Source organism: Bubalus kerabau, chromosome 17, assembly GCF_029407905.1.
Source record: "Bubalus kerabau isolate K-KA32 ecotype Philippines breed swamp buffalo chromosome 17, PCC_UOA_SB_1v2, whole genome shotgun sequence".
Classification (NCBI taxonomy): Eukaryota; Metazoa; Chordata; class Mammalia; order Artiodactyla; family Bovidae; genus Bubalus; species Bubalus kerabau.
The window spans coordinates 48268876-48340964 of NC_073640.1; the positions used below are offsets into that span (position 1 = coordinate 48268876).

The window sequence follows — 72089 nt, forward strand, 5'->3', positions numbered from 1 at the left end:
AAATGCTGGAAAGGATGTGGAGAAAAGGGAATGCTCTTGCACTGTTGGGAATATAAATTGATACAGCCACAATGGAAGACAGTATGGAGATTCTTTAAAAAACTAGGAATAAAAGCACCATATGACCCAGCAATCCCACTCCCAGGCATATACCCTGAGGAAACCAAAATTGAAAAAGACACATGTATCCCATTGTTCACTGCAGCTCTATTTACAAGAGCTAGAACATGGAAGCAACCTAGATGTCCATTGACAGATGAATGGATAAAGAAGTTGTGGTACATATACATGATGGAATATTACTCAGCCATAAAAAGGAATGTATTTGAGTCAGTTCTAATGAGGTGGATGAACCTAGAACCTATTATACAGACTGAAGTAAGTCAGAAAGAGATAGATAAATATCTAACATATATATATGGAATCTAAAAAAATGGTACTGAAGAATTTATTTACAGAGCAGCAGTGGAGAAACAGACATAGAAAATAGACTTATAGACATGGGGAGAGGGGAGAATAGGGTGAGATGTATGGAAAGAGTAACACGGAAACTTACATTACCATATGTAAAATAGATGGCCAACGGGAATTTGCTGTGTGGCTCAGGAAACTCAAACAGGGGCTCTGTATCAACCTAGAGGGGTGGGATGGGGAGGGAGATGGAAAGGAGGTTCAAAAACTGGGTGGGGGAGGGATATATGTGTGCCTATGGCTGATTCATGTTGAGGTTTGACAGAAAACAACACAATTCTGTAAAGCAATTATCCTTCAATAAAAAATAAATTAACTAAAAAAAAAAAAAAAAAAAAAGAACTCCAGGGCTGGACTGAGTTTTCCTGCAGGATCCTTTCCCACACTGTGGGTGTCGGCCACATCCTCTCTACCTCCTCATTCATGAGTATCTTTTTGCTCCCAGGTTCCCGGGGAAGGGCCAGGGTGGAGAGGAAATAATTCCCCCCACTTCCCAATGCCCTGAGCAGACCCCTGACACCCTTGCCCACATACAGGCCCCACAGGCACATCCACACACAGCCTGACCCACCAGCGCACTGAGAGCATCCTGCTTATCCTGTGGTGTCAACTTTTCATCAGTACAGCTCTTTAGTGTATTGGCAGTTTCCACTACCTCAGAGTTTTGGTTATACTTTTCAACTTGTTCAACATAGGCCTCATGGCTTCCCGATATGTACAGGTCAACAGTGTCCCTCAAGGCTGGGCAGAGGTCATCACACTCTGAAACAGAAAGATATGGGGACACTCCCTGTAAGGCACTCATCAGAACACCCTATCCCCTTCCCACTCCCGACATGCTCAATCCTGCCCTGGGAAGGTGTCAGAACCCTTGGGGAGCCCAGGTCGCAGCCATTCACTTCCGCCCGCGATGAGGAGCAAGGCAGCGCAGAGCAGCAGGAGAGCTCCAGCCCGCATCATGGTGCCCGTGGCAGGTGCTCCCTACGCTCCTGGAGCCCTTTTATGCCTGTGCTTGTCCTCACCCCAGGGGTCCTGTGTTGCATGCTTCCTTTTTTCAGGAGATTCTGCCAGGCCACAGCCTGAAGTTGCCCGGGGCTGCATAGGAGGAGCTGTGTGTGTTGGCAAGATGCTAGTCCTTGAGTCCACAGAGGGCACTGGCTCAGCCTCCTGCCCCCTGGAGGGCTCTGTGGGAGGGGCAGCTGACTCAGGAATATTAACAACCGAAAATCCCCTGGTTGACCAAAAAGGGCAAAAATGCTCCCCAACCAGGCCTCCCGAGTAATGGCCAATGACAGCTTCCTAGAACAACGCATGACCTTGAAGACAGGCTGGTGTGGACTTTATGGGTTTTCAGGAAGCTCCATGCTTAGGAATGGTCTCACAGGGAGAAAGTGCCAGGCAGGCAAGAGCTCAAGCCTTGAGCCCCCGGTGAGGCTCTCTGGTGGCTCTTGCCCTGCCCTGCTGTTACCACTGTGTCCTTGATCTTGTCAGTAGCTTATGTTAGGCCACTTACCGGAATCCATTTCTGGAGCCCTGAAGTCTCTTATATGCGCTGGCCCAGAAGTTTCTAGTTTTCCACTCTCTGACATACATCACAGCAGGATCCTCTATGACCCACCTCCCAGAATATTGGAAATAAAAGCAAAAATAAACAAATGGGACCTAATTAAACTTAAAAGCTTCTGCACAACAAAGGAAACTATTACCAAGGTGAAAAGGCAGCCTTCAGAATGGGAGAAAATAATAGCAAATGAAGCAACTGACAAACAACTAATCTCGAGAATATACAAGCAACTCCTACAGCTCAACTCCAGAAAAATAAATGACCCAATCAAAAAATGGGCCAAAGAACTAAATAGACATTTCTCCAAAGAAGACATACAGATGGCTAACAAACACATGAAAAGAGGCTCAACATCACTCATTATCAGAGAAATGCAAATCAAAACCACAATGAGGTACCATTTCACGTCAGTCAGAATGGCTGCGATCCAAAAGTCTACAAGCAATAAATGCTGGAGAGGGTGTGGAGAAAAGGGAACCCTCTTACACTGTTGGAGGGAATGCAAACTAGTACAGCCACTATGGAGAACAGTGTGGAGATTCCTTAAAAAACTGGAAATAGAACTGCCTTATGATCCAGCAATCCCACTGCTGGGCATACACACCAACGAAACCAGAAAGGAAAGAGATATGTGTACCCCAGTGTTCATCGCAGCACTGTTTATAATAGCCAGGACATGGAAGCAACCTAGATGTCCATCAGCAGATGAATGGATAAGCAAGCTGTGGTACATATACACAATGGAGTATTACTCAGCCATTAAAAAGAATACATTTGAATCAGTTCTAATGAGGTGGATGAAACTGGAGCCTATTATACAGAGTGAAGTAAGCCAGAAAGAAAAACACCAGTACAGTATACTAATGCATATATATGGAATTTAGAAAGATGGTAACAATAACCCTATGTATGAGACAGCAAAAGAGACACTGATGTATAGAACAGTCTTATGGACTCTGTTGGAGAGGGAGAGGGTGGGAAGATTTGAGAGAATGGCATTGAAACATGTATAATATCATGTATGAAACGAGTTGCCAGTCCAGGTTCGATGCACGATACTGGATGCTTGGGGCTGGTGCACTGGGACGACCCAGAGGGATGGTATGGGGAGGGAGGAGGGAGGAGGGTTCAGGATGGGGAACACATGTATACCTGTGGCAGATTCATTTCTATATTTGGCAAAACTAATACAATATTGTAAAGTTTAAAAATAAAAAATAAAAAAAAAGTTTCTAGTTTTCTCTTGACCTATGCCTGCCACCTGGTAACTTTGATAGGACCTCATTCTACACAGAAATATTTTCTGCAGCTTCTTCTTCTTCTTCTTCTTCTTTTTTTCTTTCACTTTTCCTTTTCTATAGAGTCTAGCCCATTAACAATTTTATGGTAGTTTCTGGTGGACAACAAAGGGCCTCAGCTATATATACACATGTATCCATTCTTTCACAAACTCCCCTCTCATCTAGGCGCTTACAAAACATTTAGCAGATTTCCCTGTGCTGTACAGTTGTTCCTTGTTGGTTGTCCATTGTAAATACAGCAGTGTGGACCTGTTCATCCTGAACTTTCTATCTCTTCTCCCCATCCTTGCCCTGGTCAACCATAGGTCATTCTCTAAATCTGTGACTCAGTTCCTGTTTTCTAAATTAGTTCATTTATATTGTGTCTTTTTAGATTCCACATATAAAAAGATGTCATAGGATGTTTCTGCTTCACTGTCTGACTTACTTCACTTACTTATGGCAGTCTCTAGGTCAATCAATTTTAGAAGCCTCTTTGTACTCTTGAGTGTGCTGTTCCCACTATCTCCTCTCCAGAGCTCCCACATGAGGAAAAGTGAGGCCCCTTCTAGGCCCAATCTCTGGGCCAGTTGCACAACCAGCCCTGCACTGTTGCTGCCTCTGTGAACTTATCCCTGCCTTTCTCTCCTCCCTCAGTGCTTCCTGTCTGCTTCTTGACCTAAGTGTGCTCCTGCAGCAGGGACTCTGAACATGGAGCCCTCCTGGCCTGGAAGGCTCTTCCTCTAGTGGCTGCAAGATTCATTTCCTCATCTTCAGGTGTCTTCAAGTATCATAGGGCACAAATTTCCCCACACTATTGAGCCCGCCTATCAAAGTGTCCTGCATCCATCTTCCCCTGACAGCCCTCTGTCTTCTTCCCCTGCTTCATCTTCACCCACAGTGCCTTTTCCCCTGGAGTCACTGTCTTTCACTCCCTCTTAGGTGATGAAGAGCTGCAGGAGAGCGAGAGCTGTGCTGTGTGCTGCAGTATCCCCAGGACTAGGAGAGGGCCCAGCATTCGGTGGATGTTGCACAGTGTTTGTTAGAATAATGGCAGGAATATTCCATTTCTCTGGAGTCAATAAACAATAATATTTTTAGTTCTATTTACTATAGATGTGCTTATGAACATTGCCTGGGATTAAATAAATAAGGTAAAGGTTTAAAATACTTGGTAAATCAGAATCAGGTATTTTCTTGCTTGAGGCACCTGGCTGACATTTCTCTGAGCCACCTGTGGTGGAATCTGGTTTGCTGAAAACCTGATCTGAAGTTGGGTTGCAAGGTGTGTGACCGCAGTCAGAACCCTATGGCATATAGGATTCACATCCGGTAACTGCTCTTGGCAAAGAGGCACTAAGTACTGAGCTGCAGTGACAGTTGGCCTAGTGGAGCCCGTCCTTGCCATGGCTCCTTTGCCTGGGCGCCACCCCTCTGAAGGTTACCCCGCAAGGGGCTCAGGGGGCTGCAGATGTGTCTCAGAGTTTCCTGGGCAAGAAGGTGAATACCCCAAGGCCCAGGCTGCACATGCTGGCTCTTTGTCTTTGGCGATAGGACTTCCATGTGGTAGAACCCCTGCCCATGCATCCCATGCCTCCTGTCCTTCTGAAGACACTGCCCCCAATGCCCTCTGCAGCTCTGTGAGGAGAGGAGTCAGGGCCTGGGGTGCTGAGTAACAGAGGTGGCTGCAATGGATCAAGCCCAGTGCCCTTCTGAAGGTGCTACAGGTTCCTCTGAGACATCTCTGGATCATGGGGACTTTTGGTGACATCATGGTGAAGAGCTGGGCAAGGTCAATGGAGGAATGCAGCACATGTAGTTCTTTTCTAATGCATGTTGTTTTTAAAATAAAATTTTAACTTGGCATTATTGTAGATTTATAGAAAAGTTGCAAATATTTCTCACAGTGAGAAACAACATTGGAGCATTACTACTAACTAAACCTCACACGCTATTTGTATTTTACCAGGTTGTCCATTAATGTCTCTTTGGGTCCCAGCATCCAGTCCATAATCTACACATGCTGCATTCATTGTCATGTGTCTCCAGTGTCTTCTGCTCTGTGGATTACTCATTCTCTCCTGGTCTGTCGTGGCCTTCACAGTCTTGAGGAGGATTGATCAGGGATGCTTAAGGACTGCCAAAAGCTTAGTTTGGCTGCTGTACTCATAATGTCGAGTGTGGTTCAGATTTTGGGTTTTGAGGAAGACACCACACAGGTGAATTGCCCTTCCTGTTTCCTCACTCGGGGTACACATGACAGCTGTGTGTCTTACCACTGGGGATATCAGCCTTGAGTAGTTGATTATGTTGCGTTTGCCAGGTTTCTGCACTGTTTTCCCCTTCCCTACCTCTTCTCTTTGAAAATAAGCTACTCTGTCTAGCCCACACTTGGGCGGGGAAGGGCTGTCAGTTAACCCTCCTGGAGCGGATGATTTCTGTCTGTTATTTGGGATGTTTCTGTAAGGAATGGTTGTCTCCTCTCCCACATCACTTCAGGTTAGTTTAGGGGTGCTGGGTCTTTGTCTTGCTGTGTTGGCTCTACGTTTTGGCACAAGGACCTTCTGTTTACTGAGCATGTTCTCTCTAGTTGGTGTGTGAGGGTTTTAGTTGTCCCAGGGCATGTGGATTCTTAGTTCCCTGACCAGGGCTTGAACCAGTGTCCACTGCATTGAATGGTGGGTTCTTAACCACTGGACCACCAGGAGAGTCTCTGTTTATTTGATCATTCATATGTCAGTATGGACTCAGAGGTATTAATTTATGCTTTGGGTTATCATCTAATACTCTGTTATTTATTTTGTTTCTCAAACTGTTTCCAGTTTGGCTGTTGGGAGCTTTCTCAGACTTCCTTCAAGAGTTTTTAAGGACCATCTCATCTCATTTGAGCCAACAAACTGCTTTCCTAGCCTGAAAGGTTGAGTTTGACTTTTGAGAGAGGTTTCACACACAGAGTGCCACCTCTGGTGGACTCAGCTCTCTAGGCCTTAGAACTCCCGTCCCCAGTGTCCTTTAGGGCTGTAGACCTCAGAGTCTGTGCCCCAGGAGCAGAGCCCCAAACCCCACAGCTTCTCCCTGATGTTCCTGGATAGACTGCGCAGTGCAAGCACATCCCGAGACCAGGCTCACTGTGGAGGAGGAAGGAAAGCCAGGAGAAGGGGCAAGGCTGCTCAGGAGCTTGTTCCCTTAAGGGCCTGAGGAAAGCTGGTGGTGTGATCCGAAACTACAGAACTACCAGTGCCTGATAAAACCCACATGGCCTCAAGTCCTGCGAGTTCCCAGGTTGGAATGATTTGGAGCCCAAGGCTGCTGTCCACCAGTCCTCAGCCGTTTAGATATTTGGGGGCTTCAGTAAGGCCCAGCTCCACACTCTTATCTCCAGAACTTAAACTTGGGGGGAAAAGGAAGGATTCTCAATGACCTTTTTTCTTCCTGAGAGTAGTGTAGATCTGTCCTTGGCCCTCCTGTGATTCTATCTGCTCAGTTTGGGAGAGTGCTGACCTCAGAGCCAGGATAGGTTGGGGGAAGGTTGCTAGGAAAACAAGTGATGGTTGGGGCTGGGACAACAGAGCACTTGGTTCCAAATGGAATCACTTGGAAATGTCAACTCCACTTGATCTTTGGCAAAGGTACTTCCACATTTTCTCCAGGAGCTCTGCTCTCATAGCAGGAAATGCTTCCCACTGTAAACACCCCGAGGCCCCAGGGAGCCACCTGTGCCAGGTGCCTGGCCACAGGCCTGTGGTCCTCCTGGGAGGGATGTGGGCTGGGCTTGGGGAGCTAGTGGTGTATAAAACAATAGATACCCTGTCCTGAGCAGCGCACTCCAGCCACCGCCATGATGAAGGGAGCACTGCTTGTGCTGGCCTTGATGGTGACCAGAGAGCTGATCTTCCAGACGAGTGAGGGTAGGAAGGAGGGACCGAGGGGCTCTTCTAATCCTTGCCCCATGCCGTCTCACTGCATCTTCCCCAGTCCTGTCCGAGCTGCTTCTAGGGTCAGATTCAGAGGGCAGCTGTTTGATCAGTGCCCAGGAGTCCTGCATAGACTGCCTTAGGCTTTCATTCTTTGTAGAGGGGATGGTGTGGAGCAGGGTCATTAGCTGTGCACACCCTTGGGGATAGTTCCTTCAGGTTAATGTTGCTTAATGGAAAAAGAGAAGCAGGCTGATGATCTTGAGGGCAGTGGTCAAGGGTAGAGGGGTCTCCAGGCCCAGCCCCTCTTGCTGCTCCCTATGCTGGGAGTGCCTCATAGAGAAGGTTTTCTGTCTGGGATGTAAGCAGTCCAGGGAGAGGGCAGGTCTCTGGGGGAAGTGAGTTTGGAAGTTTTGGATGTATGAGTTCCTATCAAGTGGTGGGAAAACAGGAACCTACTGACATGGTGATCCTGTTGATGAAGTGTTTTCTGTTGTGCCTTCAGCGGAAGCCTGCCCTGTTTTTTATGGAGTGTTTAGCACACTGATCCTTGGAAGCAAAACGTTGTTGAATACAACACTTGATTTTGTTGCTGCTACCGATGAGGAAAAAGCAGCTCTAGGAAAAATCCAGGATTGCTACAATGAGGCAGGAATTGATGACAAGGTTTTGGATCTGCTACTCATGGTAATTTACCCGTCCTTAACCCCCACCCTGAGAATTCACATGCGGCATAGTGTAATGTGCCACACGGTAATAGATCATGCTGTCATGGGATATGTGACAGAGAAGACCTATGAACAAAGAAGCACAATAAAACCTTTGCTCCAGTGTGCATCACCTATAATATGCAAGCACAATCCACCTGCACATCCAGCATCCCGTTACCAAACCTGTTCATATCATGCCAATTAACTCACACGGAGTAGGGGACTGATATCAATGTAATATGCTAAGTGTGTTGACTTGTGTGATTTTTTTTTTTTCTAGTGTGAGAGATGCTAGCATTGGAGGACTAGAATTTTAATCTTTGGCAGGAAACCAACCATTTAATATACACATGTGTAGGAGTCATGCCAGCTCTATATAAGGAATATTGAAAAGGAGCCCCTGCCTTAAGAGTCTCTTTCCAGGATGAGATTCTCTGGGTTTGTAAGGTTTATGACTTATCGCCAATTCACTTCATCTTGTGCCCACTCTATTGGCCATTGCTCTGGCTCAGACCCCTATTTCCACTGACATGGTCTCTGTGTCTACAAGCCGGATTTTCCACTGTGGTGTTTTGGTGCCTGAGACTCCTGAGGAGGCTTCTAGGTGCCTGTGGCTGCTCACTTGGGCTAGCAATGTATCTCTTAATGGCCTAGCTCTTCTTTCTTGTTCTTGTCATACAGTATTGGAGATTGTGAATAGTCTCTCAGCTTATTTTTCTCAAATTGTTAATTGTTCAAAATGAGAGGTTTTCAAGAACCAAAGTTTCATGCACTAATAGGAGGTCACAGGGCACATGGGGTTGTTTACAATACCTGCATGTATATTTCATCCACCCAGCACATCTGACAGAAGAGGATCAGGTGCAGAATATGTGACCCAAACCTAGATACCAGCACTTTGCTCCTCCATCAGGACCAACCCTGGCTGTGCCCTGCTAACCCTTGTCATCTCCTCCTCTCCCTGGTGTGGCTGGTGACTCTGTCTCCATCCTGACACCTGTGCCTGGGCTCTTAGGGAGCCATCTTCCCCCTGGTGCCTGATGGCAGCCCCCCTCCAATGGTGGGTCTGTGGGCAGAGGTTCTTACTGGGGATGGGGCTGAATCCCTGAGGGTGAGGGGTGACATGATCCTGGGGAGACAGGATAGCCTGGCTGTGGGCTCAGATCCTGTCCCTCTCCTCCTACTCCCTTCCAGGCTTCCATCAACTTGAGTACAGGTTGCATCAAACATGCAGTGTCCTGGGTGGTGAATTCCATTTTCTGAGCCATACTCAGTGTGCTCTCTTTGTTGACATAGTCTTTGCCAGTGATGCCTCATCTGCACTTGATCTTCCTGCCCTTTTTCCTTCTCAACTGAAGTTGGAATCTAGACACCTGTCCCCGCTGATGTGGTCTTTATCAGATTGACTCTAATAAAATAACTGCAGCTTTGCTCAGTGTGACCAGTGTCTGTGTGCTGAGGGGAGGATGTGAGGCAGGAGGTCTTGGATGATGGTGGGGAGAAGTGGCCCATGTTGTCATTGAGAGCATGGGGACTGTGGTCAAATAGCAAAAGAGTAAACCTAGGCCCTGTCACTGGCAAGCTGTAGGAGCATGGGCAAGTTTGTTGTAAATTTCTCAAGTCATTTTGTTATCTGCTAAACAGGGATTATGTGTGAAGATTAAGCAAAATAGCAGATATGTAACCCCGACTTCATTATCTTGAAAGGATGAAATTGTTTTTTGTGGCCACAGATAGCTTATCTCCCAGTCTGTCCTTTAGCACAGTGGCAGAGCCTCCAGTCCTTTAAATGTCCCTCTGGTTATTGACAGGAGACTCAGGAGATGACCTGAGCAGGCTTATCAGAGGTCCCCTCTTTGTCCCAGCGGCATTCACCATTTTCTGCTTCTTAGGTGGGTGGCTTGAGGAGCCAGACCTTTTCTTAGGGACACTAAGTACCTCTGCTGTCTTTGGGTTCTTCCACAGGGACCAGTACCCCCATTAAGTCTTAGACCAGAAGGAAGGGAGTGGATAGAAAAAGCTACCCCAGTGGGAATGTTGTTTCTATGGAAACACCTCATGCTGTGAAGTGTAAATTGCAGAATTGCCACACGGGCACGTGTCCTGACCCTCCAGCCTACTTCTGAAATTATGAAATGTGTATTTCACATTACCATAGAAGACTTGGAAGGATAGGACTAGGTTTTATCCCTGTTTCCCAGGGTCTAGGGTATTGTCAGACTACTGTCAGAATGGCCCACAAAAAGAGTGGCAAAACTGGTAAAATGTCTCAACCTTCTGGCCAGGCAGGCATAAAGTCACATCAGTTCAGTTCAGTTCAGTCGCTCGGTCATGACCGACTCTTTGTGACCCCATGAACCGCAGCACATCAGGTCTCCCAGTCCATCACCAACTCCCGGAGTCCACCCAAACCCATATTCATTGAGTTGGTGATGCCATCCAACCATCTCATCCTCTGTCGTCCCCTTCTCCTCCTGCCCTCAATCTTTCCCAGCGTCAGGGTCTTTTCAAATAAGTCAGTTCTTCACATCAGGTGGCCAGAGTATTGGAGTTTCAGCTTCAACATCAGTCTTTCCAATGAACACCCAAGACTGATCTCCTTTAAGATGGACTGGTTGGATCTCCTTGCAGTCCAAGGGATTCTCAAGAGTCTTCTCCAACACCACAGTTCAAGAGCATCAATTCTTCTGCGCTCAGCTTTCTTTATAGTCCAACTCTCACATCCATCCATGACCACTGGAAAAACCATAGCCTTGACTAGATGGACCTTTGTTGGCAAAGTCTGCTTTTGAATATGCTATCTAGATTGGTCATAACTTTCCTTCCGAGGAGTAAGTGTCTTTTAGTTTCATGGCTGCAATCACCATCTGCAGTGATTTTGGAGCCCCCCCAAAATAAAGTCAGCCACTGTTTCCACTGTTTCCCCCACGTACTTGCTATGAAGTGTTGGGACCAGATGCCATGATCTTAGTTTTCTAAATGTTGAGCTTTAAGCTAACTTTTTCACTCTCCTCTTTCAATTTCATCAAGAGGTGCTTTAGTTCTTCTTCACTTTCTGCCATAAGCGTGATGTCATCTGCATATCTGAGGTTACTGGTATTTCTCCCGACAATCTTGATTCCAGCTTGTGCTTCTACCAGCCCAGAGTTTTTCATGATGTACTCTGCAGATAAGTTAAATAAGCAGGGTGACAATATACAGCCTTGATGTACTCCTTTTCCTATTTGGAGCCAGTCTGTTGTTCCATGTCCAGTTCTAACTGTTGCTTGCTGACCTGCATACAGGTTTCTCAAGAGGCAGGTCAGGTGGTCTGGTATTCCCATCTCTTTCAGAATTTTCCACAGTTTGTTGTGATCCACACAGTCAAACGCTTTGTCATAGTCAATAAAGCAGAAATAGATGTTTTCCTGGAACTCTCTTGCTTTTTCGATGATCCAGTGGATGTTGGCAATTTGATCTCTGCTTCCTCTGCCTTTTCTAAATCCAGCTTGAACATCTGGAAGTTCACGGTTCATGTAATGCTGAAGCCTGGCTTGGAGAATTTTGAGCATTACTTTACTAGCATGTGAGATGAGTGCAACTGTGCGATAGTTTGAGCATTCTTTGGCATTGCCTTTCTTTGGGATTGGAATGAAAACTGACCTTTTCCAGTCCTGCGGCCACTGCTGAGTTTTCCAAATTTGCTGGCATATTGAGTGCAGCACTTTTACAACATCATCTTTCAGGATTTGAAATAGCTCAAATGGAATTCCATCACCTCCACTAGCTTTGTTCATAGTGATGCTTTCTGAGGCCCACTTGACTTCACATTCCAAGATGTCTGGCTCTAGGTGAGTGATCACACCATCATAATTATCTTGGTCACGAAGCTCTTTTTTGTACAGTTCTTCTGTGTATTCTTGCCACCTCTTCTTAATATCTTCTGCTTCTGTTAGGTCCTTACCATTTCTGTCATTTATTGAGCCCATCTTTGCATGAAATGGTCCCTTGGTATCTCTAATTTTTTTGAAGATATCTCTAGTCTTTCCCGTTCTATTGTTTTCTTCTATTTCTTTGCACTGATTGCTGAGGAAGTCTTTCATATCTCTCCTTGCTATTCTTTGGAACTCTGCATTCAAATGGGTATATCTTTCCTTTTCTCCTTTGCTTTTCACTTCCCTTCTTTACACAGCTATTTGTAAGACCTCCTCAGACAGCCAATTTGCCTTTTTGCATTTCTTTTTCTTATGGATGATCTTGATTCCTGTCTCCTGTACAATGTCATGAACCTCCATCCATAGTTAGTTCATCAGACACTCTGTCTATCAGATCTAGTCACTTAAATCTATTTGTCACTTCTACTGTATAGTCATAAGGGATTTGATTTAGGTCATACCTGAATGGTCTATTGGTTTTCCCCACTTTCTTCAATTTAAGTCTGAATTTGGCAATAAGAAGGCCGGGTCATGGTGGAGAGGTCTGACAGAATGTGGTCCACTGGGGAAGGGAATGGCAAACCACTTCAGTTTTCTTGCCTTGAGAATTCCATGAACAGTATGAAAGGGAAAAAAGATAGGACACTGAACGATGAACTCCCCAGGTCGGTAGGTGCCCAGTATGCTACTGGAGATCAGTGGAGAAATAACTCCAGAAAGAATGAAGGGATGGAGCCAAAGCAAAAACAACACCCAGTTGTGGATGGTACTGGTGATAGAAGCAAGGTTCGATGCTGTAAAGAGCAATATTGCATGGGAACCTGGAATGTTAGGTCCATGAATCAAGGCAAATTGGAAGTGGTCAAACAGGAGATGGCAAGAGTGAGCATCAACATTCTAGGAATCAGCAAACTAAGATGGACTGGAATGGGTGAATTTAATTCATATGACCATTATATCTACTACTGTGGGCAAGAATCCCTCAGAAGAAATGGAGTAGCCATCATGGTCAACAAAAGAGTCTGAAATGCAGTACTTGGATGCAATCTCAAAAACGACAGAATGATCTCTGTTCGTTTCCAAGGCAAACCATTCAACATCACGGTAATCCAAGTCTATGACCCTACCAATAACACTGAAGAAACTGAAGTTGAACAGTTCTATGAAGACCTGCAAGACTTTCTAGAACTAACACCCCCAAAAGATGTCCTTTTCATTATAGGGCACTGGAATGCAAAAGTAGGAAGTCAAGAAACACCCGGAGTAACAGGAAAATTTGGCCTTGGAGTACAGAATGAAGCAGGGCTAAGGCTAATAGAGTTTGGCCAAGAGAATGCACTGGTCATAGCAAACACCCTCTTCCAATGACACAAGAGAAGACTACACATGGACATCACCAGATGGGCAACACTGAAATCAGATTGGTTATATTCTTTGCAGCCAAAGATGGAGAAGCTCTATACAGTCAGCAAAAACAAGATCAGAAGCTGACTGTGGCTCAGATCTTGAACTCCTTATTGCCAAATTCTGACTAAAGGTCACATACTGGGAGCTAAACTTGGGACTTGGGGCTAAGTGGTAAGAGCATTGAGTCCTGGCTTTTCTTTAACCTGCTACCTGAATTTAGGCCTTTAAATTCACTGATTCACTCTTTCTACACCTTGATTGTATGTGTGCCAAGTTATGTATGCTCTGCTAGAGTTAGTATTAACTGTTCAGGTCATACTAAAGAGGTCTAAAATTTTGTTGAAAAGTGCACAGTAAAAATTGAACAGATTAATGGTAAATCGTATTCTTGTATGAGATAAACTGACCTGTAGAAATGTCAAATATTCCCAGATCTGTCTCAATTAACCTTTGTTCTAATGAAGATTATCTTAATGTTTACCCTGAAAACTAAATTCTTGAGCTCAACCAAAAAAAAAAAAAAAATTGAGATAAATAGGAACTATATGGAGAATTGTTCTCTCCAGGTACTACAACAGAAGTATTAGTCTCCATCAGTAGTCTAGTTTTAGTAGAGGAATTAACACATGATCATTGTAAGAGAAAAACAGGTTTTTGACTTTTGATGAAGAAATGGATTTTTAAAAAAATGATGTTGCCAATGACAGCCCAGTTTTTATTTTTCTCCTGCTTTACTGGAAAATCCTCAGGTCCTCAAGCTTGTATCCTATAGCAAGGATCATTCTCTTTGCATCTCTTCTCTTTCTTATATATACTCACTTTCTCAGTGATAACATGTAGCTTCATCTTCACTTTATAAGTTTCAAATTTAAATCTTCAAGCCCATTACTAAAACATTACAAAGCACAGAATTGACCCCTACAAAACATTTGTTAAATTAATGAATACTTTTTTTAAAAAAGCTCTAAAGATTTCTTGAGGGACAAATACCCACAAAATTTAAATAAATCAATAGGCTCTTCAAGCAAAATTTTCAATGGAATAAAAATATCATTTCCCCTTAAAATTAGCAGTTAGTTTAATGCAATCTCAATGAAAGTTTTCTTGAAGAGATCTCTAGTCTTTCCCATTCTATTGTTTTCCTCTATTTCTTTGCATTGATTGCTGAGGAAGTCTTTCATATCTCTCCTTGCTATTCTTTGGAACTCTGCATTCAAATGGGTATACTTTCCTTTTTGCTTCCCTTCTTTTCAAAGCTATTTGCAAGGCCTCCTCAGACAATCATTTTGCTTTTTTGCATTTCTTTTTCTTGTGGATGGTCTTGATTCCTGTCTCCTGTACAATGTCATGAACCTCTGTCCATAGTTCATCAGGCACTCTGACTATGCCAAAGCCTTTGACTGTGTGGATCACAATAAACGGTGGAAAATTCTGAAAGAGATGGCAATACCAGACCACCTGACCTGCCTCTTGAGAAACCTGTATGCAGGTCAGGAAGCAACTGTTAGAACTGGACATGGAACAACATACTGATTCCAAATAGGAAAAGGAGTATGTCAAGGCTGTATATTGTCTTATTTAACTGTATATTGCTTATTTAACTCATATGCAGAGTACATCATGAGAAACGCTGGGCTGGAGGAAGCACAAGCTGGAATCAAGATTGCCAGGAGAAATATCAATAACCTCAGATATGCAGATGACACCACCCTTATGGCAGAAAGTGAAGAAGAACTAAAGCACCTCTCGATGAAAGTGAAAGAGGAGAGTGAAAAAGTTGGTTAAAGCTCAACATTCAGAGAACTAGATCATGGCATCCAGTCCCATCACTTCATGGCAAGTAGGTGGGGAAACAGTGGAAACAGTGGCTGACTTTATTTTTCTGACTTTATTTCTGCTCCAAAATCACTGCAGGTGCTGATTGCAGCCATGAAATTAAAAGACACTTACTCCTTGGAAGGAAAGCTATGACCAACCTAGACAGCATGTTAAAAAGCAGAGACATTACTTTGCCAACAAAGGTCTGTCTAGTCAAGGCTATGGTTTTTCCAGTGGTCATGTATGGATGTGAGAGTTGGACTATAAAGAAAGCTGAGCACAGAAGAATTGATTCTTTTGAACTGTGGTGTTGGAGAAGACTCTTGAGAGTCCCTTAGACTGAAAGGAGATCCAACCAGTCCATCCTAAAGGAGATCAGTCCTGGGTGTTCATTGGAAGGACTGATGCTGAAGCTGAAACTCCAATACTTTGGCCACCTGATGCGGAGAGCTGACTCATTGGGAAAGACCCTGATGCTGGGAAAGGTTGAGGGCAGGAGAAGGGGACGACAGAGGATGAGATGGTTGGATGGCATCACCGACTCAATGGACATGGGTTTGGGTGGACTCAGGGAGTTGGTAATGGACAGGGAGGTCTGGCGTGCTGCAGTTCATGGGGTCGCAAAGAGTTGGTCACGACTGAGTGACTGAACTGAATTGAACTGAACAATGAAAATAACAAGAGCATTTTTTGAAAGGTATTTTATTCTTATAAAAGGGATCTTAACCATTATCATATGATCCAAAAATCTCCTTCCTAAGTTTACACTTGAAAGGAATGAAAATTTATGTTCACATAAAAACTTGCCCACTGCTATTTATTGCAACTTTATTCAGTTTATCAAATCTGGAAAACTGCCTAAGTGTCCTTCAACTAGTGAATAGATAAACAAAGCATGCCACATTCCTACAATTGAATCTATTCAGCAATTAAAAGGAAGAAGCAGGAAAAAAACCCCTTGCAAATGCCATATTGTTGCATGTATCAATAGTTTATTTTCTTTATTGATAAGTAATGCTTCACTGAATTGATATATGTTAATTTGTTTATCTACCCACAGAGTTAAGGCTACTGCAGTTGCTTTTCAAGTTTGAGGTGTTACAAATAAACCTGCTATGACCTGGCAATTCAGACAGAAAAGATTCTGCCTGCAGTGTGGGAGACCTAAGTTCATCCCTGGGTTGGGAAGATCCCCTGGAGGAGGGCATGGCAACCCACTCCAGTATTCTTGCCTGGAGAATCCCATGGACAGAGGAGCCTGGTGGGCAGTAGTCCACAGGGTCACACAGAGTTGGACATGACTGAGCGACTGGGCACAGCACACACATGAGTATGTGTGTGTGTGTGTGTGTGTGTATTTAAAAAAGAACCTGTTGCCACATGCAACAACCTGGAGGAATCTCAAATGTATTCTGATAAATTACAGATTTGGAACTTAAAGATTACGCTTCCCTGGTGGTCCAGTGGCTGGGACTCTGAGCTCCCAATGCAGGGGCCCAGGTTGGATCCCTGATCAGGGAACTGAATCCTGCATGTGCCAGCGAAAATCAAAGATCCTCTGTGCCCCAAGTAATACTCAGCACAGTCAAATAATAAATAAAAATTAAAATGAACATTAAAGACTACAATCATATGGTTTATTTATATTCCATTTACTGTGTTATATTTGGAAAAATCAGTAAACATATGTGTGAAAAAAATGTTAAGTAATTAGTAGTAAGCTGAGGAGATGCCTAAACATGCACACTCATATCATGGGGAGATAAATGAGCTATTAAAGGAAAACCAGAAATAGATCCTAGTCATCATGGATTTGATGAAAAAGATAACTTGCAAAGCAGGAAATTTGCATTGTTTCATACATGAAATTTTGGTGCTGAATAAATAATTGAATATTTGGGGAAATAAAACTGTTGCATCTGTGTCTCCATAGCTTTCTCCAAAATTAATTTCAGATAAGTTAAAGGTTTACACTTTCGAAGACTGGGATAGAAAATGTCATCAAATTCTTAGAAAATGTTATGGAAGGCTTTTTTTTTTTTTTTTTAACAGAGTAGAGAAGAACTTTCTAAAGATGAAATGAAACCAGATTGATAATTTTGAATGCATAAAAAATTAAAATATTACTGCATGGCAAAATGCACCACATACACCTTTTTCAGGACATCACTCAAATGTTATTTCATTGATGTCTTTGGTCATCCTGTTTAAATTATAACATGTGTACCACTCCACCTGCCCTCTGCATTGTTGATCTCCTTTCCCTGATTTCTCTCTTAATATGCTGTATGTTTACCAAGCTTTCTGGCTTATTGATTTTCTATTTTTTAAATTTTATTATTATTATTTTTTAGTTTTATGCATCTATATTTTATTTTATTTTTTAACTTTACAATCTTGTATTGGTTTTGCCATATATCAACATGAATCCGCCACAGGTATACACGTGTTCCCCATCCTGAACCCTCCTCCCTCCTGCTGGTGCACTGAGACGACCCAGAGGGATGGCTTATTGATTTTCTAACACTATCAGACCTAATCTATATGGCAAAGAAATTTTAATCATTAAAGAAATATTCTCCATTGAGAAAGTATCTCACCTATCTGTCTATCTAGTCTATCTGTCTCTTCTCCATCCCCTCTCCACCTAGCCCCATACATACTCTTTTAATTCAGATTCCACAATGTTCTTTGCTTACTCCAATGGAGAATGTATAATAAAACAATGCCCTTCCGAATTTGTAATCAATGGAATATGCTAAGGCATTCAGACAAAACAAAATAAAAATATTAGTGGTTCTGGGCAGGAAATGGATTTATATTTCCACCTGGAACAACTAAAACTGGACAAAATATAGGAAAGAATGATATTCAGAAATTGAACTTCAGTCCACGGTGGCCAGTGTGGTCACATTTGCAGAGCAGAATACTGAAGTGGAGAGAGTTCCACAGAAAAACAATTCCAGGATTCTGCAAGAAGTCCCCAAGTCTTCACTGCATATTGTTCACTGTGTATATATGAGAAAACTGCCCAAAGTGAGGGAATAATCTGAAAGGAGCAGAGGAAACAATACTGAGAATTTGTACAGGTCTGAAAATAGTTTGTATTTCTAACAGTCTTAGAGGAATACCTAGGTTATTTATGGTGAGTCAAGTATTTGATTAAGGAAGGGATCTTCAGATCAGATCAGTTGCTCAGTCATGTCCAACTCTTTGCGACCCCATGAATCGCAGCATGCCAGGCCTCCCTGTCCATCACCAACTCCCGGAGTTCACTCAGACTCACGTCCATCAAGTCAGTGATGCCATCCAGCCATCTCATCCTCTGTCGTCCCCTTCTCCTCCTGCCCCCAATCCCTCCCAGCATCAGGGTCTTTTCCAATGAATCAACACTTCGCATGAGGTGGCCAAAGTACTGGAGTTTCAGCTTGGATCTTAGCAGTGGTATAAAATTTGCCTTTTCATGTGAATGCTTATGTACCAGCTAAACAAGGCTTAAAAGAAGCTTCAAATGGATCAGCCTATTTCAAAGTAGAAGAAAAAAGCTCAGGAATATCTATAGTATTACAGAGGTACCTAGTACCTAAATTTTAAATTTTAGAATATATGGCATCAAAAAACTAGCTAGCAGCATGCAAAGCAGCAGAAAAATATGAACTGTGATCAGAAATAATTAATATAAATGACTCATAGGAACAAAGACATCAATACAAACAATTGGAGAATTGAAGAATAGAATCAATATAAATAATTGAAGAACTCAACATAAACAAACCCAGAAAACACAAACATGATACAGTTGGTAGACAAAATATTAAAAGTTATTAAAATTGTATTCCAGATGTTTAAGAAATGAGAGGACCACTTGGACATGTAAACTTGAAACATAGATATATTTTTTAAAAGACTTGAATAGGTTAAAAAATATATTCCACTAGATGGAATGAACAATGGGTTAGGCACCATAGAAGAAAATATTAGTAAGTTTGAAATAGACAATGACAGAAACTATCCAAAATAAAAACCAGAAAAAATTGAGTAATGATAAGAGGATCAGTGAGCTGTGAGACAACCTGGGGGAGGGGTAATACATGATTAATTGGAATCTCTTAGGGAGTAGCCAAAATCTTCCCATATTTGATGAAAAATATAAACCTATAGGTCTATGCTAAGTCACTTCAGTTGTGTCCAACTCTGTGCACCCCCACAGACGGCAGCCCACCGGGCTCCCCCGTCCCTGGGATTCTCGAGGCAAGAACACTGGAGTGGGTTGCCATTTCCTTCTCCAATGCATGAAAATGAAAAGTGAAAGTGAAGTCGCTCAGTCGTTTCCGACCCTCAGCGACCCCATGGACTGCAGCCTTCCAGGCTCCTCCGTCCATGGGATTTTCTAGGCAAGAGTACTGGAGTGGGGTGCCATTGCCTTCTCTGATAGATCTATACTACTTAGTTAACTTTAAGCATAAGAAAAATGAAAAAAAAAATTCACTTAGCCCATTGTAATCAGATTTCTTAAGTGTGGTGATAAAATGGAAATCTTCAAAGCAGCCAGAGAAACAGAGGAACAGAGAGAACATCGGTGTACTTCTCTTAGAAAACAATGCAGTTTACCAAGTATTGAAAGTATTAAAAGAAAAAAATACTGTGAATCTCTAATTCTCCACCTGATGAAACTATTTTTTAAAAATAAAGGAAAAAGAAACACTTTTTCACATATGCAGAAGCTTAAAGGATTCATCACCATCACACCTGCACTACAGGAAATACTAGAGGAAGGCCTCCAGGATGGATTGATGTGCAAGGTGGAAATCTCAAACTGTACCAGGGAAGGGAGAGCATGGATGATTGTCAGTCTGAGGAGATCTATTTCTCTATCACTATCCTACCTGGAGAATCCCATGGACAGAGGAGCCTGGTGGGCTACAAGTCCATAAGGTCGCAAAGAGTCAGACACAACTGAGCACACACACATCCCTTATATACAGAGATTTAATACATTCACAATGGATTTTCTTGGACTAAAGTATTCAAATAATACATTCAAAAGCAGAAATTACAGCTGTTGATAAAATTAGTAACTTGTAATTTAGCTCAAAGAACAATAACTTGATAAAACAGAGACATAAAGTGTAATAAAATATGGAAGACTGTGTAAGAGATAACATGGGACACAGTAAAAAGACTCTCAGTATGTAGATACTGAAATTACTGGTAGGAGTCCTGTCTCCTGCCTAGAGCTGACTGGCAGGAGGACTCCCAGGGAGCAGAAGTTGCAATGTGAGCCCACAGCTGAGGGCATGGAGTAGGTCAGCGGGGATGCTGGCCTCAGTACACTGGGCGGCCAGTGCTGCTGCTTGTGTTGCTTTCTGCCCTACTTGTCTTAAGGATGGCTCTGGCTGGAGGGACCTAAGGGACATGGGCCAAAGCAAAGGACCCTTACAGAGCTCCTTGGAAGGTAAAAGAGCAATCCTCTGGCAATACCTAGATTGGGTGTACCGCCAAAGCCAAGTGGGGTTTCCTGGATGAGATATTAGCCAGCCTCCTGGGCACCAAGAGAACTCCTTAGCAGTGCCAGGAGAGGGTGTTATTCTTCTTCTTCTTCTTTTTTACTTTATTGGATTATAGTTGCTATACAGTGTTACGGAGAAGGCAATGGCACCCCACTCCAGTACTCTTGCCTGGAAAATCCCATGGACGGCGGAACCTGGTAGGCTGCAGTCCATGGGGTCGCTAAGAGTCGGACACGACTGAGCGACTTCACTTTCACTTTTCACTTTCATGCATTGGAGAAGGAAATGGCAACCCACTCCAGTATTCTTGCCTGGAGAATCCCAGGAATGGGGGAGCCTGGTGGGCTGCCCTCTATGGGGTCTCACAGAGTCGGACACGACTGAAGGGACATAGCAGCAGCAGCAGCAGCAGCATATGATATTTGTTTTTCTCTTTCTGCCTTCCTTCACTCCTTATGACTGTCCCTAGGCAGTCTCTCACAAGTGGCACAGTTTGTTCCTTTTCTGTTGTTTATATGTACCACATCTTCTTCTTCTTCTTCTTTTTTTTTTTTAACAACTGCTGGGTCAGATTTGATCTTTATTTCAATGGTAAAAAATTAACATTTTTTTTCTAGTTTGATTTTTTTAATTAATTATTTTAATTGGAGGCGAATTATTTTACAATATTGTAGTGGTTTTTGCCATACATGGACATGAATCAGCCATAGGTGTACATGTGTCCCCCATCCTAAACCCCTCTCCCACCTCCCTCCCCATCCAATCCCTCAGGATCATCCCAGTGCACCAGCCCTGAGGACCCTGTCTCATGCATCAAACCTGGACTGGTGAGCTATTTCGCATATGCTAATATACATGTTTCAATGCTATTCTCTCACATCATCCCACCCTTGCCTTCTCCCACAGAGTCCAAAAGACTGTTCTATACATCTGTCTCTTTTGCTGTCTCGCATACAGTGTCATCATTACCATCTTTCTAAATTCCATATATATGCATTAATATACTGTATTGGTGTCTTTCTTTCTGACTTACTTCACTCTGTATAATAGGCTCCGGATTCATCCACCTCCTTAGAACTGATTCAAATGTATTCTTTTTTAAACTGAGCTGTAGGAATTGCTTGTATATTTTTGAGATTAATTCTTTGTCAGTTGTTTCGTTTGCTATTATTTTCTCCCATTCTGAAGGCTGTCATTTCACCTTGCTTATAGTTTCCTTCGATGTGCAAAAGATTTTATGTTTAATTAGGTCTCATTTATTTATTTTTGCTTTTATTTAATTATTCTAGGAGGTGGGTCTTAAAGGATCCTGCTGTGATGTATGTCAGAGAGTGTTTTGCCTATGTTCTCCTCTAGGAGTTTTATAGTTTCTGGTCTTATATTTAGATCTTTAATCCATTTTGAGTTTACTTTTGTGTACGGTGTTAGAAAGTGTTCTAGTTTCATTCTTTTACAAGTGGTTGACCAGTTTTCCCAGCACCACTTGTTAAAGAGATTGTCTTTTCTCCATTGTATATTCTGGCCTTTCTTGTCAAAGATAAGGTGTCCATAGGTGCGTGGATTTATCTCTGGGCTTTCTGTTTTTTTCCATTGATCTATATTTCTGTCTTTGGGCCAGTAGCATACTGTCTTGATGACTGTAGCTTTGTAGTATAGTCTGAAGTCAGGCAGGTTGATTCCTCCAGTTCCATTTTTTTTAATATTTTATTTTATTTTTTAACTTTACAATCTTGTATTGGTTTTGCCATATATCAACATGCATCTGCCACAGGTATACATGTATTCCCCATCCTGAACCCTCCTCCCTCCCCTGTCCCCGTACCATCCCTCTGGGTCGTCCCAGTGCACCAGCCCCGAGCATCCAGTATCGTGCATCAAACCTGGACTGGCAACTCGTTTCATATATGATATTATACATGTTTCAGTGCCATTCTCCCAAATCTTCCCACCCTCTCCCTCTCCCACAGAGTCCAAAAGACTGTTCTATACATCAGTGTCTCTTTTGCTGTCTCGTATACAGGGTTATTGTTACCATTTTTCTAAATTCCATATATATGCGTTTGTATACTGCACTGGTGTTTTTCTTTCTGGCTTACTTCACTCTGTATAATAGGCTCCAGTTTCATCCACCTCATTAGAACTGATTCAAATGTATTCTTTTTAATGGCTGAGTAATACTCCATTGTGTATATGTACCACAGCTTTCTTATCCATTCATCTGCTGATGGACATCTAGGTTGCTTCCATGTCCTGGCTATTATAAACAGTGCTGCGATGAACAATGGGGTACACGTGTCTCTTTCAATTCTGGTTTCCCCGGTGTGCATGCCCAGCAGTGGGATTGCTGGGTCATAAGGCAGTTCTATTTCCAGTTTTTTAAGGAATCTCCACACTGTTCTCCATAGTGGCTGTACTAGTTTGCATTCCCACCAACAGTGTAAGAGGGTTCCCTTTTCTCCACACCCTCTCCAGCATTTATTGCTTGTAGACTTTTGGATCACAGCCATTCTGACTGGTGTGAAATGGTACCTCATTGTGGTTTTGATTTGCATTTCTCTGATAATGAGTGATGTTGAGCATCTTTTCATGTGTTTGTCAGCTGTGTGTATGTCATCTTTGGAGACATGTCTATTTAGTTCTTTGGCCCATTTTTTGATTGGGTCATTTATTTTTGTGGAATTGAACTGTAGGAATTGCTTGTATATTTTTGAGATTAGTTGTTTGTCAGTTGCTTCATTTGCTATTATTTTCTCCCATTCTGAAGGCTGTCTTTTCACCTTGCTTATAGTTTCCTTTGTTGTGCAGAAGCTTTTAAGTTTAATTAGGTCCCATTTGTTTATTTTTGCTTTTATTTCCAATATTCTGGGAGGTGGGTCATAGAGGACCCTGCTGTGATGTATGTCAGAGAGTGTTTTGCCTATGTTCTCCTCTAGGAGTTTTATAGTTTCTGGTCTTACATTTAGATCTTTAACCCATTTTGAGTTTATTTTTGTGTATGGTGTTAGAAAGTGTTCTAGTTTCATTCTTTTACAAGTGGTTGACCAGTTTTCCCAGCACCACTTGTTGAAGAGTTTGTCTTTAATCCTTTGTATAGTCTTGCCTCCTTTGTCAAAGATAAGGTGTCCATAGTTTCTCAAGATTGCTTTGGCTATTGGAGGTCTTTTGTATTTCCATACAAATTGTGAAATTATTTGTTCTAGTTCTCTGAAAAATACTGTTGGTAGCTTGATAGGGATTGCATTGAATCTATAGATTGCTTTGGGTAGTATACTCATTTTCACTATATTGATTCTTCTAATCCATGAACATGGTATATTTCTCCATCTATTTGTGTCCTCTTTGATTTCTATCATCAGTGTTTTATAGTTTTCTATGTATAGGTCTTTTGTTTTTTTAGGTAGATTTATTCCTAAGTATTTTCTTTTCTTTTTTAAAATTTTATTTTATTTTTAAACTTTACAATATTGTATTGGTTTTGAGTATTTTATTTTCTATGCAATGGTGAATGGAATTCTGTCCTTAATTTCTCTTTCTGTTTTCTCATTGTTAGTGTATAGGAATGCAAGGGATTTCTGGGTGTTAATTTTATATCCTGCAACTGTACTGTATTCATTGATTAGCTCTAGTAATTTTCTGATGGAGTCTTTAGGGTTTTCAATGTAGAAGATCATGTCATTTGCAAACAGTGAGAGTTTTACTTCTTATTTTCCAATCTGGATTCCTTTTAGTTCTTTTTTTGCTCTGGTTGCTGTGGCCAGAACTTCCAAAACTATGTTGAATAGTAGTGTTGAGAGTGGGCACCCTTGTCTTGTTCCAACTTTAGGGGAAATACTTTCAATTTTTCACGGTTGAGGGTAATGTTTGCTGTGGGTTTATCATATATGGCTTTTATTATGTTGAGTTATGTTCCTTCTATTCCTGCTTTCTGGAGGGTTTTTTTTTTTTTAATCATAAATGCATGTTGAATTTTGTCAAAGGCTTTCTCTGCATCTATTGAGATAATCATATGGTTTTTATCTTTCAATTTCTTAATGTGGTGTATCACATTGATTGCTTTGTGAATATTGAAGAATCCTTGCATCCCTGGGATAAAGCCCACTTGGTCATGATGTATGATCTTTTTAATATGTTGTTGGATTCTGTTTGCTAGAATTTTGTTAAGGATTTTTGCATCTATGTTCATCAGTGATACTGCCCTGTAGTTTTCTTTTTTTGTGGCATCTTTGTCTGGTTTTTCCTGAAAGATGATGCTGTGAAAGTGCTGCACTCAATATGCCAGCAATTTTGGAAAACTCAGCAGTGGCCACAGGACTGGAAAAGGTCAGTTTTCATTACAATCCCAAAGAAAGGCAATGCCAAAGAATGCTCAAACTACCGCACAATTGCACTCATCTCACATGCTAGTAAAGTAATGCTCAAAATTCTCCAAGCCAGGCTTCACCAATACGTGAACCATGAACTTCCAGTTGTTCAAGCTGGTTTTAGAAAAGGCAGAGGAACCAGAGACCAAATTGCCAACATTCGTTGTATCATCAAAAAAGCAAGAGAGTTTCAGAAAAACATCTATTTCTGCTTTATTGACTATGCCAAAGCCTTTGACTGTGTGGATCACAGTAAACTGTGGGAAACTCTGAAAGAGATGGGAATACCAGACTACCTGACCTGCCTCTTGAGAAATTTGTATGCAGGTCAGGAAGCAACAGTTAGAACTGGACATGGAACAACAGACGGGTTCCAAATAGGAAAAGGAGTATGTCAAGGCTGTCTATTGTCACCTTGCTTATTTAACTTATATGCAGAGTGCATCATGAGAAATGCTGGGCTGGAGGAAGCACAAGCTGGAATCAAGTTTGCAGGGAGAAATATCCATAACCTCAGATATGCAGATGACACCACCCTGATGGCAGAAAGTGACGAGGAACTAAAATGCCTCTTGATGAAGGTGAAAGAGGAGGTGAAAAATTTGGCTTAAAACTCAACATTCAGAAAACGAAGATCATGGCATCTGGTCCCATTACTTCATGGGAAATAGATAGGGAAACAGTGGAAACAGTGTCAGACTTTGTTTTTGGGGGGCTCCAAAATCACTGCAGATGGTGACTGCAGCTATGAAATTAAAAGACGCTTACTCCTTGGAAGAAAAGTTATGACCAACCTAGATAGCATACTGAAAAGCAGAGACATTACTTTGCCAATAAAGGTCCGTCTAGTCAAGGCTATGGTTTTTCTTGTGGTCATGTATGGATGTGAGAGTTGGACTGTGAAGAAAGCTGAGCACCGAAGGATTGATGCTTTTGAACTGTGGTGTTGGAGAAGACTCTTGAGAGTCCCTTGGACTGCAAGGAGATCCAACCAGTCCCTTCTGAAGGAGATCAGCCCTGGGATTTCTTTGGAAGGAATGATGCTAAAGCTGAAACTCCAGTACTTTGGCCACCTTGTGTGAAGAGCTGACTCATTGGAAACGACCCTGATGCTGGGAGGGATTGGGGGCAGGAGGAGAAGGGGACGACAGAGGATGAGATGGCTGGATGGCATCACTGACTCGATGGACATTAGTCTGAGTGAGCTCTGGGAGTTGGTGATGGACAGGGAGGCCTGGCGTGCTGCGATTCATGGGGTCGCTAAGAGTCAGACATGACTGAGTGACTGAACTGAACTGAACTGTCTGGTTTTGGTATTAGGGTGATGGTGGCTTCATGGAATGAGTTTCGAACTTTTACCTTCCTCTGCAATTTTCTGGAATAGTTTGAGTAGGATCAGTTCAGTTCAGTTCAGTCAATCAGTTGTGTCCGACTCTTTGCTACCCCATGAATCACAGCACGCCAGGCCTCCCTGTCCATCACCAACTCCCAGAGTTCAGTCAAACTCATGTCCATTGAGTTGGTGATGCCATCCAGCCATCTCATCCTCTGTTGTCCCCTTCGCCTCCTGCCCCCAATCCCTCCCAGCATCAGGATCTTTTCCAATGAGTCAACTCTTCACATGAGGTGGCCAAAGTATTGGAGTTTCATCTTCTCTAAATTTTTGGTAGAATTCAGCTGTGAAGCCATCTGGTCCTGGGCTTTTGTTCGCTGGAAGATTTCTGATTACAGTTTTCATTTCTGTGCTTGTGATGGGTCTGTTAAGATTTTCTATTTCTTCCTCGTTCAGTTTTGGAAAGTTATACTTTCTGAGAATTTGTCCATTTCTTCCAAATTGTCCATTTTATTGGCATATAGTTGCTGATAGTAGTCTCTTATGATCCTTTGTATTTCTGTGTTGTCTTTTGTGATTTCTCCATTTTCATTTCTAGTTTTGTTGACTTGATTCTTCTCCCTTTTTTTCTTGGTGAGTCTGGCTAATGGTTTGTCAATTTTATTTATCTTCTCAAAGAACCAGCTTTTAGCTTTGTTGATTTTTGTTATGGTCTCCTTGTTTCTTTTTCATTTATTTCTGCCCTAATTTTTATGATTTATTTCCTTCTACTAACCCTGGAGTTCTTCATTTCTTCCTGTTCTAGTTGCTTTAGGTATAGAGTTAGGTTATTTATTTGATTTTTCTCTTGTTTCTTGAGGTAAGCTTTTATTGCTATGAACCTTCCCCTTAGCACTGCTTTTACTGAATCCCATAGGTTTTGGGTTGTTGTGTTTTCATTTTCATTTGTTGCTATGCATATTTTGATTTATTTGTTAATTTCTTCTGTGATTTGTTGGTTATTCAGCAGCGTGTTGTTTTGCCTCCCTTTTTTTCTATTTTTAATAGTTTTCCCCCCCTGTGGTTGATATTTAATCTTACCACATTGTGATCAGAAAAGATGATTGAGATGATTTCAATTTTTTTTTTAAATTTACCCAGGCTAGATTTATGGCCCTGGTTGTGATGTATCCCAGAGAAGGTTCCAGGTGCACTTGAGAAAAAAGGTGAAATTCATTGTTTAAGGGTGAAATATCCTATAGATATCAATTAGGTCTGACTGGTCCATTGTATTATTTAAAGTTTGTGTTTCCTTGCTAATTTTCTGTTTAGTTGATCTATCCATAGGTGTGAGTGGGGTATTAAACCCTTATTGGGTTACTGTCAATTTCCCCTTTCATACTTGTTAGCATTTGCCGTACATATTGCAGTGCTCATATGTTGGGTACATATATATTTATAATTGTTATATCTTCTTCTTGAATTGATCCTTTGATCATTATGTAGCATCCTTCTTTGTCTCTTTTCACAGCCTTTATTTCAAAGTCTATTTCATCTGATATGAGTATTGCTACTCCTGCTTTCTTTTGGTCTCCATTTGGGTGAAATATCTTTTTCCAGCCCATTACTTTCAGTCTGTATGTGTCCCTTGGTTTGAGGTGGGTCTCTTGTAGACGGTATATAGGGGACCTTGTTTTTGTATCCATTCAGCCAGTCTTTGTTGTTTGGTTGGGGCATTCAACCATTTACATTTAAGGTAATTATTGATAAGTATGATCCTGTTGCCATTTACTTTGTTGTTTTGGGTTTGAGTTTATGCACCTTTTCTGTGTTTCCTGTCTAGAGGAGATCCTTTAGTATTTGTTGAAGAGCTGGTTTGGTGGTGCTGAATTCTCTGAGCTTTTCCTTGTCTATAAAGCTTTTGATTTTTCCATCACATTTGAATGAGATCCTTGCTGGGTACAGTAATGTCGGTTGTAGGATTTTCTCTTTCATCACTTCAAGTATGTCCTGCCATTCCCTTCTGGTTTGAAGATTTTCTATTGAAAGATAATCTTTTATCCTTATGGGAAGCCTCTTGTGTGTTATTTGTTGTTTTTCCCTTGCTGCTTTTAATATTTGTTCTTTCTGTTTGATCTTCCTTAATTTGATTAATATGTGTTTTGGGGTGTTTCGCCTTGGTTTATCCTGTTTGGAACTCTCTGGGTTTCTTGGACTTGGGTGGATATTTCCTTCCCCATTTTAGGGAAGTTTTCAACTATTATCTCCTCAAGCATTTTCTCATGGCCTTTCTTTTTGTCTTCTTCTTCTGGGACTCCTATCATTTGAATGTTGGGGCATTTGACTTGTCCCAGAGGTCTCTGAGATTGTCCTCACTTCTTTTAATTCTTTTGTTCTTTTTTCCTCTCTGCTTCATTTAGTGCCACCATTCTATCTTCCACCTCACTTATCCTATCTTCTGAATCAGTTATTCTACTGTTGGTTCCCACCAGAGTGGTTTTGATCTCAGTTATTGCATTATTCACTATTGATTGACTCTTTTTAAAATTTCTTCTAGGTCCTTGTTAAACTTTTCTTGCATCTTCTCAATCCATGTCTCCAGACTATTTATCTGTAAGTCCATTTTGTTTTCAAGACTTTGGATCATTGTTACTATCATTGTTCTGAATTCTTTTTCAGGTAGACCCCCTGTCTATCCTCTTTGGTTTGGTTTGGTGGGCATTTATCATGTTCCTTTACCTGCTGAACATTTCTCTGCCTTTTCATCTTGTTTAGATTGCTGTCTTTGGGGTGGTCTTTCTGTATGCTGGAAGTTTGTGCTTCCTCTTTGTTGTGGAGGTTCCTCCCTGTGGGTAGGGTTGGACGAGTGGCTTGTTAAGGTTTCCTGGTTAGGGAAGCTTGCATCAGTGTTCTGGTGGGTGGAGCTGGATCTCTTCTCTTTGGAGTGCAATTAAGTGTGCAGTAGTGAGTTTTAAGGTGTTTATGGGTTTGGTGTGACTTTGGGTAGCCTGTATATTAATGCTCAAGGCTATGTTCCTGCATTGCTGGAGAATTAGCTTGGTATGTCTTGCTCTGGAACTTGTTGGCTCTTGGGTGGATCTTGGTTTCAGTGTAGGTATGGAGGCCTTTGGATGAGCTCTTGTTGATTAATATTCCTGAAGTCAGGAAGGTTTCTGCTGTTCTCAGGTTTTGGATTTAAGCCTCCTGCCTTTGGTTTTCAGTCTTATTCTTACAGTAGACTCAAGATCTCCATCCATACAGCACCGATGATAGAACTTCTAGGTTAACGGAGAAAAGATTCTCCACAGTGAGGGACACCCAGAGAGGTTCGCAGGGTTACATGGAGAAGAGAAGAGGGAGGAGGGAGATAGAGGTGACCAGGAGAAGAAGAGGGGGAATCAAAAGGGGAGAGAGCAATCTGTTGTAATCAATAATCAATTCCTTATGTGCTCTCCACAGCCTGGAACACCCAGATAGGTTCACAGAGTTACACAGCAAAGAGAAAAGGGAGGAAGTAGATAGAGGTTACCAGAAGGAGAATAAGGGAAGTCAAAAAGAGAGAGACATATCTAGCCAGTAATCAGTTCCCTAAGTGTTCTCCACAGCCTGGAATACCCAAAGAGATGGACAGAGTTGGGTAGAGAAGAGAAAGGGGAGGGAGGAGATAGAGGTTACCTGGAGGAGAAAAAGGAGAGTCAAAAGGGGGAGCGGGCAATCAAGCCAGTAATCACATCTCTAAGTAAAAATGGGTACTGAATATTGGATTCTTAAAGGTACAAAATTGATAACAAATACCAAAAAGCAAAGTTTAAAAATCTAGAGTTTAGACCCTCAAAAATACAATATTAAACAAAGAAAACAAAATCACAAAAATATAAAAAATACATATGAAATTTGCTTTAAAAATAGGGCCTTTTGTTTTTTGCAAGGTAATAGTAGGTTATAGCACCCCACTCCAGTACTCTTGCCTGGAAAATCCCATGGACGGAGAAGCCTGGTAGGCTGCAGTCCATGGGGTTGCGAAGAGTCGGACCCGACTGAGTGACTTCACTTTCACTTTTCACTTTCATGCATTGGAGAAGGAAATGGCAACCCACTCCAGTGTTCTTGCCTGAAGAATCCCAGGGACGGAGGGCAAGGCGGGGGTGGGGTGGGGCTCATGGGCTGCTGTCTCTGGGGTCGCACAGAGTCTGACACGACTGAAGCAACTTAGCAACAGCAGCAGCAGTAGGTTATAGAAATGAAAATTAAAGGAATAATAAAGGACTTAAAAATTTCTAAAAATTAAAAAAAATTAAAGAAATGATGATAGTAAAATATATCTAGGATTTCTCTGGAGCTGTTGCAGGCAGTGTGCGGTCAGTTCAGTTTCAGATGGTTCCTTGTTCCAGCTTATACTTCTCAAGGTCTATAGGCCCTTTCCAATGTAGTTTGTGCTAACTACAGGGTTTTAATCTGTTGTTCTCATCACTTCCAATGCGGTTCCCTCTGTTTATTTTGGCTTCTGTTTGCAAGTCTCTTTAGTGTGTAATTTCCGCCCTGACACAAGGGGGCGAAGGTGGTCACTTATTTAGGCTCACTTGTTCATTTGTGCCGTGGGGAGGGAGGAACACTGCAAAGAAATATCACTGGTATGTATGGGGAGTGCTTGCAGTGCCTGGGCCACATGGCTCATGGCATGTGTGCTTTCCCAGTCTACACTGCTCAGGATCCAGGGGAACTGTCTAAAGTGGGCCCTGGGCTGCATGCACTTCCCATGCATGAGCTGCTGAGGTTCAGGTTCTCGGGTACTCCACAAAGGCACAAACTCAGTTGGGCTTGAGTTTTGTGCCTTTCCCAGGTCCTAGCAACTCAGGCAACCAGGTGCTTGGCGAGCGCACTCTCCCCAGGTGGGCGGTGCATCTTACCGCCTTCCCCATGCCAGCTTCTTGGTTTCCTGGGTGTGCAGCAGGAGCGCTGCCTCAGGTGTCTCTTCTGGGGAGCTGATCTCTGGCTGTGACCCTCCTGGCGGATGTCAACCGTCCAGGATCCCAGGAAGACTTGGTTAGCAACTGAAAGCCTGCTCACCATTTGGTAGAGGATGTTGTCTCTGGGGCCGAGTTTAGCCCTTTCCAGCTCTGGCTGTTGCCTGCCTGCCTCTCTGCCTCTGGCGAGGGGAGGGGCTGGTCCGCAGCCAGTAGCTCTCCTCTGGTATTAGCTCAGTCCTTTGTTCTGTTATGACCAACCTAATAGTATATTGAAAAGCAGAGATATTACTTTAACAACAAAGGTACATCTAGTCAAGGCTATGGTTTTTCTAGTGATCATGTATGGATGTGAGAGTTGGACTGTGAAGAAAGCTGAGTGCTGAAGAATTGATGCTTTTGAACTGTGGTGTTGGCGAAGACTCGTGAGAGTCCCTTGGACTGCAAGGAGATTCAACCAGTCCATCCTAAAGGAGATCAGTCCTGGGTATTCATTGGAAGCACTGATGCTGAGGCTGAAACTCCAGTACTTTGACCACCTCATGCGAAGAGTTGATTCATTGGAAAAGACCCTGATGCTGGGAGGGATTGGGGGCAGGAGGAGAAGGGGACGACAGAGGATGAGATGGCTGGATGGCATCACCAACTCGATGGGCATGAGTTTGAGTGAACTCCGGGAGTTGGTGATGGACAGGGAGGCCTGGTGGGCTGTGATTCATGGGGTCACAAAGAGTCAGACACGACTGAGCGACTGAACTGAACTGAACTGAACTTTGTTCTGTGAGCGGGCCCAGCAGTGCCTTAGGTTAGAGCTTTTGTGGGAAAGTTCTCTCTCTCTCTTTTTTCCCCCTCTCTCTGGCTATCCCATGATTTGTGTAGCTATCTCATGTTAGCTCCCTCAGATTGTCCTCAGGGCATTCAGGCCCAGTCCTTAGCCTAAGCAATGTAGCCCGCGCCTCCCTGTTCAGCCTCCGCTTGTTAGTGTCGGATACTTATGTCTGGGCTACTTCTCCTCTGGGAGTTGTGGTTAGGCATGTAATCTGTGGCTTTTATTTATTTATTTATTTTTCCTCCTGGTTATGTTGCCCGCTGAGATTCCAAAACTCCCCACAGACTCGCCAGTGAGAGGGTTTCCTGGTGTTTGGAAACTTCTCCTCTTTCATGACTCCCTTCCCGGGATGGGTCTCCATCCCTAACTCTTTTGTCTCTCTTTTTATCTTTTATATTTTGTCCTACCTCCTTTCCACAACAATGGGCTGCCTTTCTGGGTGCCTGGTGTCCTCCACCAGTATTCGAAGGTTGTTTTGTGTAATTTGCTCAGCATTCAAATGATCTTTCAATGAATTTGTGGGGAAGAAAGTAGTCTACCCATTCTATTCCTCTGCCATCTTAGGACCACCACCACCCCCACCCCATACCACATCTTCTTTACAGTAGAAAGTGTCTAAAGGGATTTACTATTTTGAGCAGTGATATATTAGAACTATAGTCAGCTGTTGCAGAGTCCTGGAAGCACACCAGTGTTCCATTTTTTAAAAGTTTAGTTGAGGAGCCAACAGTTGGTTTGGCAGGCACAGGAGGAATGGAACTAGGATACCTGAGACCATGGTCATGGTGGGACTCTTGGAACTCTTAGAAATGCAATTATTAATAAAAGATGTAGAAGTATTTCACCACTTTGCAAACCAACACAAATATACTGGAGTGAGCCAACTTAATGTCAGGTCTTCCTGGAACACATTCCTGTTACATATGACTCTATCTTTGTTGACATCATTCACCTTCCTAAGCTGCCTGTATCCTTCAGGATGCCATATGCTTCTGAGTACCTGTTCATTGTACACTCACAGCACTTGCTGGGAACATCCTCATTTCATTAGTCCTACTGTTTCAGTTGAGCTGGAGCATTGTTATGGAAAGTCAGACAGCTGGGTTGAATGGCTTCTATGTACTGTCATGACTCCTAGTCTATGCTTGCTTTACATTTCTCCTCAACCATTTCCTTTAAGTTTATATTAATTCTTATCTTACTTCACTTTTTGGTCCCAAATATTTCCTATTCTTCCTTTGGCCCCCAAACAGATGCATGTTGACCATATAGGTGAAAGATTTAGAGCCAGTCCCATTCTGGGACACTTGTAGGCTGTATATTGTCACCTTGCTTATTTAACTTATATACAGAGAACATCATGAGAAATGCTGGGCTGGATGAAGCATAAGCTGGAATCAAGATTGTCAGGAGAAATATTAAGAACCTCAGATATGCAGATGACACCACGATTATGGCAGAAAGCAAAGAACTAAAGAGCCTATTGATGAAAGTGAAAGAGGAGAGTGAAAAAGTTGGCTTAAAACTCAACATTCAGAAAACTAAGATCATGACATCTGGTCCCATCACTTCATGGCAAATAGATGGGGAAACAATGGAAACAGTGGCAGACTTTACTTTTTTGGGCTCCAAAATCACTGCAGATGGTGACTGCAGCCATGAAATTAAAAGACACTTACTCCTTGGAAGAAAAGTTATGACCAACCTAGACAGCATATTAAAAATCAGAGATGTTACGTTGCCCACAATGGTCCATCTAGTCAAAGCTATGGTTTTTCTAGTAGTCATATATTGATGTGAGAGTTGGACTATAAAGAAAGCTGAGTGCCGAAGAATTGATGTTTTTGAACTGTGGTTTTGGAGAAGACTCTTGAGAGTCCCATGGACTGCAAGGAGATCCAACCAGTCAATCCTAAAGTAAATCAGTCCTGAATATTCATTGGAAATACTGATGCTGAAGCTGAAATTCCAATACTCTGGCCACCTGATGCGAAGAACTGACTCATTTGAAAAGACCCTTATGATGTGAAAGATTGAAGGCAGGAGGAGAAGGGGACAAATGAGGATGAGATGGTTGGATGGCATCATCGACTCAATGAACATGAGTTTGAGTAAACTCCGGGAGTTGGTGATGGACGGGGAGGCCTGGCGTACTGCAGTCCATGGGGTCACAAAGAGTTGGACGTGACTGAGCAACTGAACTGAAGTGAACTAAACTGCAGTTACTAGAAAGGAACATAGTGTATATTGACATGATCATCTGTTTTTAAAGTAAAATTTGACAAATAAATATTTTAAGCACAGTTAAAATATGTATTCTTTCTATTCTGATTTGCCCTCGTTTACATTATTGGAATGTTTGAGTTACTTTCTTTTGTTTTATGGAGTTTTCCTGTGTGTATTTGTTTTTCTTTTTCTTTTTGGTAATAGGAGTATTGAGTCTCTTCAAAACTATTTATCTCAAAAGAGCGCATGTACAAAATTTGCACTCAATTTTAGTATGCACATTGATGAGTTTTGAAATATTTTACACTGATAAACACATATAATCAAGGTATTAAACATTTCCATTATTTTACCCAAATAAATGAAATCATGCAAGATACACTCATTTATACCTAGTTTTTTGTTGAGTTATGTTGTTGTGGGCAGCAGTAGTTCAGTTCTTTTGCTAAATAGTATTGCATCATATGGATATACCAAAATTTGTTACATGTTGGTTGAAATTTCTATATATTTTTACAGAATTATATTATTATTTTTATTGTAATGGAAAACACATGAAATCTATATTTTTTCTTTTTGATTCTCTATTTAGATTTCTAGTAGGTATATATATGTTAATATGAATCTTAAATACACAGCCATGGAAGTTCCTCTGAGGTCACTGTTGTTATCAGGAAAAAAGACCTGAGGAATTTGTTGGCCTTCCAGAACACCTCTAATCAATGACTTCTTTATTGAAATATTTACTGACCACATGGCATGTGCTAGTTCACTTGTTCCCTGGCTTTCTCAACTCTGTTTTTTTAACTAAATAACCAAGACAGCCTCATCAATCAGGCAGAATTACATTTCTTTCAGTGGCAAAAGAAATGGACCGGTGAACACACAGCCACAGCTATCACTCCAGCATCCTGGGCTCATGTATTGTCATTAGCTAAGTGAAATCAAAACTAGGAAACCAGATCTTTAGAAAACTCAGACACACTAGTTTACTGAGTGGGGGAATTACAAACACCATCCCCAAAGGGGCAAAGAAAATGAAACTTTTAATTTTCCTCTAAGAGAGACAGTCCCAGTTTACGTCTGTTGTGTCACAGTCCCAGCTGCCCAAACATTTCCCCCAGGGAATCTATATTCTTAATAACTCTAAGTATTGTTAACTAGAAGTAGTTAAGAATTGTACAGTAGTTCTCTAGCAGCTTTATATTTTCCACATTGCATAACCTGTCAACAGAAATTTTCATTTCCCAACTACTCTCAGTCCTTGGTAACCACCATTCTGCTCTCTGTTTCTGTGGATTTCAAACTTTATATATATATATATATATATATATATATATATATATATATATATATATATGTAAAAAATGTATTTTCTTGAAAAATTTATTTTTTTGCCATGCCATGCAATTTGTGAGATCTTGACCAGGGATTGAACCCGGGCCCTCGGCAATGGGAGATTGAGTCCTGACCTCTGAACTGCCAGGGAATTTCCTGGTATATCTACTCAAGATACTATCTCATGTAAGTGGGATTGTGCAGAATTTGTCTTTCTGTGACTGGCTTATTTGTTTTGCAATAATGTCCTTGGGGCTTCCCTGGTGGCTCAGATGGTAAAGAAACTGCCTACAATGCAGGAGACCTGGGTTCAATGCCCTGGAGAAGGGAATGGAAACCCACTCCAGTATTCTTGCCTGGAAAATCCCATGGACAGAGGAGACTGGCAGCCTACAGTTCATGGGGTCGCAAAGAGTTGAACATGACAGCGACTAACACTTTCACTTTCAGTGTCTTTAAGGTTCATCTATGTTGTATATAGTAAGATTTACTTCTTTTTAAAGACTGAATAACACTGCACTGTATATATGTGTGTATATGTGTCTATATCACATTTTCTTTTTATATCTGTTGATGGATATTTGGCTTACCCCCATGTCTTGGCTATTGTGAATAATGCTACAATGAACTGCATAGTGCTGTATCTTTTGAGGTCTTGATTTTAATTCTCTTTGTTCATTTTTTCAGTTGCTTAGTCATGTCCGACCAGATGCCATGATCTTAGTTTTTAGAATGTTGAGTTTTAAGCCAGGTTTTCACTTTCCTCTTTCATCCTCACCAAGAGGCTGTTTAGTTCCTCTTCGCTTTCTGCCACTAGAGTGGTATCATCTGCATATCTGAGGTTGTTGGTATTTCTCTTGGCAATATTGATTCCAGCTTGTGATTCATCCAACCCAGAATTTCGCATGATGTACTCTGAATATAAGTTAGATAAGCAGGGTGACAATATACAGACTTGATGTAGTCCTCTCCCAATTTTGAACTAGTCTGTTGTTTCATGTCTGATTCTAACTGTTGCTTCTTGATCTGCATACAGGTTTCTCAGGAGGCAGGTAAGGTGATCTTGATTTCCCATCTCTTTAAGGATTTTCCACACTTTATTGTGATCCACACAGTCAAAGGCTTTAGTCAATGCAGCAGAAGTTGATGTTTTTCTGGAATTTCCTTGCTTTTTCTATGATCCAGTGGATAGTGGCAATTTGATCTCTGGTTCATCTGCCTCTAAATCCAGAATATCTTGAAGTCCTCAGTTCATGTACTGCTGAAGCTGTACATGAAGGATTTGGAACATTACCTTGCTAGAATGTGAAATGAGCCCAATTGTATGGTAGTTTGAATATTCTTTGGCATTGCCCTTCTCTGGGATTGGAATAAAAACTGACCTTTTCCAGTCCTGTGGCCACTGCTGAGTTTCCCAAATTTGCTAACATATTGAATGCAGCACTTTAACACCATCATCTTTTAGGATCTGAAATAGCTCAGCTGGAATTCCATCACCTCCACTAGCTTTGTTTGTAGGTGATACATCCTAAGGCCTTCTTGACTTCAAACTCTAGGATGTCTGACTCTAGGTGAGTGACTGCACCATCATGGTTGTCTGGGTCATTAAGACCTTTTATGTATAACTCTTCTGTGTATTCTTGCCACCTCTTCTTAATATTTTCTGCTTCTGTAAGGTCCTTGCTATTTTTGTCCTCTATTGTGCCCATCTTTCATTAAATGTTCCCTTGGTATCTTCAATATTCATGAAGAGATCTCTAGTCTTTCCAGTTCTATTATTTTCCTCTTAATTCTTTTAAATAGATAAATACTCAGAAGTGAGATTGGTGGATCATATGAAAATTTTATTTTTCAATTTTTTGTGGACCCTCAATACTGTGATCCATACTAACTGTGCCAGAATACATTCTCAGTTTCTCAAAGTCCATGCCAGTACTTGTCTTTTTTTTTCAAATGGCCTTCACAATAAATAGGAGGTAATATCTCAGTGTGGTTTTTCTTTGTATTTTCCTCATAATTATTGATATTGAGCACCTTTTAGAAATCCAAATACCTGTTGGATTTCCTTGGTGGCTCAGACTGTAAAGAATCTGCCTACAATGCAGGAGGCCTGGCTTCAATCCCTGGGTTGGGAAGATCCCCTGGAGAAGAGAATATCAACCCACACCAGTATTCTTGCTTAGAGAATTTCATGGACAGAGGAGCCTGGCAAGCTACAGTTCATGGGGTCCCAAAAGTTGGATGACTGAGCAACTTTCACTTTCCCTCTTCACCATTAGTGTATTTTCTCTGGAGATTATCTGTTCAGATTCAATGCTCAGTTTTAATTGGGATATTTGTGTTTTTATATGGAGATGTAGGAATTCCTTCTGTATTTTGAATATTAACTTCTTTTCAAATATGTGGTTTGAAAATATTTTCCCTTTATGTATGTGGCCTTTTCACAGTGTTGATGATTTCCTTTGCTATGCAGAAGCTTTTTCTTTACATCATTTTCACTTGTATACTTTTGCTTTTGTTGCCTTGCTTTGGGTGTAATATTCAAGAAATTATTACCAAAACCCATGTCATACAGTTTTCCCCCATGTTTCCTTCTAGTAATAAAGTTTCAGGCATATGTTTCCGTCTGTAATCTGTTTTGAATTGTTTTTTGTGTGTTCAGTTCAGTTCAGTTCAGTTCAGTCGCTCAGTCGTGTCCGACTCTTTGCGACCCCATGAATCGCAGCAAGCCAGGCCTCCCTGTCCATCACCAACTCCCGGAGTTCACCCAGACTCATGTCCATTGAGTCAGTGATGCCATCCAGCCATCTTATCCTCTGTCGTCCCCTTCTCCTCCTGCCCCCAATCCCTCCCAGCATCAGAGTCTTTTCCAATGAGTCAAATTTTATTCTTTTTCACTTATATATCCAGTGGTTCTCAGCACCATGTATTGAAGATACCATCTTCCCCCATTGTGTATTCCTGGCACCCTTGTCCAAGATCAGTTGACTGTGTGTGTGTGTGTGTGTGTGTGTGTGTGTGTGTGTGTGTTTCCTTGGCTGTTTATTCTGATCTACTGGTCTATATGTCCAAATGTTGGTATCATACTGTTTTAATTACTGCAGCTTTGTAATATGTTTTGAGATGAAGAAGTGTGCTGCCTCCAGCTTTGTTTTTTTTCCCCCTAAAGTTTAGGCTATCCAGAGTCCTCGATGGTTGCATATGATTTTTAGGATCATTTTTCTAGAACACCAAAAAATGCCTTGGAATTTAGATAGGGACTGCATTGACTGTTTATATCATTTTCCATGGTATGAATATCTTAACAATATTAATCTTTCAATCCATGAGTGTTGGGTATTGTTCTACCTAGCATGTCTTCTTTAATGTTTTCCATTAATGTTTTGTAGTTTTCCATGTATAAGTCTTTCCCCTCTGTGATTCAGTCTATTCTTAAGTGTTTTATCTTTTCTTAATTTCCCTTTGAAGTTTTCATTGTTAGTGTATGGAAACATAACTGTTGTGGTCCTCTGGGTACAGCAATAAGGGACTAGGGCAGGCACTGGTGATTGCTAGTGCCAGGAGTGTGCATATGCTCAGCTATGGGGCTGTAGGTGAATGCATAGGGGCAGTGATGTATGCATTGTGGTGAGGGTGGGCCCCGTGGAGGATCTGGGTCTGATCTCAGGCGCAAGTTCGGTTGCTGAGGTCAGAGCTGGTGCCATGTACATGCCTGACTTCAGGACCGGGACTAACTTTGCAGCATCCATGATGGCTGTGCTGAGTTTCAAGGAGGCACTAACTGTCATGGCTCCTGTTAGGGAGGGTGGAGGGACTCAGCATCGGGAGTCTGAGACATAAAAACCTGTGGGACCTTCTGTGCTGAGAGTTGTGGGCACATGCAGTGGTTGTGCTGGCTGTTGGTTTCCTGCACAGCTTTCCCTCATCTTTGCACTACTTGTTGCTGCAGATTCTTAAGTGGACCCCTGAACTCTATCAGAGCTATTTCATTCACATCTGTCTGTCCAATTGTTGTTTTCATTATGAGGGTAGAGAGTGGGATCTCCTACTAAACCATCTTGCTGACATTACTCTCTTTATACATTTCAGAATCAGTTTGTCACTTTCTACAAACTTCCCACTGGCATATGAATCAGGATTTCATTGAAACTGAAGATCAATAGAATTGAAATCTTAGCAATATTAAGTCTTTCAATATAGAATCATGGTGTATGTCTCCATTTATTTATGAATTTTATTTCTCTCAGAAATTAATGTTTTGTAGTTTTCATCATACAGATCTTGCATGTATTTTATTAATTCTGTACCACAGCATGTTTTTGGTGCTGTTCTGGATAATGAATGAAAGTGTTAGTCACTCAGTTGTGTCCAACTCTTTGCGACCCCATGGGCTGTACTCCACCAGAATCCTGTCTCCATAGACTTCTCTATGCAAGAATAGTGGAGTGGGTAACCATTCCCTTCTCCAGGGGGTCTTCCCAACCCAGGAATTGAACCTGGGTCTCCTACATTGCAGGCAGATTCTTTACCATCTGAGCCACCAGGGAAACTCCATTATGCATGATATTGTACTTCAGTTTCCAATTGTTTGTTTCCAGTATGTCAAATAATCTTGATTTTTATACATTGACTTTTATTTTGGAAATATAGTCAACTGACTTATATGCATAATCATGTTTTTGTAGATTCATAGGATTTTCTCTGTATATTATATTTTACTCTGTATATTTAATGTTTTCTCTGAAAGAAGAGAATTTGAATTCTTCTCTTCCAAATGTACTTTGTGTTTATTTTTTCTTGACTTATTGTAGTTTTGAGAGCTTCCAGTCCAATAGAAATAGAAAGCATAGGCCTCTTTGCCTTATCCTTAATCATAGGGGGAAAAACTCAGTCTCTTCTTTAAATGCAATGTTAGCTAAAGTCTGCCTTGTTATTTTTGGTGCCTTTTAGTAGTTTGAGGAAATTTTCTTCTATTGCTACTGCACTGAAAGGCTTAATGAATTTTGAATGTTTTCAGTTTCTTTACTGCATATTTTGATATTTGATAAACACTATTAACTGTTTCAGTTATGCTAAGTACCAATCATATCGAAATATGAACTTCTCTTCCCTTGGCAATGCTTGCAATGGAAAGTAGTAGCTGTATTTTGTAACTAAATTCCTCAGCAAAAATTTTACAAAAATGTTGGCAGACTCTGAGGTAGACGGAGCGTGGTGGAAAACAGAGTAACATTCTGCTGAAATTGCTTGTAAAACAGGCACTGTCCCTGTGAAACGTGATATGTACATGGCCCCACCCTTTCTAACTTGAGCCAAAATACTTCCCTCCCTCTTGAGATTTTCTTATTGTTCTGTGAGGAATAGTGACCTCATTACTAATTCAGAGCTTACCGGGCCTGTCTGCTTTTTGCCTTTCTTTCCAAAATTTAGCTGCCTTATCTATAGCTCATTCAGCAAAATGTGAATTAGGCACTAGCTTATCAGTGTAAGGAAATATTTACCAATTGGGAATTGAATGCAAACCAACCAAACAAACAAAAAACCCACCATACTAGAGTGAGTTTCCTGAGGTAAATGTGAGCCTTAAAGAATCTGCAGATTTATAGCAGTTTATCTTGGGAAGCAGTACAATACCTTCAAGTGTGGACTTTACCAAGCACTCATGTACATGAAGAAATAAAATAACAGTGCTGAAGTAAAAGACACTTTACTGACAGCTGAGAATATCAATCCAAAATAAGCCATGAAAGAGAAACAAAATGAAGGTATATTTTAAAGTTCTTAGGTAGGTTGGATTATTATTTCAAAAGCCTCCAAGAATTTCTAGCAAGTTTTAGGACTGTTCATTCTTGGTGACTCACATGCAAAAGAAATGGCTATTCTTAAATAATACCTGTTTGAACTTCTTATTCTTTTATGAAAAATAAAATTATGCATAAATTTTTTTTTGGTTATTGAAATTATTCTGCTAGTTGTTACTATCACTGTTGTAGTGTGCAGTCCTAACTGGCTGAAGAATTTTATTCAGACTTCCACATATTATTCAGCAGAGTTCCCTGCGCTTATGCAGCTGGACCTTTTTGGTTATCCATTCTAAATATAGTAGGGTGCACCTGTCCATTCCAAACTTCTAATATCCTTTCCCCCTATCCTTATCCCCAGCAACAATAGTTTGTTTTCTAAATCTGCGAGTTTCTGTTTTGCAAATAAGGTCATTTGTATCATGTCTTTTCAGATTCCTCATATAAGACATGTTATGTTTTTGTTACTCTAAGTTATATCACTCAGTATGACAGTCTCTAGGTCCATCCATTTTCTGCAGCCTCTTTCTACTCTTGAGTGTCTCTGTACTGTTTCCACTATTCCTTTCCTTCTCCACTTGAGGAAAAACCAATCCCCTTCTAGGCCACAATCTCTGGGCCAGTTGCACAACCACGCCTGCACTGCTGCTGCCTCTATGAACTTATCCCTGCCTTTCTCTCCTCCCTCAGTGCCTCCTGTCTGCTTCTTGATTTGACCAAGTGTGCTCCTGCAGCAGGGACTCTGCACATTGACCCCTCCCAGCCTGGAAGTTTCTTCCTCCAATGGCTACATGATTCATTCCCTCATCCTCAGGTGTCTTTGAGTATCACAGGGAAGATTTCTCCAGACTCTTGAGAACTCCTATCAAAGCATTCTGCCTCCATCCTCTCCCCCAAGGCCCTCTGTCTTCTCCCCCTGCTTCATCTTCGCCCAGAGTGCCTCTTCCCATGGGGTCACTGTCTTTCACTCCCTCTTAGGTTATGAAGAGCTGCAGGAGAGCGAGAGCTGTGCTGTGTGCTGCCGCATCCCCAGGATTGGAGAGGGCCCAGCATTCGGTAGATGTTGCACAGTGTTTGTTAGAATAATGGCAGGAATATTCCATTTCTCTGGAGTCAATAAAAAAGAATATTTTTAGTTCTATTTACTATAGATGTGCTTATGAATATTGCCTGGGGTTAAATAAATAAGATAAACATTTAAAATGTTTGATCAGAATCAAGTAGCTTTTGGCTGGAGGCACCTGGCTGTTCTTTCTCTGAGTCACCTTCAGGTTTACTGGAGACCTGATATGAAGTTGAGACACAATGTGTGACCACAGTCAGAACCCTATACCAAATAGGATTCACATCCGGTAACTGCTCTTGGCAAAGAGGCACCGAGTACTGAGCTGCAGTGTCAGCTGACCTCCATGGAGTTCTTCCTCACCATGGCTCCTGTTGCCTGGGTGCCACTGCCCTGAAGGTCACCCCATGAGGGGCTCAGGTAGCTGCAGATGTGTCTCAGAGGTTCCTGGTCAGGAAGGTGAACACCCCAAGGCTCAGGCTGCACATGCTGGCTCTTTGTCTTTGGTGGCAGGACTTCTGTGTGGTGGGACCCCTGTCCATGTATCCCATGCCTCCTGTCCTTCAGAAGACACTGCCCCCAATGCCCTCTGCATCCCTGTGAGGAGATAAGTCAGGGCTTGGAGTGCTGAGTTGCAGGTAGCTGCTAGGGATCCAGCCCAGTGCCCTTCCAAGGCTGCCACAGGATCCTCTGAGACGTCCCCGAATTGTGGGGACATTTGGTGACTTCAGGGTGAAGACATGGCCAGAGTCAATGGAATACAGCATGTGTAGCCCTTTCCTAATGCCAGTTGTTTTTTTTAATTTATTTTTAATTGGAGGATAGTTACTTTACAATATTATGTTGGCTTTTGCCATACAAGATGATTCAGCTGTAACCATACATATGTCTCTTGCCTCTTGAATCTCCCCCCATGTCCCACCCAATTACACTCCTGTAAGTTGTCATAGGGTACTACGTTGAACTTGTGTCAAGTTGTTCTTCAATAAAATTTTACTTTGGAATAATTTTAGATTAATGGAAGAGTTGAAAATATTTGTCAAAACTGATAAGCAACTTTGGAGCATTATTTCTAACTTAACCTCACATATCATTTTTATTTAACCAGGTTGTCCATTAGATGCTTTTGGATTTCAGAATTCACCCCACAACCTATACACACTGCATTAATTGTCATGTATCTCCAGTGTCCTCTGCTCTGTGGAGTCCCTCATTCTCTCCTCGTAATAGCTTACGCATATGGTGTTTGGTGCTGAGTTCGTGGTCTCCGAAGAAGATTTGACTCCAGGACCAAAGACACAGTTTCAGTAACTCAAAGCTTTGTGCAGCGAAGATTTTTATTTAAAATGACAGGACAGAGAATGCTTCTGACATGGACATAAGAAGGGGGTAGAAAGAGTACCCACCTTCACTATTTTAAGCATGGCATTATATATTTCTCAACTGGCTGGTGAGAACAGATAAATAGAATACCTGAAGGTTGTAAGAGTTCCACCAGACCCTTTCTGAAGGCATACATCCTGAGATAACTTCAGCACAAGATTGGCCAGAGAGCAGGGGTCCTGCCAGGGAAAATGGTTCCATACAACTTCTCTGGGTGAGATATACTGTTGCTGTGTAATCAGGTGTAGAAGTCTTGAGTAACAGGTTCCCTGACAAGCTTTGTTACAATTATAATCTTTAACATAGAGGGTCAGAAGAACATTTCCCTTTTCATAAGTTCTGGACATAAAGAAAGGCAAGTTCTTGGGTAAGATACATTGTTGCACAAGGCTTAAGGAAAGCATGAGGGAGAGTGTTCACCTCCTCCTTAAAGGGCCCTGGACTGCCTAAGCTTTAACTCTCTTATGGGTCTGTCATGGCCTTGGCCGTCCCAGGAGGACTGGCTAGGGATGGTAGAAGGACCTCAAAGCTGAATTTGTCTGCTGTTGTATAGCAGACAAATGTAGAGTGGAGGAAGAAACAGTAGCTCTTTCTTGCCTGGAGAAACCCATGGACACAGGAGCCTCACGGGCTACAGTCCATGGGGTCACAAAGAGTGGGACACGACTGAAGCAACTGAGCATTGCAGAAAGTGGGGTTTAGACTTTGGGTTTTGAGGAAGACACCACAGAGGTGAAGCACCCTTCTTGTCTCCTTACATCAGGGTACACGTGACAGGGGTGTGTCTTACCACTGGGTGTGTCAGCTTTGACTATTGATTAACACTGTGTTTGTTAGACGTGCACTGTTTTCCCCTTCTCCTTCCCTCCTCTCTTCTTTGGCGATGAGTTACTAAGTCAAGCCCATGCTCAGGGAGTGCAGGGCAGTATGTTCTCCATCCTTGAGGGGATAATCTAGCTCTGTTATTAGGGATGTTTCAGTAAGGAATGATAGTCTCTTCACCCACATTATTTTAGTTTAGTTTTGTTTAAATGGGCTAGGTCTTTGTGTGGTGTGTGGGCCTTATCTTTGCAGAGCACATTCTCTCTAGTTGCAGCAGGAAGGTTTTTAGTTGCCCCAGCGCAGGTGGGGGCTTAGTTCCTGACCAGGGTTTGAACCAATTACTGCTGCATTGGAGGGCAGATTCTTAACTACTGGACCACCAGGGAAGTCCTCATTTATTTACTTAATCATTTGTTTGTATCAGTATGGACTCAACTCCCCATTCTTATCCCCAGGACTTGAGCTTTGGATAAAAGGGAGGATTCTGGATGACCTTTTTTCTACCTGAGAGTGGTGTACACCTGTCCTTGGCCCTCCTGTGATTCCATCTGCTTTGTTTGGGAGATTGTTGCATCAGAGCCAGGATAGGGGGAAGGATGACCAGGAAAACAGGTGGTTGTTGGGGCTGGGACAACAGAGCATTTGGCTCCAAATGGAGTCACTTAGCAATGTCAGCTCCACTTGATCTTTGGCAAAGATGCTATCACAAGTTCTCCCTGAGCACTGTTCTCAGAGCAGGATGGGCTTCCAAGTAAACACCCCAAGGTCCAAGGGAGCCACCTATTCCAGGTTACTGGCCACAGGCCTGTGGTCCTCCGGGGGGGGGGGGGGATGTGGGCTCTGCTTGGGGAGCTAGTGGTCTATAAAGCAGCAGAAACTCTGCCCTGAGCAGCGCACGCCAGCTGCCGCCATGATGAAGGGAGCACTGCTTGTGCTGGCCCTGCTGATGACCAGAGAGCTGACCTTCAAGACGATTGAGGATAGCATGGAGGGTCCAGATGGTCCTCCTGATCCTTGCCCCATGCCATCTCACTGCATCCTCCACAGTCCTGTCCTAGCTACTTCTAGGGGCAGATTGGAGGGCGGGTGGCAGATCAGTGTCCAGGAGTCCTGCACAAACTCCCTGGGGCTTTCAGTCTTTAATGGAGAGAGTGGTGTGGAGCTGGAAGGATCATTAGCTGTGCAAACCCTGGGGAATATTTTGTTGGGGGTATTGGTGCTTATTGGGACGAGGAAGAAGGTTGATATGCCTGGGGATGGTGGTCAAGGCCGGAGGGGTCTCCAGGCCTCGCCCCCCTTGTTGCTACCTCTGCTGGGAGATTTTTAGTCTATGTTAGCAGTCCTGGGAGAGAGCGAGTCTCTGTGGGAGGTGAGTCTGGAAGCTATGAATGTGTTAGTTTCTATCAATTGGTGCAAACAGGAGCCTCCTACTCTGGTTATTCTTTTGACAAGATGTTTTTTGTCTTTCCTTCAGTGGAAGCCTGCCCTGCATTTTATGCTCTGCTTTCTGGTGTTAGTTGGAAATGAAACATTGTTGAACTCAACATTGGATTTGGTTGATGCTACTGATGAAGGCAGGCTTTGGAAAAAATCCAAGATTGCTTCAATGAGATTTAATGCCAAGCTGCATATCGCACAAATTGTGGTAATTTTCTCTCCTGACCCCCACTCTGCCCTGCCCATTCACATGCATAGTGTGGTATGCCACATGGGAATAGATCATGCAGTCATGGGATATGTGACAGGCAAGAGCTATAAGCAAAGAAGCACATAAACCTTTGCTCTACCCTGTAGCACCTGTAATATGTGAGGGCAGTCCATGTACACATCCAGCCTGTGTTGTTGCCAAATATGGCCACAGCATGCAAATCAACTCACACACAGAATAGGGTTGCGAGGCCAAGTGTGGTGAGACAGGTGATTGTTTTTTTCCTCAGTGGAACTAGCATTGGAGCAGTAGAATTTTAATGCTTGGCAGGAAAGGAAGCTTTCAGCTCACACACATGTAGGAGTTGTGTCAGTTCTACTTTAGGAATATTGAAAAGGAGCCCCTGGCTTTAGAGTCTCTTTCCAACATGGGACTCCCTGGCTTTGTAAGGTTTCATCACCTCCTCTTGTTCCCACTCTGTGGACCATTGCTCTGGCTCAGAGTCCCATTTCCACTGACATGGTCTCTGTGTTTACAAGCCTGAATTTCCACTGTGGTGTTTTGGTGCCTGAGGCTCCTGAGGAGGCTTCTAGGTACTTGTGACTGCTCACCTTGGCTAGCAGTGTATCTCCCGAAGAGCCTTCTTTCCTTTATAGTTCCTGTCAAACAATAGTCTGTATCAACACATTTTCCTCAAGTTGTTGATTGTTCAAAAGGAGAGGTTTTCTGTGAGCAGAGTTTTATGCACTAATAGGAGCAAGCAGAGCACATGGGTTTGTTTATGACTCCTGCATGTACATTAGTCCACCCAGCACACCTGACAGAAGAGGCTCAGATGCAGGAGGTGTGACCCAAACCCAGGCTCCAGCACCTTGCTCCGCCTTCAGGACTAGTCTTGGCTGTGCCCTGTTGACCCTTGTCTTCTCCTCCCCCTCCCAGCATTGCTGGTGGCTAGGCTCCCTCCTGACACCTTTGCCTGTGCTGTTAGGGAGCCATCCTCCCCTTGGTGCCTGATGGCAGCCCCCTTCCAGTGGTGGGTCTGTGAGAAGAGGTTCTTGCTGGGGAGGGAGCTGAATCCCGGAGGGTGAGGTGATTCTCAGGAGACAAGATAGCCCTGCTGTGGGCTCAGTTGTTGTCCCTCCTCCTCCTACTCCCTCCCAGGGTTCCATCATCTCTGACAACGATTGCAATGGCTATCAGGTATCCTCGGTGCTGAGCAGTGTTTTTGGAATAATTTTCAATGCGGTCTCTTTGGTGCAATAATCTTTGCCAGTGATGCCTGGTCTGCACTCCATGTGCCACCCTGTTCTTCTCAACTGAAGCTGGAATCCTGACACCTGATCCACCCATGTGGTCTCTATCAGGCTTACTCTAATAAAATCACTGCAGCATTGCTCAGTGTGCCCAGTGTCTGTCTGCTGTGGGGAGGATGTGAAGCAGGAGGTCTTGGGTGATGGTGAGAGTGACCCAAGTGGTTACTGTGGGGAGTATGGGGATTGGGATCAGACAGAATGAGGTAAACCTAGGCCCTGTCCTGACAAACTGTGGAACCATGGGCATGTTTATTGTAACTTTCTCAAGTCATTCTGTCATCTTCTAAATAGGGGCTGTGTATGAAGATTAAGTGAAAGAAGATATAGGTAACCCTTGCCATCACAGGCCTGGAAGGATAAAGCTGTTGCTTGTGGCCACAGATAGCATACCTCACTCTGGTCTTTAGTACGGTGGCAGAGCCTCCAGTCCTTTAAGTGTCCTTTCAGTTACTGGTGAGTGACTCAGGAGATGCCCTGAGCAAGCTTGTGACAGGCCCCCACTTCCTCCCAGTGGCATTCACCATTTTCTAATTGTTAGGTGCTGGGAACAAGCGTGAGGAACTCCGCCTGTGGCAAAGGTCATGAGGAAGGAGGCTCGACATACGCAAAGGCGGGATCGAGCCTCAGGAGTCCCCCTGGAAATTCTCGAGCATCTACCCCCAAAACCAGAGTCTGCCTACTTTACTGCTTTGTGCTCTCACCTACACCTCTGACTTTATGGGGGGCTGTCCCCCACAACGTCTTTCGAAGAAAGAGTTAACTTAGAGCTCCAGTTAATAATAATTCCTGGGCATGACAGGAGTGTTTCAACCTACAAACTCCTCTGAAGGTTCTCTAGCCTGCCTGACAGGCTTGTCCGGCCACATGTGATTGTTCACAGCCTCCCAACTGTGAGAGGCACGAGATGCTTTAAACCTTCTAAAAACAGATTCTTTTGAGAAGTTAGGAAATTATTAGTGTAGTATAGTGGGCTGATTAAAAATTATATTGGTGAAGGGTTTTTCATTTGTTGAGCCAATGTTTGCTACATCTCCATATCCCTTGCCCCTTGTACACATTAATGAATATATAGAAGAAATAAGTATTAACCTTTGATATTAATCACGTTAGACCTTAGGCTAAGCAAATTCTTTCCTTAATTAAAACCCACTGCACCCTCACCCTATAGGAATGTAACTTTATCTGGTGCCTTCAGAAGCTGGCATCTGTTTTAAGAATAATCACCCTGGAGAAATAAGTGTTCTGGTTGACTGATCGCTGTCACAAGGAGAGGGTCATAAATTGTTAGCAGGCCCCCTGGCCAGAAGATGATGTAACACCCCCAAGACCTTTGTATACATTTGTATGAAGCACCTGATTTTGATACAAGTCAGGACTGCTGACCCCACGTGACTTTTGCATTACATCTCTGTGTATAAAAGCAGACCCTGGAAAATAAAGAATGGGATCAGTTCCTGGAAAGACTGGTCTCCCCATGTTGTTCTTTCTCTCACCTTCTGGCTGAATTCCTATCTGGAGTGTGGAGGCTCGTCAAGCCTACTAATTATGCCTGGGCTTCTATGATCTGACCGGGGAGGCCTTAGTGTCTCCTCTCCTTCGGGAGAATGGGAGGACACCTGTGGCCTATGTAGGTGGCGCAAATTCCTTGTCTGGAATTTTATTGGCTTTCCATGTAAACCAAGTTATTCAGCCTCTTTTTTCCACTGAATTTTCCTACTGAGCTATCCTTATTTAATCACTCTTTATATCTTTAATTCTATGGTATCCTGATTGCCGATGCCATCCCCGCTTTGAATTCCCTGGATCCTCTGGGGCTGGACCCCGGCAGTTAGGTGGGTGACTTTTGAGGAGCCAGACCTTTTGTTTTCAGGGACACTGTTGTTCCTGGGTTCTGCCACGGGGACCAGGACCCCCAGGAAATCTTGGAACAGGAGGAAGGGAGTGGGTGGAAGAAGCTACCCCAGCGGGAATGTTGTTTCTGTGGAAACATCTCATGCTGTGAAGTGTGAATTACAGGATGTACCATATGACTGAGTGTCCCGAATGCCCCAGCCTAGTTCTAAGAGCATGAAATAGGCAGCTGCATTACCAGTAGGACATTTGTGAAGGTACAAAGAAAGGACTAAGTTTTATCCTAGCATCTAGGCCTTTGTCAGATTACTCTTAGCATGACCCACAAAAAGAGTGGCACTACTGGTAAAATGTCTCTACCTTCTGGCCGAGTGGGTGAAATCAGGTCACATTCTGGGAGCTGAAGTTTGGATTTGGGGTAAGCGGTGAGGGCCTTGAGTCCTGGCTCTTCTTTGACCTGCTACCTGAGTTTAGGCCTTTAAATTCACTTTCGCTCTTTCTACAACTTGAATGCTGGAGAGTGTGTGGAGAAAAAGGAACCCTCTTACACTGTTGGTGGGAATGCAAACTAGTACCGCCACTATGGAGAACAATGTGTAGATTCCTTAAAAAGTTGGAAATAGAACTGCCATACGACCCAGCAATCCCACTGCTGGGCATACACACCAAGGAAACCAGAATTGAAAGAGACACATGTACCCCAGTGTCATCGCAACACTATTTACAATAGCCAGGACATGGAAGCAACCTAGATGTTCATCGGCAGATGAATGGATAAGAAAGCTGTGGTACATATACACAATGAAATATTACTGAGCATTAAAAAGAATGTATTTGAATCAGCTCTAATGAGGTGGATGAAACTGGAGCCTATTATACAGAGTGAAGTAAGCCAGAAAGAAAAACACCAATACAGTATACTAATGCATATATATGGAATTTAGAAAGATGGTACCAATGACCCTGTATGTGAGACAGCAAAAGAGACACAGATGTAAAGAACAGAGTGTTGGACTCTGTGGGAGAAGGCGAGGGTGGGAAGATTTGAGAGAATAGCATTGAAACATGTATATAGGCATATGTGAAATAGATCTCCAGTCCAGGTTCGATGCATGAGGCAGGGTACTCAGGTCTGGTGCACTGGAATGTCCCTGAGGGAGGGGATGGGAAGGGAAGTGGGAGGGAGTGTCAGGATGGGGAACACATGTACACCCATGGCTGATTCATGTGAATATATGGCAAAAACCACCACAGTATTGTAAAGTAATTAGCCTCCAATTAAAATAAAACAAAAACAAAAACATATACCAGGGCTAGATGCTCTGCCAGACTTAGTGTTAAGTGTTCCAGTCATAATAAAGATGTCTAAAATGTTGTTGAAAAGTACAAAATAAAAATTCAACAGATTAAGGACTACATTGTATTTTTCTATAAGATGAATTGATATCCTAAAATTTCAGCTATTCCCAAATATGTCTAAATTAATCCTTGTTCTAATGAAGGTAACTTAATGTTGACCCAGAAAACTGAATTCTTGAAGTCAACCAAAAAAATTGAGATCAATAGGAACTGTAAGCAGGATTGTTCTTACCAGCTATTACAACAGAAGTATGAGTCTCCATAAATAATCCAGTTGTAGTCAAGAATTAGATAGATGGTCATTGTGAGAGAAAAGAAAACCCATTTACAGAGTCAAAGATAGTTTAAGATACAATAAGAACAGTTTATTGAATCTTGAAGAGGGAATGGATTTTTAAAAAATATTGTTGAGGAAAATGAGCAAACACTAAAACAATGGATCTGCAGATGCTGATCAAGGATTAGATAGATGGTCATTGTGAGAGAAAAGAAAACCCATTTATAGAGTCAAAGATAGTTTAAGATACAATAAGAACAGTTTATTGAATCTTGAAGAGGGAATAAAATACTGTTGAGGAAAATGAGCAAACATTAAAACAATGGATCTGCAGAGCTGTTTCCTGTGGATTTATGTGGAGTAATGATTTAATTGCCATAATTCTAATGTTTAATTATTCATTTGTCACAGCTCATTTCTCCTCCACCCTTCAGTTTTTCTTTCAGTTTGACTTTCACGACATCACAGTTTCTCATTTTTCTCCTGTTTTACTGGAAGATCTTTCTCAGGTTCTCAAGGCTGTATCCTATATCAAGGGTCATTCTCTTTCATCTCTTTTGTTTCTCATTGATGTTCACTTTCTCAGTGATACCATCCCACTTCATCTTCATTTTATAAGTTTCATATTTAAATCTCCAAGCCCATTACTAAAACATTGCAAGCCCAGAATTGACCCTCAGTAAGCATTCATTGAATTAATGTATACTTTTTAAAGAAAGCTCTAAGATTTTCTTGGGGGATAAATATCCACAAAATTTAAATAAATCAGTGGAGACTTCAAGGGGAATTTTCAGTGGAATAAGAATGTCATTTCGCCTTACAAATAGCCATTAGCTTAATGTAGTCTCAATGAAAATACCAAGAGCATTTTTTGAAAGACATTTTCTTCTTATGAAATTGATCTTAACTGTTATCTTATGATCCAGAAATCTCCTTCCTAGGTTTACAATCAAAAGAAATGAAAATTTGTTTTCTTTTAAAACCTGCCCATGATGCTTATGGCCCCTTTTTTCAGATCAGTTTATCAAAACTAGAAAACTCCCTAAGTGTCCTTCAGCTGGTGAATAGGTAAACAAAGCATGCCACATTCCTACAATTGAATTTATGCAACAATTTAAAGGAAGAAACAAAAAACCAATGTAAATGCCTTATTATTGCATGTATCAGTAATTTATTCATCTTGTCTATGAGCAACGTTCCATTGTATTGGTATAGCTTAATTTATTTATCCACCCAAACAGTAGGGCTATGCTGCTAAGTCACTTCAGTCCTGTCTGACTCTGTGCGACCCCAAAGATGGCGACCCACCAGGCTCCCCCGTCCCTGGGATTCTCCAGGCAAGAACACTGGAGTGGGTTGCCATTTCCTTCTCCATTGCATGAAAGTGAAAAGTGAAAGTGAAGTCGCTCAGTCGTGTCCAACTCCTAGCAACCCCATGGACTGCAGCCCACCAGGCCCCGCGTCCATGGGATTTTCCAGGCAAGAGTACTGTAGTAGGTTGTCATTGCCTTCTCCAAGTAGGGTTATAAGAGTTGCTTTTCAATTTGGAATGTTATAAATAAAGCTGTGATGAATATCTATGTATATTTTAAAAAATAGAACCTGTTGACACATGCAAAAACGTGAACAAGTCTCAAATGTATTATGATCATTAAGAGATTTGGAACTAAATGACTGCAATCAAGAGCTTCCCTGGTGGCCCAATGACCGGGACTCCATGCTCCCAATGCAGGGACCCAGGATGGATCTCTGATCAAGGAAATAGATCCCACACATGCAGTGAAGATGGAAGATCCCACATACTCCAATTAAGATGTGGCACTGCCAAATAATAAATAAGTAAATATTAATGATTTGATTAATCATTAATGTTTAAAGGGATTAAATCAAATCCCTTATGATTATACAGTGGAAGTGAGAAATAGATTTAAGGGACTAGATCTGATAGATAGAGTGACTGATGAGCTATGGACTGAGGTTCGTGACATTGTACAGGAGACAGGGATCAAGACCATCCCCATGGAAAAGAAATGCAAAAAAGCAAAATGGCTGTCTGGGGAGGCCTTACAAATAGCTGTGAAAAGAAAAGGAGAAAAGGAAAGTTATAAGCATCTGAAAGCAGAGTTCCAAAGAAGAGCAAGAAGAAATAAGAAAGCCTTCCTCAGCGATCAATGCAAAGACATAGAGGAAAACAACAGAATGGGAAAGACTAGAGATCTCTTCAAGAATATTAGAGGTACCAAGGGAACATTTCATGCAAAGATGGGCTTGATAAAGGACAGAAATGGTATGGACCTAACAGAAGCAGAAGATATTAAGAAGAGGTGGCAAGAATACACAGAAGAACTGTACAAAAAAGAGCTTCACGACCCAGATAATCACGATGGTGTGATCACTGACCTAGAGCCAGACATCCTGGAATGTGAAGTCAAATGGGCCTTAGAAAGCATCACTGCAAACAAAGCTAGTGGAGGTGATGGAATTCCATTTGAGCTATTTCAAATCCTGAAAGATGATGCTGTGAAAGTGCTGCACTCAATATGCCAGCAAATTTGGAAGACTCAGCAGTGGCTGCAGGACTGGAAAAGGTCAGTTTTCATTCCAATCCCAAAAAAAGGCAATGCCAAAGAATGCTCAAACTACCGCACAATTGCACTCATCTCACATACTAGTAAAGTAATGCTCAAAATTCTCCAAGCCAGGCTTCAGCATTACATGAACCGTGAACTTCCAACTGGTTTTAGAAAGGGCAGAGGAACCAGAGATCAAATTGCCAACATCTGCTGGATCATGGAAAAAGCAAGAGAGTTCCAGAAAAACATCTATTTCTGCTTTATTGACTATGCCAAAGCCTTTGACTGTGTGGATCACAATAAACTGTGGAAAATTCTGAAAGAGATGGGAATACCAGACCACCTGACCTGCCTCTTGAGAAACCTATATGCAGGTCAGGAAGCAACTGTTAGAACTGGACATGGAACAACAGACTGGTTCCAAATCGGAAAAGGAGTACGTCAAGGCTGTATATTGTCACCCTGCTTATTTACCTTATCTGCAGTGTACATCATGAGAAACGCTGGGCTGGATGAAGCACAAGCTGGAATCAAGATTGCTGGGAGAAATATCAATAACCTCAGATATGCAGATGACACCACCCTTATGGCAGAAAATGAAGAAGAACTAAAGAGCCTCTTGATGAAAGTGAAAGAGGAGAGTGAAAAAGTTGGCTTAAAGTTCAACATTCAAAAAACAAAGATCATGGCTCCGGTCCCATCACGTCATGGCAAATAGATAGAGAAACAATGAAAACAATGGCAGACTTTATTGTATTGGACTCCAAAATCGCTGTAAATGGTGACTGCAGCCATGAAATTAAAAGATGCTTACTCCTTGGAAGAAAAGTTATGACCAACCTAGATAGCATATTAAAAAGCAGAGACATTACTTTGCCAACAAAGATCCATCCAGTCAAGGCTATGGTTTTTCCAGTGGTCATGCATGGATGTGAGAGTTGGACTGTGAAGAAAGCTGAGTGCTGAAGAATTGATGCTTTTGAACTGTGGTGTTGGAGAAGACTCTTGAGAGTCCCTTGGACTGCAAGGAGATCCAACCAGTCCATCCTAAAGGAGATCAGTCAGGAATATTCATTGGAATGACCGATGTTGCAGCTGAAACTCCAATACTTTGGCCACCTGATGAGAAGAGCTGACTCATTTGAGAAGACCCTGATGCTGGGAAAGTTTGAAGGCAGGAGGAGAAGGGGATAACAGAGGATGAGATGGCTGGATGGCATTACCGACTCAATGGAGACGAGTTTGAGTAAACTCTGGGAGTTGGTGATGGATAGGGAGGCCTGGCATGCTGCAGTCCATGGGATCACAAAGAGTCTCACACAACTGAGTAACTGAACTGAACTGATCAGTAGTGTGTATATGTCAGTCCAAGTCTCCCAATTCATCCAAGTCGCCCTTCCCCCCTTGGTGTCCATATTTGTTCTCTAAGTCTCTATTTTGCTCTGCAAATAAGTTCATCTATATCATTTTTCTAGATTCCACATATATATGTTACTATATCGTATTTGTTTTTCTCTTTCTGCCTCTTTAAAAACTTTACTTTTATTTGGAGGATTATTTCTTTTTTTTTTTTTTTAAGGGAAAGTTATTTCTTAACAATAGTTTCTGCAATATATCAACATGAATCAGCCATAGGAATACATATGTCCCCTTCCCCTTGATCCTCCCTCCCACTTCCCACCCCATCCCACTCTTCTACGTTGTTGCACAGCACCCGATGTGAGCTCTGCATTGTATAGCAAATTTCCACGGGCTGTCTAATTTTACATACGATAATGTATATGATTTAGTGCTAGACTCTCAATTCGTCCCAACCTCTCCTTCCCCAAGAGACAAGACACTTGTCTACAAGACACTTCCCTATGTCTCCCTCTCCATTGCTACCCTGAAGTCAGGTTCTTAGGTGCCATCTTTCTTGATTCCATATATATGCATTAATATATGATATTTGTCTTTCTCTTTCTGCCTTACTTCACTCTGTATGACAGTCTCTAGATCCATGCATGTCTCTGCCAATGACACAGTTTAGTTCCTTCTTATGACAGTAGTCATGTATGGATGTTTTTCTGGAATTCTCTTCCTTTTTCTGTGATCCACCGGATGTTGGCAATTTGATCTCTGGGTCCTCTGCCTTTTCTAAGTCCATCTAGTGCATGCAGAAGTATTTTATTGTACCCATGTTTTCAGGAAACATTCCCTTGGTGTCTCTAATTTTCTTGAAGAGATCTCTAGTCTTTCCTATTCAGTTGCTTTCCTCTGTCTCTTTGCCTTGTTCACTTAGGAAGGCTTTCTTATTTCTCCTTGCTTTTCTTTGAAACTCCACATTCATATGGGTATATCTTTCCTTTTATGTTTCAGTGTATATGTAGCATATCTTTTTCATTTTGAAAGAAATATTTATTCATTTGGCTGTGCCAGTTCTTACTTGCAGCATGCAGGATTTTTGTTGGGGTATGCAAAATCTTTCCTGTGACATGAGGGCTCTTCATTGTGGCATGTTGGCTTAGTTGCTTCGTGGAAGGTGGGATCTTAGTTCCTCCATCAAGGATCAAACCCTAGTGCCCTGCATTGGACAGCAGATTCTTAGCCACTCACTGGACGACCAGAAAGTCCTTGTACCACATCTTCTTTATAGGAGAGGCAGTCTTCAGGGAGTTAGCAGATCAAGCAGTGATAAATTAAAACTACATGTAAGCCTATTGCAGAGTCCTTGAAAGATTCTTGTGTTCCACTTGTTAAAAGTTTAACTGAGGGGTTCCCTGGTGGCTCAATGGTAAATAATCTGCTTGTCGATGCAGAAGTTGCAGTTTCGATCCCTGCTCCAGCAAGATCTCATATGCTGCAGAGCAACTAAGCCCACAGGCCACAGCTATTGAGCCTGTGCTCTAGAGCTTGGGAGCCCAAATGCTAAGCCCACATACCCTAGAGCCCATGCTCTGAAGAAGAAAAGCTACTGCAATGAGAAGCCTGCCACTCGCAGTAACTAGAGAAAAGCCCATGCAGCAATTAAGACCCAGCACAGCCAAAAAAAAAAAAAAACAAAAACAAAAACAAAAAACTATATATATATATATACACACATGCACATACATAGCTGAGGAGTCAACAATTGGTTTGGCAGGCACAGAAGGCATGGAACTAGGATACCTGAGACCACAGTGGTGGAGAAACTCTTAGAACACTTGAAACAGCAATTATTAGGCACAAATGTACAAGATTCACCATTTTGGAAACCATTTTGAATAAATCCACTGGAAGGAGCCAGGTGAATGTCAGCTCTCTCTGGAACCCATACTGTTTACACATGATCCTATCTTTGCTGACATCATTCCACCTCCCTAACCAGCCTGTATCCTCTTGGAAGATATATGCTCATGAGTTACTTGTACACTCACAACACTTGCTAAATCATCCTCATTTCATGACGAGTCCTACTGTTTTGGTTGGGCTGGGAGCGTTGTTAAGGAAAGTAAGATAACTGGGTTGAATGGCTCTTCTATACATTTTTGATACCCAACCTCAGCTTACTTCGTATTTCTCTTCAACCATCTCTTTTAACTTTTATATGCATTCTCATCTTACTTCATTTTTTGATCCAAAATATTTCCCATTCTACCTTTAGCCTCCAAACGATGCATTTTGATCACAGAAGTGAAGCTTTAAGGCCCCTCCCCTACTAGGACACTTCCAGTTATTAAAGAGAGACATAGTAGTGTGTTGACACGATTACATAATATTTTAAAATAAAATTTGACAAGTAAGGTATTTTAAGCACCGGTCACATAGCTCTTCTTTTTATTCTTATTTGCCCACCTTTACATTTTTTTGAATGTTCGCAGTTACTTTTTCTTTGTTTTGTGGGTTTTGGTTATTTTTGGTAATGGGACTATAGAGTCTTTTCGAAACAATTTATTCAGAAAGAATTCATGTATAATAAATGAACTCATTTTTAGTATACATTTTGATGAGTTTTCAGTCCATCTTAGTTCATTGTTTCCTAGAATGTCAACATTCACTCTTGCCATCTCCTGTTTGACCATTTCCAATTTGCCTTGATTCATGGACCTAACATTCCAGGTTCCTATGCAATATTGCTCTTTACAGCATCAGACCTTGCTTCCATCACCAGTATCATCCAAAACTGGGTATTGTTTTTGCTTTGGATCCATCCCTTCATTCTTTCTGGAGTTATTTCTCTGCTGATCTCCAGTAGCATATTGGGCACCTACTGACCTGGGGAGTTCATCTTTCAGTGTCCTATCATTTTTCCTTTTCATACTGTGCATGGGGGTCTCGAAGCAAGAATACTGAAGTGGTTTGCCATTCCCTTCTACAGTGGAACACATTCTTTTAGACCTGTCCACAACGACCCATCTGTCTTGGGCAGCATGGCTTAGTTTCATTGAGTTAGACAAGGCTGTGATCCATGTGATCAGACTGGCTAGTTGTCTGTGATTGTGGTTTCAGTCGGTCTGCCCTCTGATGCCCTCTTTTAGCTCCCAACATCTTACTTGGGTTTCTTTTACTTTTGATGTGTGGTGTATCTTCACAGCTGCTCCAGCAAAGTGCAGCCACTGCTCCTTACCTTGGATGTGGGGTAGCTCCTCTGGGCCGCTCCTGCACCATGCAGCTGCCACTCCTGTGCCATGCAGCAGCCACACCTGTGCGAATTTAACTCAGATGACCATTATATATACTACTGTGGGCAAGAATCCCTTAGAAGAAGTGAAGTAGCTATCATAGTCAACAAAAGAGTCTGAAATGCAGTACTTGGATGCAATCTCAAAAATGACAGAATGATGTCTATTCGATTCCAAGGCAAACTATTCAATATCACTTAATCCAAGTCTACGCCCTGACAAGTAATGCTGAAGAAGCTGAAGTTGAATGGTTCTATGAAGACCTATAGATTTTCTAGAACTAACACCCCCCAAAAGATGTCCTTTTCATTATAGGGGACTGGAATGCAAAAGTAGGAAGTCAAGAAGTAACACCTGGAGTAACAGGAAAATTTGGCCTTGGAGTACAGAATGAAGCAGGGCAAAGGCTAATAGAGTTTGCCAACAGAACACACTGCTCATAGAAAACACCCTTTTCCAACAACACAAGAGAAGACTCTACAAATAGACATCACCAGATGGTCAACACCGAAATCAGATTGATTATATTCTTTGCAGCCAAAGACAGAGAAGCTCTATACAGTCAGCAAAAACAAGACACAATTTGTATGGAAATACAAAAAACCTCGAATAGCTAAAGCAATCTTGAGAAAGAAGAATGGAACTGGAAAAATCAACCTGCCTGACTTCAGGCTCTACTACAAAGCCACAGTCATCAAGACAGTATTACTGGTATTGGCACAAAGACAGAAATATAGATCAATGGAACAAAATAGAAAGCCCAGAGATAAATCCATGCACCTATGGACACCTTATCTTTGAGAAAGGAGCCAAGAATACACAATGGAGAAAAGACAATCTCTTTAACAAGTGGTGCTGGGAAAACTGGTCAACCAGTTGTAAAAGAATGAAACTAGAACACTTTCTAATACCATACACAAAAATAAACTCAAAATGGATTAAAGATCTAAATATAAGACCAGAAACTATAAAACTCCTAGAGGAGAACATAGGCAAAACACTCTCCGACATAAATAACAGCAGGATCCTCTATGACCCACCCCCCAGAATATTGGAAATAAAAGCAAAAATAAATGGGACCTAATTAAAATGGAAAACGTTCTGTACAACAAAGGAAACTATAAGAAATGTGAAAAGACAGCCTTCAGAATGGGAGAAAATAAGAGCAAATGAAGCAACTGACAAAGAATTAATCTCAAAAATATACAAGCAATTCCTTCAGCTCAATTCCAGACAAATAAACGACCCAATCAAAAAATGGGCCAAAGAACTAAACAGACATTTCTCCAAAGAAGACATACAGATGGCTAACAAACACATGAAAAGATGCTCAACATCACTCATTATCAGAGAAATGCAAATCAAAACCACAATGAGGTACCATTTCACACCAGTCAGAATGGCTGCTATCCAAAAGTCTACAAGCAATAAATGCTGGAGAGGGTGTGGAGAAAAGGGAACCCTCTTACACTGTTGGTGGGAATGCAAACTAGTACAGCCATTATGGAGAACAGTGTGGAGTTTCCTTAAAAAACCGGAAATACAATCGCCATACGACCCAGCAATCCCACTGCTGGGCATACACACTGAGAAAACCAGAATTGAAAGAGACACATGTACCCCAGTGTTCATCGCAGCACTGTTTATAATAGCCAGGACATGGAAGCAACCTAGATGTCCATCAGGAGACTAATGGATAAGAAAGCTGTGGAACATATACACAATGGAGTATTACTCAGCCATTAAAAAGAATACATTTAAATCAGTTCTAATGAGGTGGATGAAACTGGAGCCTATTATACAGAGTGAAGTAAGCCAGAAAGAATAACACCAATACGGTATACTAACGCATATATATGGAATTTAGAAAGATGATAACGATTACCCTATATGCGAGACAGCAAAAGAGACACAGATTATGGAACAGTCTTTTGGACTCTGTGGGAGATGGCGATGGTGGAATGATTTGAGAGAATGGCATTGAAACATGTATAATATCAAATGTGAAATGAATCGCCAGTCCAGGCTTGATGCATGATACAGGATGCTCGGGGCTGGTGCACTGGGATGACCCAGAGGGATGGTATGGGAAGGAGGTGGGAGGGGGGTTCAGGATGAGGAACACGTGTACACCCGTGGTGGATTCATGTTGATGTATGGCAAAATCAATACAACGTTATAAAGTAATTATCCTCCAATTAAAATAAATAAATTTATATTTGAAAAGAAAGAAGACTGGGAGCTGACTGTGGCCCAGATCATGAACTCCTTATTGCCAAATTCAGACTGAAATTGAAGAAAGTGGGGAAAACCACTAGACTTATCAGTTCAGTTCAGTTCAGTCGCTCAGTGGTCTCCGACTCTTTGTGACCCCATGAAATGCAGCACGCCAGGCATCCTTGTCCATCACCCACTCCCAGAGTTCACTCAAACTCACGCCCATCGAGTCGGTGATGCCACCCATCCATCTCATCCTCTGTCATCCCCTTCTCCTCCTGCCCCCAATTCCTCCCAGCATCAGAGTCTTTTCCAATGAGTCAACTCTTCGCACGAGGTGGCCTAAGTATGGGAGTTTCAGCTTTAGCATCAGTCATTCCAATGAACACCCAGGACTGATCTCCTTTAGAATGGATTGGTTGAATCTCCTTGCAGTCCAAGGGACTCTCAAGAGTCTTCTCCAACACCACAGTCCAAAACCATCAATTCTTCAGCACTCAGCTTTCTTCACAGTCCAACTCTCACATCCATACATGACCACTGGAAAAACCATAGCCTTGACTAGACGGACCTTTCTTGGCAAAATAATGTCTCTGCTTTTGAATATGCTATCTAGGTTGGTCATAACTTTCCTTCCGAGGAGGAAGCATTTTTTAATTTCATGGCTGCTGTCGCCATCTGCAGTGATTTTGGAGCCCCCCAAAATAAAGTCTGACACCGTTTCCACTGTTTCCCCATCTATTTCCCATGAAGTGATGGGACCAGATGCCATGATCTTCGTTTTCTGAATGTTGAGCTTTAAGCCAACATTTTCACTCTCTTCTTTCACTTTCATCAAGAGGCTTTTTAGTTCCTCTTCACTTTCTGCCATCAGGGTGGTGTCATCTGCATATCTGAGGTTATTGAGATTTCTCCCGGCAATCTTGATTCCAGCTTGTGCTTCTTCCAGCCCAGCGTTTCTCATGATGTTCTCTGCATATAAGTTAAATAAGCAGGGTGACAATATACAGCCTTGACATACTCCTTTTCCTATTTGGAACCAGTCTGTTGTTCCATGTCCAATTCTAACTGTTGCTTCCTGACCTGCATACAGATTTTTCAAGAGGCAGGTCAGGTGGTCTGGTATTCCCATCTCTTTCAGAATTTTCCACAGTTTATTGTGATCCACACAGTCAAAGGCTTTGGCATAGTCAATAAAGCAGAAATAGATGCTTTTCAGGAACTCTCTTGCTTTTTCGATGATCCAGCAGATGTTGGCAATTTGATCTCTGGTTCCTCTGCCTTTTCTAAAACCAGCTTGAACATCTGGAAGTTCACGGTTCATGTAATGCTGAAGCCTGGCTTGGAGAATTTTGAGCATTACTTTACTAGCGTGTGAGATGAGTGCAACTGTGCGGTAGTTGGAGCATTCTTTGGCATTGCCTTTTTTTGGGATTGGAATGAAAACTGACCTTTTCCAGACCTATCAGGTATGACCTAAATCAAATCCCTAATGATTATAGAGTGGAAGTTAGAAATAGATTTAAGGAACTAGATTTCATAGACAGAGTGCCTGATGAAGTATGGACGGAGGTTCGTGACATTGTACAGGAGACAGGGATCAACCATCCCCAAGAGAAAGTAATTCAAAAAAGCAAAATGGCTGTGTGAGGAGGCCTTACAAATAGCTGTGAAAAGAAGAGAAGTGAAAAGCAATGGAGAAAAGGAAAGCTATACCCATTGAATGCAGAGTTCCAAAGAATAGAAAGGAGAGATAAGAAAGCCTTCCTCAGTGATCCATGCAAAGACATAGAGGAAAACAACAGAATGGGAAAGACTAGAGACCTCTCCAAGAAAATTACAGATACCAAGGGAATATTTCATGCAAAGATGGGCTCAATAAAGGACAGAAATGGTATGGACTTAACAGAAGCAGAAGGTATTAAGATGAGGTGGCAAGAATACATGGAAGAACTGCACAAAAAAGGTCTTCACGGCCCAGATAATTATGGTGGTGTGATCACTTACTTAGAGCCAGACATCTTGCAATTTGATGTCAAGTGGGCCTTAGGAAGCATCACTGCGAACAAAGCTAGTGGAGGTGATGAAATTCCAGTTGAACTATTTCAAATCCTGAAAGATGATGCTGTGAAAGTGCTGCATTCAATATGCCAGCAAATTTGGAAAACTCAGCAGTGGCCACAGGACTGGCAAAGGTCAGTTTTCATTCCAATCCCAAAGAAAGGCAATGGCAAAGAATGCTCAAACTACCGCACAATTGCACTCATTTCACACGCTAGTAAAGTAATGCTCAAAATTCTCCAAGCCAGGCTTCAGCAATATGTGAACTGTGAACTTCCAGATGTTCAAGCTGGTTTTAGAAAAGGCAAAGGAACCAGATACCAAATTGCCAACATCCGCTGGATCATGGAAAAAGCAAGAGAGTTCCAGAAAAACATCTATTTCTGCTTTATTGACTATGCCTAATCCTTTGACTGTATGGATGACAGTAAACTGTGGAGACTTCTGAAAGAGATGGGAACAACAGTTTGTTGTGATCCACACAGCAGTCACAGATGGTCACAAAGTGACATATACCAAGTTGGCATACTTGGTTCATGTATTGTCATTAACTTAGTGAACCTAACTAGGAAACCACACCTTTAGAAAACTCAGACACATTAGTATACCAGGTAGAAGAATTACAAACACGATTCCCAAAGAAGGAAGGAAAATGGAGCTTATTTATTCTCCAGTAAATGGGACAATCCTAGTTTATACCTGTTGTGTCAAAGTCCCTAGTGCCCTAATATTTCTCTCAGGAAATCTACATTCTCAAGACTTTTAAGCTATTGTTAGCTGTCAGAAGTGTGTTGTACATTAGTTCTTTAGAATTTTTCAATTTTCACATTGAATAAACCTGTCAACAGAAATTCCCACTTTCTGACTAGCTTCAGTTCTTGGCAACCAGCGTTCTACTTTCTGTTTCTTTATTTTTCTTCTTCTTCTTATTATTATTTTACTTTACAATATTGTACTGGTTTTGCCATACATCAACATGTAAGAAACGAATCGCCAGTCCAGGTTTGATGCAGGATACAGGAAGCTTAGGGCTGGTGCATTGGGACGACCCAGAGGGATGGTATGGCGAGGGAGGTGGGAGGGGGGTTCAGGATGGGGAACACGTGTACTTTCTGTTTCTATGGGTTTAAATATTCTTTCTTTTTTAATGAAGATGCTTTATATCTTTAAACAACCTTTTAGCATGCCTTGCAGCTTGTGGGATCTTAGTTCTTCACCAGGGATTGAACCCAGGCCCTCAGCAATGAGAACACGGAGTCCTAATCATTGGACTGCCAGTGAATCCCTGGATTTACCTACTTTAGATACTACTTCATATAAGTGAGATCATGCAGAATTTGTCTTTCTGTGACCGGTGAATTTTACTTATAATAATGTCCTTAAAGATTCATCCATGTTGTTGCATATAGTAAGATTTTCTTCCTTTTAAAGACTGAATAATATTACCCTGTGTAATATGTCTATATGTATGTGTGTGTGTGCATTCATGTGAGTGTGTTAGTCGCTTAGTTGTGTTCGACTCTTTGTGACCCCATGGACTATAGCCCACCAGGCTCATCTCTCCATGCACTTCTCCAGGCAAGAATACTGGAGTGGGTTGCCATTCCCTTCTCCAGGGGAACTTCCTCACCCAGGGATTGTACCCAGGTCTCCTGCATTGCTGGCAGATTCTTCAGCCTGAGACCCCAGGGAAACCTGTGTATATATGTGCGTGTGTATACATATGTGTGTGTGTGTGTGTGTGTGTTTATGTATAAAACACAATTTCTTTATCCATTTATCTGCTGCTGGATATTTAGCTTGCCCCCATGTCTTTGCTCCTGTGAATAATGCTACGATGTGATCCTGATTTTCATTCTTCTAGGTAAATACTCAAAAGTCGGTTGCTAGATCAGATGGCCATTGCATTTTTCAATTTTTGAGGACCCTTCATACTGTTATCCGTAATGGCTGCACCAGCATACATTCTCTGTTTCTCAATAGAAATGCCAGTACTAGTCTTTTTTCGAAAATGACTTGATAACAATTCTGAGGTGATATCTAACTGTGGTTTTCCTTTGTATTTCCATTACAGTTATTGATATTAAGCACCTTTTATGTCCCTGTTGGCTTATTTTTATATCTTCTTTGGAGAATTGTTTCTTTAGATCCTTAGCATATTTTTAATTGAGATATTTCCTTTTTTTACATGGGGGTGTAGGAATTACTTGCATATTTTACATATTAACTTCTGATCAGATATGTGATTCAAAAGTATTTTTTCATTCTGTATATGGCCCTTTATTCTGTTGATGATTTCCTTTGCTATGCAGAAGACTTTTAGTTTTACGTAATCCCACTTGTCTACTTTTGCTTTTGTTGCCTGTTCTTCGGGTAGAATATACAAGAAATCATTGCCAAAACCCATGTCATAATGTTTCCCCTCTATGTTTCCTTCTAGTAATTTTAGTTTTAGGTGTTATGTTTCAGTCTTTAATGCTTTGAGTGGCTTTGTGTTTGTAGTATAAGATGAAAGTCACATTTCATTGTTTTTCATCTATCTATCTAGTGGTTCCCAACACCATTTATGGAAGAAACTGTCTTTCCCCACTGTGTATGTCTGGCACTCTTCTGCCAGATTACTTGACTGTATGTGTGTGTGTGTGTGTTTTCTGGGCTCTCTAATCTGTTCCAGTGGACTATACATCTGCATGTAAGTATCATACTGTTTCAATTACTGCAGCTTTGTAATATGTTTTGAAATGAAGTGGTGCAGTGCCTATAGCTTTGTTTCCCATTCTCCAGATTGTTTTGGATATTCAGAATCCTTTGTGGTTGCATATGATTTTTAGGATCATTTTTCTAGTTCTGTAAAAAATGCCTTGTGATTTAGATTAGGGACTTCATCGACTGTTTATATCATTTGGGATTGTATGGATATCATCACAATTAGGCTTCCAGTTCATGAGTGTGGGGTATTGGTCTTCTAATTTGTGTCTTCTTTAATGTTTTTCATCAGTGTTTTCTAGTTTTCAATGTAGTAGTCTTTCACTTGTGTAATTCATTGTATTCTAAGCATTTTATCTTTTATTAATTTCCTTATGGAGTTTTCATTGCTAGTAGGAAGCATAGCTGTAATGGTTGTCATCAGTGTCTCTGGGTTCAGCAATAGGAAAACAGGGCAGGTAGTGGTGATTGGTAGTGCCAGGAATGTACACAGGCTCAGCTGTGGGACTGTAGGTGAATGCACAGGGCAGTGGTGTATGCATCATGGCAAGAGCAGGGCCTGTGTTAGGATCTTGGACTGATCACAGCACACAAGTTCAGTTGCTGAGTCAGAGCTGGTGGCATGTATATGCCTGGCTTCAGGACCAGGACTGGCTTTGCTGCATCCATGATGGCTGTGCTGAGTTCCAGGGAGGCACTAGCTCTCATGGTTCCTGAGGGACTCAGCACCAGGAGTCTGAGACCTTGAAACCTGTGGGACCTTCTGTTGGGGGAGCTGTGGGCACATGTGGTGGTTGTGCTGGCTGTTGGTTTCCTGCACAGCTTTGCCTCATCTTACTTGCAGTACTTGCAGCACTGCTGTGTTGCTGCAACTTCCTAAGTGGACACTCTCAGAGCTGTTTCACCCACATCTGTCTGTCCAATTGTTGTTTTCATTGTGGGAATAGAGAGTGGGATCTCCTACTAAACCATCTTGCTGACATTACTCTCTATATACATTTTAGAATCGGTTTGTCAATTTCTACAAACTTCCTGCTGGCATATGAATCAGGATTGCTTTGAAACTAAAGATCAATATAATTGAAATTTTAACAGTGCCAAGTCTTTCAATATAGAAGCATGGTATATGTCTCCATTTCTTTATGACCTTTTATTTCCCTCAGAAATAATGTTTTGTAGTTTCCATTATCGGAGAAGGCAATGGCAAGCCACTCCAGTATTCTTGCCTAGAAAATCTCATGGGCGGAGGGGCCTGGTAGGCTGCAGTCCATGGGGTTGCTACTAGTCGGACACGACTAAGCGACTTCACTTTCACTTTTCACTGTCACGCATTGGAGAAGGAAATGGCAACCCACTCCAGTGTTCTTGCCTGGAGAATCCCAGGGACGGCGGTCGCACAGAGTCGGAGACGACTGAAGCGACTTAGCAGAGGCACCAGCAGTAGCAGTTTCCATTATGCATATCTTATACATATTAATTCCATACCACATTATTTTTATGTTTTTGGTGGTCTTAAGGATGATATTTTACTTCAATTTCTGGTTGTTTTTGCATGTATGTCAAATACACTTGAGTGAGTTGTAATTTGCAAATATGTTCAACTCACTTTTATGCATAATGATGTTTTTGTAGATTCTTTAGAATGTTCTCTGTATATTATAATTTAGTCTGTGTATTGAGTGTTTTCTGTGAATGAGAAGAGTTTGATTTCTTCCCTTCCAAGTGTACGTTGTTTTCATCTTTTCTTGCCTTATTGCAGTTATGAGAGCTTTCAGTCCAGTGTTGACTAGAAATCGCAAAAAATAGACATTTTTTCATTGTCCTTCATTAAATGTGATGTTAGATTAGGTCTTGTTTGTTATCTTTGATACATTTTATTAAATTGATGGAGTTTTCTTCTATTACTATTGTAATAAGAGGCTTAATGGATGTTGGTTGTTTTCCATTTCTTTTCCATGTTTTGATATTTTATATACAGTTTACCTCTTCCTTTACAGTCTGTATGTATGTGTATGTATATGTGTATATATATATATATATATTTTTTAATTTTGTGCTTCACTTTTCAGAACTGCCAGTAAAATATTCCAGAAAATTTTTGAAGTTGGTGTCTTTGCCTTCTTTATCCATTTTAGGAGGAAAGCACTCAGTCTTTCACCATTTATTTTTATGCCAGTTGTAGGTGGTTTTATTGGTGGAACTCATAATGTTGAAGAAGTTTACTTTTCATCTTAATTTATTAATATGTATTATTATGAATGTTTTGATTTTTAAAATATATTTTTTATTCAATTGAGATAATCATATGACTCTTCTCCATTATTCTGTGAACATGGTGGATTTCCTTGATTGATGTTGAATGTTAAAGCAATCATACATTCCTGAGATAAAGAGCCCTTTGTCATTATGTGTCACTTCTTTTTGTGTTGCTGGATTTGATTTGTGAAAGTGTTGACTTTGGGGGTATATATTTATGATAGCTATGGCTCTATAGTTTTCTTGTAACATTTTTCTTGAAAATATGATGAGAGTTTACTGACCTCAAGAGATGAGCTGGGAATGTTAGTTTGTCTTTCATTTACTTAAACCGTTTATATAGGTTCTCTCTGCCTTTTCTCATGTCTCTGATTAAATGTACTATTTGGAATTCAGGGAAGGTCTAGGAGAGGAAAGTTTTTCTACAGATAAGAGGTATGTGGAAGGCATGGTGAGTGGTGGTCTGTTCTGGGAAGAGGCCTTAGAGTCCTACTGGGCTATATTTATGCATTGAATTAGATATTTTTGTAATGCTAAACTATGTTTGCATTCTTGTATTCTTAGAGTAAGCTGACTTTTTAAAACAAAATACCTATTTTTATACATTGTTATACTAGCTTTGCTCACACTTTGTTTTTGTCTGCATGTACCTAAAATTAACCCAAACCATTTATGAAAGAATGAAAACTCTTCTTCCCTTGATCAGATACCATGAGTGCATGAGGAACTATGAACAGAGGTTGGTAACACTGTACAAGAGGTGGTGATCAAAACTGTCCCTAAGAAAAAGAAATGCAAACAGACAAAATGATTGCCTGAGGAGCCCTTACAAATAGCCAGAAAAAGTACAGAAGCAAAAGGCGAAGGTGAAAAGGAAAGATATAACCATTTGAATGCAGAGTTCCAAAGAATATCAAGGAGAGATAAGAAAGACTTAAGTGAACACAGCAAAGAAACAGAGGAAAACAATAGATTGGGAAACACTAGTGCTCTCTTCAAGAAAATTAGAGATACCAAGGAAACATTTCATGCAAAGATGGGCACAGTGAAGGACAGAAATGGTATGGACATAACAGAAGCAGAAGATATTAAGAAGAGGTAGCAAAATACAGACAACAACTGTACAAAAAAGGTCTTAATGACCCGGATAGCCACAAAAAAGGTCTTAATGACCCAGATAACTACCTAGATGATGGTGTGATCAGTCACCTAGAGCCAGACATCCTGGAGTGTGAGGTCAAGTGGGCCTTAGGAAGCATTCCTACGAACAAAGCTGGTGGAAGTGATGGAATTCTAGCTGAGCTATTTAATATCCTAAAAGATGATGCTATTAAAGTGCTGCACTGAATTCATCAGCAAATTTGGAAAATTGAGCAGTGGCTGCAGGATTGGAAGAGGTTGGTTTTCATTCCAATCCCAAAGAAGGGCAGTGCCAAAGAATGTTCAAACCACTGTTAATTTGCACTCATTTCACATGCTAGTAAGGTAATGCTGAAAACCTTTCAAGCTAGGCTTCAACAGTATGTAAACTGAGAACTTCAGATAGATGTACACCATGGATATAGAAAAGGTAGAGGAACCAGAGACCAAATTGTCCACATCTGCTGGATCATAGGAAAACAAGAGAGCTCCAGAAAAACATCTGCTTCATTGACTATGCTGAAGCCTTTTACTGTGGATCACAGTAAGCCTTTTACTGTTGTGTGGATCACAACAAAGTGTGGAAAATTCTTAAAGAGATGGGAATACCAGACCACCTTACCTGCTTCTTGAGAAACCTGTATGCAGGTCAAGAAGCAACAGTTAGAACCAGGCATGCAACAAGAGACTGGTTCAAAATTGGGAAAGGAATACATCAAGGCTGCATATTGTTACCCAGCTTATTTAACTTATATGTGAGCACATCATATGAAGCCAGGCTGAATTAATCAAAAGCTGGAATCAAGATTGCTGGGTGAAATAGCAATAACCTCAGATATGCAGATGACACCACCCTTATGGCAGATAGTAAAGAGGAACTAAAGAGCCTCTTGATGGAAGAGAAAGAAGAGAGTGAAAAATCTAGCTTAAAACGTAGCATTCAAAAAACTAAGATCATGACATCTGGCCCCATCACTTCATGGCAAATAGACGGGGAAACAATGGAAACAATGACAGATTTTATTTTCTGGGCTCCAATATCACTGTGGACAGTGACTGGAAGAAAAGATGCTTGCTACTTGGAAGAAAAGCTTTGATGAAACTAGATCAGCATATTAAAAAGCAGAGACATCACTTTTCTGACAAAGGTCCGTCTTGTGAAAGCTATGGTTCTTCCAGTAGTCATGTATAGAGTTGAGAGTTGGTCCAAAAAGAAGGCTGATCCTCAAAGAATTGATGGTTTCAAACTGTGGTGCTGGAGAAGACTCTTGAGACTCCCTTGGACAGCAAGGAGATCAAACCAGTCCATCCTAAAGAAAATCAACCCTGAATATTCATTGGAAGCACTGATTTTGAAGCTGAAGCTCCAATACTTCGGCGACCTGATGAAGAGCCAACTCACTCGAAAAGAGCCTGATGCTCAGAAAGATTGAGGGCCCAAGGAGAAGAAGATGACAGAAGATCAGATGGTTGGATGGCATCATCGACTCAAAGGACATGAGTTTGAGCAAACTCCTTGAGATATTGAAGGACGGGAGGCCTGGCATACTACAGTCCATGGGATCGCAAAGAGTCAGACATGACCGAGTGACTGAAGAACAACAACAAGGATTATCTACCTCATTGGAACTGACTCAAATGAATTCCTTTCTATGGCTGAGTACTATTCCATTATATATAGATAAACAACTTCTTTAACCAGTCATTTGTTGATGGACATCTAGGTGACTTCCATGTTCTAGGTATTATAAATAGTGCTGCAATGAACATTGGTGTACATGTGTCATTTTCAGTTATGATTTCCTCAGCGTGTGTGCCTGACAGTAGGATTTTTGGGTCATATTGTAGTTTATTCCTGTTTTTTTTTAGGCATCTCCATTCTGTTCTCCATAGTGCCTGTATCAATTTACATTCCCACCCACAGTGCAAGAGGGTTCCCCTTTCTCTATTTGCTCTCCAGCATTTATTGTTTGTAGAATTTGTGATGATGTCCATTTGACTGGTGTGAGATGATACCTCATTGTAGTTTTGTTTTGCAATTCTCTAATAATAAGCAATGAGCATTTTTTCATGTGTTGGTTATCCCTTGTGATGTTTTCTTTGAAGAAATGTCTCTTTAGGCCCTCTGCCCATGTTTTATTATGTTGTTTGTTTTTCTGATGTTGAGTACATGAGCTACTTGTATATTCTGGAGATTAATCCTTTGTCGATTGCTTCATTTGCAACTAGTTTTTCCCATTCCAAGAGTTGTCTTTTCATCTTGCTTATGGTTTCCTTTGCTGTGCGAAAGCTTTTAAGTTTAACTAGGTCCCTTTTGTTTATTTTTATTTCCATTACTGTAGGAGGTGTGGAGAAGGCAATGGCTCCCCACTCCAGTACTCTTGCCTGGAAAATCCCATGGACACGGGGCCTGGTGGGCTGCAGTCCATGGGGTCGCAAAGAGTCAGACACGATTGGGCGACTTCACTTCCACTTTCCACTTTCATGCATTGGAGAAGGAAATGGCAACCCACTCCAGTGTTCTTGCCTGGAGAATCCCAGGGACGGGGGAGCCTGGTGGGCTGCCGTCTATGGGGTCGCACAGAGTCGGACACGACTGAAGTGATTTAGCAGCATACAAGGTAAAAAAAAAAAAAAAAGAAACGAAGAATAACCACCAGCTCCATATTGTGGAGAGAGCCGGCACTGCCCGGGCATGGGCCGGCTTCTTACCAGAGTCCTAACAAAACTTGGTCCAGCCTGCGTGTCTCATCACCCGCCCAGCTCCATTTCCAACTTCACCTTCAGAAATCCCGAATTAGCTACATGCCACCATACACCTGGCAGATTGTCACCCCCAGCTGTTAGCCTTGCTCGTCTCTCTACCTGTTACACCTACTTACTCCTGCCTTACTCTGAGTCGGACACGACTGAAGCAACTTAGCAGCAGCAGCAGGAGGTGAGTCACTGAGGATCTTTCCATGATTTATGTCAAAGAGTTTTCTGCCTGTGTTTTCCTCTAAGAGTTTTATAATTTCTGGCCTTACATTTAGGTCTTTAATCCATTTTGACTTTATCTTTGTGTATGGTGTTAAGAAGTGTTCTAATTTCATGCTTCTATAGTACATGTAGTTGCCCAGTTTCCATAACATCACTTATTGAAGAGACTTTTTTCCATTGTACTGTCTTGCCTCCTTTGTCAAAGATAAGCTGCCCATAAGTGTATGGGTTTATGTCTCAGCTTTCTATCTTGTTTCATTGGTCTATACTTCTGTTTTCTGCTAGTACCATACTGTGTTGATGACTGTAGCTTTGTACTATAGTCTGAAATGGGGACGGTTGATTCCTCCAGCTCCATTCTTCTTTCTCAAGATTGCTTTGC

General features: G+C 41.7%; 1 protein-coding gene across 1 annotated transcript; it reads left to right on the forward strand.

Annotated features, from left to right (window-relative positions):
• Positions 1-7153: 7153 nt before the first annotated feature.
• LOC129632099 (major allergen I polypeptide chain 2-like) lies at positions 7154-47598 on the forward strand. Its single transcript, XM_055553524.1, has 3 exons — positions 7154-7217; positions 7735-7916; positions 47497-47598. Exons 1-3 carry the CDS (start codon positions 7154-7156, stop codon positions 47596-47598), a joined length of 348 nt encoding a protein of 115 aa, XP_055409499.1.
• Positions 47599-72089: the final 24491 nt, after the last annotated feature.

Excerpts from the sequence above, each read along its gene's own strand:
- LOC129632099 (XM_055553524.1), top strand. The coding sequence starts at position 7,154 with ATGATGAAGGGAGCACTGCTTGTGCTGGCCTTGATGGTGACCAGAGAG. Across the intron at positions 7,218-7,734 it reads AGAGCTGATCTTCCAGACGA|CGGAAGCCTGCCCTGTTTTT; the intron begins GTGAGGGTAGGA and ends TTGTGCCTTCAG. Across the intron at positions 7,917-47,496 it reads TTTTGGATCTGCTACTCATG|GGTTCCATCATCTCTGACAA; the intron begins GTAATTTACCCG and ends ACTCCCTCCCAG.